The sequence below is a fragment of the Lepeophtheirus salmonis genome, chromosome 9, assembly GCF_016086655.4.
Source record: "Lepeophtheirus salmonis chromosome 9, UVic_Lsal_1.4, whole genome shotgun sequence".
NCBI lineage: Eukaryota > Metazoa > Arthropoda > Copepoda > Siphonostomatoida > Caligidae > Lepeophtheirus > Lepeophtheirus salmonis.
The window spans coordinates 27,803,972-27,876,060 of record NC_052139.2 but is presented as its reverse complement, the minus strand read 5'-3'; the positions used below and the strand labels follow the sequence as shown (position 1 = coordinate 27,876,060).

The following is a 72,089-nucleotide window of genomic DNA, read 5'->3' as shown; positions in this document are numbered from 1 at the left end:
AGAACTGTTGACCCTGAATCGGGCAGAACCTTGGTAACCATGAGTACCTGTGCTCATGGAAGAGGGAGTGCAATAAAGAAGAATTGTTGGGAAATGATAAGTTTAAGTCTTTGATGGACTTGGAGTAGTATTAAGGATTGATCTCGGAGTAATTCTACCTAGTTCTTTGATAGATAAATAGTTGGAAGTGCTTGTGTTTTTTGTCCCTGAAAATCCATACAATTTAAAATTAAAAAAAATGTTCTTATATTTCTGTGTTAGCGAAGGTACGCCGTGGAAAGGATTTAACAATAAAATTATAAGTAAATGAAAGTAAACTGTAAGCTCTACGAGGGGTAGATCGGGCAAGATAAATATGAGGCTTGCTGCTAAGTCGTGCTACGAGGTGTCAGATTTTGGCCAGCTAGCAGGCCCAAAAATATGAGTATCTATACAATAAAAGTATTTCAATATATAATCATGAAAACTCATTTGATGAGGTTAATTATCACAAAATCACATCCTGATCAATTTATATAGGCATTAATTTTGAAGCATTACATATTAATGAACTTATATACGTGTGTTAATGACAAACTTACAAATCTTACAAGGATGCTTATTTTTTCAATGTAAGACATTTTAGGTGTTTTTTTGAATGAATCACTTAGAAAAAATTCGAAACACAGAGCTATTTATAAAGAATTAAATTTTTTGTAGAAAAGTTTCAAAAATCTACAGTTGTTTACAAAAAATATAATTTTTTGGGAAAAAAATTTCAAATATATTCGAAAAATTTTAAAACAATTTAAAAAAAAAATGTTCAATATTTGATTTTTTGGAGAAAAATTTCCAAAATCTACAATTGTTTACAAGAAATATAATTTTTTGGGAAAAAAAATTTCAAATATATTCGAAAAAAATTCAAAACAATTAAAAAAAAAAATATTAAATGTTTAATTTTTTGGAGAAAAATTTCCAAAATCTACAGTTATTTACAAAAAACATAATTTTTTCCGAAACAAATTTCTAATATATTCGAAAAAATTCAAAACAATTTAAAAAAAAATGTTAAATATTTGATTTTTTGGAGAAAAATTTCCAAAATCTATAGTTGTTTACAAAAATATAATTTTTTGGAAAAAAATTTCAAGTATATACGAAAAAAATTCAAAACAGTTTTTAAAAAAAAATATTAAAAATTTAATTTTATGGGGAAAAAATTTCAAAAATACATAGTTTTTCAAAGAAAAATAAATTCATTCGAGAAAAATTTCAAATTTTTTTTTAATATAAATTTTTTTGAAAAAAGAGTCAAATTTTTGAAAAAAAATTACTAAATTTTTACAGAAAATTAAGTTTTTTTTTTAAATTTTATAAAATTTCAAATATTACATGTTTCAAGTAAAAAGCAGAAATTTCTTATTTTGCTATTTTTCACAACTTAGAAAAGTATGAAGTAGTTAAATACCAGTAATAAATATTACAGAATCGCAAATTAAACATTATTTTCGTGATGGGTATCCCAGAAAAAAAAATCCCCAATTCTCCTATTCCGATTAATCGTCCCATCACTACTATGTATAAAATTATGACATCATATCCCTTTCCTATACGTTTCATCTTTGGTCCCTTATACGTGAGTGTTATTTGAAATTAACCTATATTTGTAGAAAGTATTAATTTAAGAATTACATAATGTGTAATTGCTCTAAATACGTACACAACCCATGCCATTGTTCTTTATAGCATGAAGTGATAACTAACTAACTATGGTATATATGTATTGTACCACTACTTAAAAAAAAAGGTTATAATATTTTTTTCTGTTCTTATTGTTTCTCGAGCTATATAAGGGAATAATCTCCTTATTCGAAACCCAGCCCTAGATCTCTACCTACTCCTTTAAACAAACTACACATCATGATCTACATAATACGCCTAAATCAGCGTGTATTTACAATTATTAGAGCCATAGATTGACAGATTTGACCGGAGTTAGAATGTACAGGGCTTGATAGAAGTATCAGGATGTATTTTTAATTGATTTTTTTTAATCAAGTGCATTTTTCTTGCCGAGCTCTTTATTACCTAAAAGTACTATCTATAAACTACAAATTTTGTTGTAGTTTATAGAGATACTTAATCTGTTTAGCTTCACCATGAATCAACAAGAGGACAAACGGCGAGTCATTGCAGAATTGCTTAAGACCCGCAACGATCCAAAGGCAATCATAAAACTCACAAAATATGCAAGCAGTACCGTATACAAAGACTTCAAGCGACTGAATGCGGGTTAGGGGTTTTTCTATTCCTCATATGTCTCATATAATACCGAAAAGCGGACTGGTCACTTCCTGTCTGGGCTCAAGAGGTCCTTCAAAGCAAATCCTGGCATCTTATTGGCGTCTGATACTCGGAGGAGGCCTATCAGTAGGAGGACGGTGGCTGGGGCTATCAAGGACGACCTTAGTTTGAAGTCCTACATCAGGGGAAGGCATCACCTTATTACCACGAAGATGAAGGACATCAGGTAGAAAAGAGGAAAGTGACTCCCCTAATTTGTCAATCAAATCCAGGCATCATGAAACTACTCAGTGATGAGTTAAACTTCACATACGACGCTGCCTACAACCCAAAGAATGATCCCTGACTGGTAAATACCTGAGGATATGTTTTTCCCTTGATGAAGACCAAGTTTCCGTCCAAAATAATGGGGGTTCGCTTGATGAGTAGAGATGGAAATGTCATACTAGCTCACATTTTTGACAAGGGTCTCAAGAACTCCTCCACAGTGTACTTGGACCTTCTTAAGAATGTTGTGATGCCATTGCTGGAAGTTACATACCCCCAGATACAATCTTCATGAGGATTCAAAACTCAACGCCTTGTCATGTTGCCAGAACTGTCATGCATTATCTCGACAGCCAGTTCCACATCTTTATCAAAGCTGATGAGTGGCCTTTCAAAAGCCCAGACCTTAGACCGGGGGATTTCTAGTTGTGGTCAGAGCTGAGAAAGAAGGTAAACGGAGTTCCCTGAAGCTCTCTGTGAAGAGAAACATGTCCAGCTTCAACAAGAAAGATGTAATAAAAGCCTTCTCAGTCTTTATGTACCGTTTACAGTTGGAGCAACAGCTAATAGTTCATCTTAAATTTCATATGTTATAAATTTTGTGTTAAAATAACATCTGCTATTATTTAAGCTCAATTGAAAATATTTGCCTATTGAAGGGAGTATCAATTCGACAAATACAATTTGTACATAATAAACGTAGAACATGTGATCAATATTTGTACAAATATAGTGTGCTATGCTACAACTATAGGCCGTGCCGTATAAAAAATATACTGTTTGAATGAAAAAATAAAAGAATTCGAATATAAATGGTGTAAATTTGACAATTTGAAGAATTTATGGGACGAGAGGAGCTTAGCTTTGTTCATATTTTATTAAATTAGGGGCGAGGAGTTGGTATATAAATGAAATGACAACACTTTTTAGCAAGAAGATATGGGCTGGAATGATTCTGATGTCGATCCTCAATTCTATTCCGTGGTCAAGGAAGAATTAGACTTATAACTGCTGACTATATCCAAATTGTTGCTCTCTTTTCTAGCTCTAGGTATTCGAAAAAAAAGAAAGATTGTCTCATTATCAATCTAGTGGTTCCAGCGGTTCCAGTTTTTGAACTGCTAGAACTGAAAGGCAAACGGAGACCGTTATATATTGCTTATCAGTCTCAGATCTTGTCTTTATTTTCATTTGTTTATTCTTTGGTACATTTATATCCTTTTAATATTCACTTTGCATAACTTTACGTAAAGGAAACACTTCGTTACTTTGATTGTATCACACAACCTTTGATCCACAAAGAAACCGAAAAATACAGGTCCGCTATTAAGCTTGTCTAGGCCTTGTAGTATGATAATAAATATAATATTTCTTCAGCCAGGGTTTCCCAAAACCCCATCACTTATACATTTTTAGCACAGACCCCCTTTATACCAAACATTTGTTCTATGTATGTGCATACTGAAAGCAATCCTCAATTCTCCAATATCACCCTCCTCCTTATTCTCTCCTCGCGGTCCCCACTTTGAAAAACATTGTCTTATGCTGCCTTTATTTATTTCGCCCTGTTGGAATTTGGGGCACTATGCACTCTGTGTATAAGGTAGCTCTGTTTGTATCTATTATAATTTCCCGGTCCTGAATTTTCTAGCCACATCCCTTGTTCTAAGTCTCTGGTACCAGACTGAGCCTGTGTAAAAAAGAACTGTGCCCGAAGACTGGAACCGAGACCGATACCAAAACCGAGGAGATGAAAGAACCGGGACCGATGCAACCGCTAAACCTGAGTCAAACACACAACTTTAGGCATGATGTTTCATTAGATCAGCCATCGGGCTGTCCATTGAAATCTGAACAACCACAAATTTAATAAGTAATGAAGGTTGAGTGATTAAAATTAATTCATATTTCGATATATTAAAAATTGAGCTTTTAACTTACGTAATAGTTGTGAAAATGACACTTGAACGTGATTGACAAATTTCCATTGGCGCACTCCAAGCAATTGGGCGTATCTCGGTTACAACTACAGAAAGTTTTTCCACCTTCTATATCATATTTGATTCAACAGAATTAATACCAGTCATTTTATGGGGCTAAACAACCTAGTTTTATATTAATATTAACCCATCTTTCTATTAATATTAATTTTTACTTAGTTCCCCCTCCCCCCTCCCAAAATGGCCGATATAAACAATGCTGACGTCACATCAAAACCAATACCTATTATTCAAATTATGGGATCATACAATTAACTGTCTTTGGGGGTCAATGATTATTACATACAACCTATTCTTCTCCTCTTGACCTTCTTTCCCTTTAAAAAAAAATAAAATTAAAGATTCTACTTTTAAAAGTAGATAGGTAAATGCATTAACTTTAAAGCCATTAAAAATTTTCATGGAATTTATTATATTTTACGTTTATGCAGTACCTATAATATTCAATTCGTTTTTTTGCATCAAAGCTATAATTTTTCGTAATACTAATTGGATGAAAAGTTTAATAAAGTTTTGTAAATATAGTAAAGAATCTTATCTTCAACTACAATCTATGTAAATATCCTTAAATAGTTATTATCCTGGATAATTTATATATATATATATTAGTATCACGTCGTAGGCTTTATTGCATCACGGAACCTTTTATCCAAAAAGAAATAGGGAAAAAGGGTACGAAATCAGTGAGGAGTTAGTCAAAGTATTCAATCACACCAATTGCACTTTATATCTTAAATACACTTAGGCCATCATTCTCATATTACTTCCCAATGATTTTAAAATGAATTACACGTAAACTGTGGTTCATTTTTTCAAATTTAATCAACAAAACAACATACATTGGTCAATCAATGACCCTTCTCTAGTACCACACACTCATAATGTCCCTGAAAATGTCCCACTACCTTACTGAACGTCCCGTTGGTTAAAGTCCAGCATGTTCTCCTTATCAAAGCTCTCAGGGATTTTGTGGATCGTTATAATCCTGTTCATCATTTCCCCACCAAAATAGTCTAAAGCAAGGATATCCAACCTTTAAATATATTGGCTATAATGCCACTTGAAATATTTTAATGAGCCACGGAACCTATTCAATTTATATTACATCAAAAATGGCATTACAAGACTTAACTATCAAATACACATACATTTCAAATTCAGAGAAATCTGATTTTTCAAATCCAAACTGCTTACAAAAAGAGCAATGTGGCAACCCTGTTTTAAAAAAATTTTAATAAAATTCCTCCGCTGTTCAAATGACCTTATTTTTACAAAATTAATCCTAAATTTTTTTTTTTTTTTTTTTTTTCACACAGCAATAACTTTTCTAAGAAATACTACTTGAAGTGAATATGAGTAGTTGCCCGCACTTAAATATTGAGCGGGACGTAATGTGGCACGTATTGGACATTCTTGGTCTAAAGGGTTCCATTTTGGAGAGTTCGGATGTAAGAGTTCTTGGAACGGTCATCACATTTACATAATAAAGAAAAGTGAGTTTATTAAGAATCAAAAAAAGTTATGGGCAAAAAAATAAATAAATTTTTTCAATGCACAAAAATGGATTGGCAATGGAATATTGGATTCATAGATAAAATAAAGTTTGTATAAATTAGTCTTGAGATTTGTTAATATATAAATCTGATATATCAAGACTATATGTTTAACTGAAATATCTGGCCATTTCAGAATAAATTTTCATTTTGTGTCTTTTATTTTTATTCTTAATCAAGCGTCAATTTTCAAATTTTAAGAAGAAATGCCACAAAACGATACATTTTGGATATAAAATTCACATTAATTGAACAACAAAGTATTTTAAGCTTCAGGAAAATTTTATTTCTTCTTTTTTTTTATAGCATATTTGCGAAAATGAAGCAGTTTTCGAGGATTATATTTCGAGAACATTATTCTTCATAACTTTTTTGTTTTTCAACGTTAATTGTCGGCTTATTTTATTTTTACATAATGGTATGTCAAATTTTATGAATCTCTGGACATAAACCTGCTGACGTTACATGAAAGGACTCCATGTATCACTAACAGGAAAATATATATTGTATTCGTTGTCTACTGTCGATGTTTCTACATCTTTTCCCTTTATCAGAGATCGAAACGTGGATTGGAAGAATTAGAATGAGCTCTTTTTAAGCCTTGAATAATTACCAGCAATTATTGAATAATAATTAATAGTTTGGGAAATGAATTGCCTAACTATTATCAACTGATTTTGTGCCTTTTTCTACTTCTTTTTAGTGGAAAGGTTGCGTAGCACAATATAAATAACAATGTGATGATAAAGGAGAAAAACAGTCCAATGATTGAGACCTACAAAATTGATCCACAATTTGAAAATTTAAAGTCAGGACCAAGATATTGGCTCAAATTTTTAGAGCGAACCGAAAAAAATATATATTGGAAGATAAAATATAAAGTCACAAAAGGGCCCCCCAACTCAAGATTAATAGAAATACAATATTATACCATAACGCTTTTTCCAACTGATGTTTGACTTCCATCACGCTTTTTAATAGTAGCATCAAAGAGTAGAACGGTTACCAAGAGAAGCTATATTTCGCCTTCCTTGAGTATTACTATTAGAGTACCGCTATTATACTCTATAACGTCAAAATCTGTCTGTCTTGCCGCAGTCGGTAGTGTACATCAAATTAAAAATTCCAGCAAGCCCGATTGCATTATGGTCTAACTTTGTATTTCTATTAACTTTGCCAGCAGGTTATATGATATACAATCCTGGACATCAACAAGAATGACGCCAAATGAGCCAGCTATCGATTTATCTCCTTCTTTTTCCTATCTGAGTTGTCTGAACGCTGTTTGGTTGATTTTGAATTAACTCCAGGAATTGTACTATGAACAATATTTAACAATTATTGAATAATAATTTCATAGCTAAGAAGAATTGCCTAACTACTAACTGATTTGAATCTTTTGTCTCTCTTATTTTGGAGGGAAAGGCTGTGTGATGCAATATATGTAACGACGTCTTGAGGAATGCAATTTCATATTAAGTTATATATTATGCAAAATCAAATTATATGCTCTAAGGTAGTTATTGGGGGAAAAAAAGGAAAATGATGTGTTAAATAGAAAAATGATTCAAGCACGTCACGGCTATAAAAAGCTATGTTTTATAGCTGTGATAATAGATAATTATGACATGGGAAAATATTTGTCTGAACCTTCCCTTAGAGGGGCTATACTAAGTCAAGGACAAAGGGCCTTCTCATTGAAAGGTTTATTAAAGTAGGATATTTATGAACATATGTTACTACCGTATCAATATCATGCCTTGGTTTGCTTCCATCTCAAGAAGAAGGAGGAAAAACACAAAGAATATACAGAGATACACATCTTGTAACTTCACTTTTAAGGAAGTTATCATTGTTTGACTCTCAAATACTTAGTACTGGCAACAGATCAATACTTTTTGTTAGAAATGAATACAAGTAATGTGGCGTACTAGTAACCACAAGTAATCTAGGACAGTAGTTTTTTAATGGGATCGGGACACCAATGCTGAGGTTTTGTTAACTTATTTTGAACCGAATCTATATATTATATAAAAATGGTCGCTATAATATAAGGCCCACTTCTAGGATGATGTTTCATCGAATAATTATCTGTATACTCATGTTTGATCTCCAAGTATATTCCTACATATATACTGTGTTTTCATGTGACGTCAGCATTGATAATATCAGCCATTTTGACAGACTAAATAGCACAGCTTTATAACAATTTTAACCCTTTGCTTAAAATCAAATCTTTAAGAGAATAGCAAACTATTGGATGTCTAAATAAGACCAACAATTTAAAGGACTTAAACCTTATTCTCTATCACAAATATAAACTTTTATTACATAGTTTTATCATATATCTGTCCGTAAAATGTATTAAAATATGCTATTACATATTACTCTGTAAAGAGTTTGAGAACCACTGATATATAGCAATGACTTTATTAACGAATACCTGACGTGTTCTACATACTTCTTATTGGCCATTTATATATATATATTTTTCCAATAAATGATTTCAAGGTTTTTCAGGCTTGATTAATATTAATTGTAATCTTGTTATCATGATTCTTCCTCATCATCAATAGTAATTTTGCAGTCATCTAAAAGAGGCAATAACTATACATGAATTTTTTAAGTAGGTAAGATTTCATGAGGAATTTAATAATCGAATCAGATGATAAGGAGTAGGTAGATCCTATATATGTACAATAAGTATTTGATCCAATGCAGATTTGGAAAGTTTTGCCACTCACAACGAAAAGAACGGACTATTATTTCAGTGGTGGTTTTATTTTAATAGGAAGATACATGATATGATCAAACAAAAAAGGGGTTGGAGTAAGAAAAAATACATTAAGGACATCTAATAAAAATCTTTATCCGTGGGCAAATCTACAAAATCAACAGCGGATCAAAAACTTATTTTCATACATATATGAAATAAAGAAATTAATATGGATTTTCTCTCTGTCAGTAATTGGACTATGAGGATGTATGTGAAGGATTTGGGGAAGGCCTCTTATGTACAACGACATCAGCAACAGAAACAAAGTTTGCCCGGTCAAGAGAAGCCTGGAAAATAGAAAGATATTTTAATAAGTCGTTGATAAAGCCTCAATGTTCTACTCTTTTCATTCATGCAAAAGTTTAGCCTATTTATGCTTTATCAAAAACTCGACAATGTTACCTTGCACATTGCGACGGATAAGACGATAAATCGAGAAAAACAAGATTCACAACTCTATGGTACTCTTAGTCTCCAAGAGTCTCTGGAAGCTGAGGTGGTCTAACTCAGAAATGGAGTAATCGGGATGGAAATCAATCTTGAAAATCTTGTTCCCTAACTCCAGGGAGAAATGGATGAGCTATCGTCTTACAACCTCTCTAACCTTTTCACAAACAAATTTAGAGAAAATGAGGCTGATAAATCGTGTTTGTTCAGTATGGACCACATGTGTAGAATATGTTGAATGCTACAGAAACGAACCTGTACAGAATATTTTAGGGAAAGTAAAAGAAGTACACGGTATAGTAATTCAGGAAGAAGCTTGCCTTGTGGTTGGTCAGGCTCCCTGCAACTCTGGTCCACTAAAATGGCAGACTCTGTCATAATAAAAAAATTATGTAAAATATATCTCAAAAGAACAATAGGCTCAGTCATAGAACGTATGTCTTCGATAACTTTATAAATAGAGAATGTAAAATTTGCAGTCGGTTTGAAAAAAAGAAAAAAGAACTAGACCAATCTGTAGAGCGCAAAACTTCCCCCTAAAATCAAATAGAGATATTTGTTTGTGTGATTTTACTTTCTTTTGTTAGAATGACCTTGATCTTGAACTCTCAAAAGTTGTAGCCTCTTACTGTGATTATATATAATCCTCGTACTAAGTTTGATCAAAATCGATTATTAACTTTTGCCCTAATCCTGGAGACCAACAAACACAGACCCAAACATGACCTCCATTCAACTTTATTGTGGCAGTAGTTACCCGGGGGATTCAATAATCATATGGATGTTCTTTTTCGAATATTGGGAAGATTTTAAGAAGACTCTCAATGTCTTTCCAAAGATGACACACGACCAAAGGCACTGACTATTTGGTGAGAAAAAAAAGGTAAAATAAAAGATTGTCATTACGTTGGATATGGATGACATAATTATGACGAGTCTTTGCATAATATTATATGTATTTATTGAAAGAACTTTCCCTCTTATGCATGTTATATTAATATCTTATCCTTGGGCACTTTGGATAGATTGAGCATTTTTTGTCCGTAAGAAAATTCCCAATAAATTCCATGGATAACCTATTATTGTACGATATACATATTCCTATTTGGACAAACATGTCTATCATACTTATATTATGCCTGAGTCGCAATGATCTATTTCATTTACTTGTTAGCAAATTTATGAAGGAATATTCCTAGATAAGATTTAGCATTACAAAAGAGAAGCTATGAAATGTTGGTGGGTATAATAAATGTAACGACGTGGTGTAGTCAAAGAGTACTTAAGAAGAAGTTAACACAGTCAAAGTTGACCCAAACATTCTAATTTTAGTTGTAATAAATAGGCAACTGTTAATTAATTCAAATATTTTCATGTCCGGCCCTCAGTCCTCACTGTACTTTTATATTTGAGTATATTTTTATTTATTGACCTTTTTAGTTTTTATAGAAGTGAAGGATAATGTCAAACAAAATTCAGAGTGAAGGATGTAAAAATAACTATATTTTTCCATGTTTTGGTCAACTAATTGTCGGCTTCAAAAAAAAAAAAAATCCCTTGCATTTGCTCAATATATTAAAAGTCTATATGTAAAACACACGACAGTACAATAATAGTGTTATAATTCGTGCATTAATAAATATCAAATGTAAAAAGGACAAGTTATGAGAAATTCGTGAATCACTCAACCTTGACCACCCAAAAAAATTACAATAAAATAATACAAAAGAAAATATTAAAAGACATGATCCGCAAAGCACCTCCATAATTTTTTTTTTTTTATATTTTCGCCCCTATTAACAACGCCCAATTACATACCACGTTGACATGACTTTATTTAAGAGGTTTTAACGTGTGACCCACTTAAAGAATTAGGTATTTCGTTATAAAAATAGAAAAATAAAGGGCCGCAGAAGGGTAATGTGACTGCAAAGGATATTCTTCATAGATAAAGAAACACGAGGGTCCTTTGAAATGTCCAAGAGGTGAGGCGTTACTAGCGTGTATCGAGGCTGTGCTTCGTTAGTAGCATCTCTTGGAAGAATACACACAAACTTTCAGCTAAATCAGTCTATTTCTTTTGATTTTGGCATTCGTTTGAATCGTGCTAGTGGATTGATTTTCAAAAATTGGACGAAACATAATTTCCTAAGTTGATTAAACATTACTTTGTGAAAGGAAAAACTCTCAGGAGACTAAAAATAAGCTTGCTTAACATTATAGGGTTCCTCTTTCGCAAAAAAAAAAAGAATAAAATTTGACATTTTGAATGATTTTAATTCAAATAAAAAACAAAGTCATTCACGGTCATGTTTCTTGAGACCTATTCGTTATAATTGCCCTCAGTCTCAATACGGCATCTGGAGTGGGCCTTGATGAGATGGGGCATGGATGCAAAGTGCTCCTTGATGGTGGCCACCAGACTTTCCTAAGTTGTGTGGGGGACCTATTTTTGTGTGTTTCAAGTTAGTCCTAGACAAAATATACGATTAAGATTGAGGTTGATCAGGAGCCACTGGTCCTTGGTCATAATGTCGTAGCAGTTCTTCTCAAGCCAGAAAAGATACAAAAGGTCATATGGCAGGGTGCAGAGCCTTGCTGCATCACCCTTTGTCATTGAGACGAAGGTTTCCGTCGGAAACTGGTGAATGATGGTGCTCACATTCTCAATGACCTCCGGGTACCTGACCTTTCTGAAGTCCTATTTTAATCTCTAAGACCTCATTCTCCCAGGGGATCTTCAAATCTTCCAGTTTCTTCCTGGTTTCATGGATGTAACGCATTGTGAGCCCAATGGTGTTACAGATGTCGAAGTTTATCATTTGCCCTTGACTATTAATCAGACACATTGATGTCCGGGGTGTTGGCCGGTTAATAGGATGGGGGTCATAAATCCAACACATTTTGCTCCAAGATGACCTTTCTGGAGTCCTATTTTAACCTCTACGACGTCAAAATAGTCCTCCAGGGGATCTTCGAATCTTCCAGTTTCTTCTTGGTTTCATGGATGTAACGCATTGTGAGCCCAATGGTGTTACAGATGTCGAAGTTTCTGATTTGTTTGTGGAGTGTAGGCTGGTTAATAGGATGGGGCTCATAAATCCAACACATTTTGTCCAACAACTCTTGAACAATCTTGGCCCTATGAGCAGTTAGTAAGTCTTGCTGGGATATGTATGGCTTCCCATTAGTGACTTCATTCATCCATGGGATGATAATATGGTTGTAGACTTCCTTGATCTCTGTCCGTCCCTTTTATGCCCCTCCGTCCTGATGACCACCAGGACCATAACCCGAGCCGTATACTTGGTTTTCATGACTGGTTGAACCTCATCAGGGTACAAAAAGATACATCAATCATTTGTACGGTTATGCTTGGCGTCACAGGGGATGATTTTCTCGTCCGAGCAAAGCTCATGTGACTAACTTTACACTATATTTAATGATTTTTTAGAATTTTATTTTTACTGATTCTATTTGCCTTAAACTGCTCTGTTACGTTATGATTTGAGGCTTTGATCCTTTATAAGTAACCCAAGTGAGTCCTGGTGAAATTCTTTATTGTCCTCTGTTCACGGTGCGGTCATTGGCCAGTTTGGCGATGGGTGTTTCCAGATGAGTGTTAACCGATCTTTTCAACCCTATTATGAATCGTTTAGTCCGGATTTTAACAGATCTTGTTTAATGAGCTGTGTTCCTAGTCTTTTCCTCTTCATCAGAGGCCTTAATCACATGTTAAACTGTGAATTTTGGATATTTGAATAAGGAAGTTATCTCCTGAGTGGAGTATAAAGTACGGCGAGCTTCGATAATGAAAATTGAGCTGCTATAAAAAGTTTAGATTGAGTCAGGGCATCCTTGGTTTTTGGTATTGCTAGGATGACCTGTTTTACATACTGGAGCAATATAACGATCTGGCATTCTCATAAAAATTAAATTCTAATGTAAAATGAATGTTAAGATTGTAATAGTTATTAAAAATTAAATTTGACGACTAATGTATAGCTCGTAGATAAATATTTTCATGGATTTATTCATGCATATTTAAAAAGATTGTCTATAGAAACTTAACGATAATCAAATTTATAAATCTTTATTTGAAGCTATTTGTTAGGCCAAAAATAATTACTTTTTGGGCAACATAGCCCCGGACTACGACCTCTCAATTTAAAAATCTTGCAGTCATAACTATAATTAATACTCTATTATTCTACTCTTTTTTATTGACAATACCTGGAAAGAAGACCTATAATTTCCAAAGCTGACAAAGCAGTTTCTTATAGGGCGCTCAAGGATCCATTGTGAAAATGAATTTAATTTTCATTTTCTTGGCACTCTATGTATAGTACTTACCTACTAGTGTTGAGCCTCCGTCCAAGATCGATCTTTTATCGGTCCGATCTTACGTTATTTTTTTCTAAAGCCGATTTGGAACGAACTTTAGTCGGTTTTCAAACCCTGGACCAATATTAATAGTACCAAATTAGTTCAGCCCACTAAAAATCATAAAGATCTCAGACTAATGTAATATTTTCAGACCGATATTCTACATTCATTAGTATATTTTGTCATTAAAAAGGCCTTCCACAGGATGAGGGCAGGAGAACTGTAGCCCCTCCAACCCAAAATTCTAAAAAAAAATATTCTTCCTCTAAACTACGATCTAAGACTGTGGAACTAAATTTAATCGTTTTCAAATCTTAGACCGATGTTCAAATGTAACAAATTAGTTCATTCACTAAAAATCATATAGGGGGGTAACACCAATTCGTATTATTTGTCATTAAATATTAAGATCTTTAATTTAGAGTTGAGAATCGGTCCAAGACCGATCTGAAGTAATTTTTTTTCTAGATTCGAACTAATTATGTGTTGTAGAAAATTGATATATCAACACATTTAACTTCATATGACGTAACTGTAGATAGAGATTCACAATTTTGAAACACAGTAGGGCAGGAGTCCAAAATTTTGACAAAGTTGATTTTTATAGAATCAAACAAAAGACAACTCCAAACCAACTTGTGATATATTTAAAAATTATATTCAGCTTGTTTTTGTATTCAATACGTACTCCCTCACAAGCAGTAACTGGCTGTAAAAGCTGGAAACAGATTGACAGCTCTATACAATGAAGACCCTGGCGTACCACACTTTCATAACGCCAGATCGGGCATAATAAAAGGTGCGAGAGACATACTCTTTTTCTCCATACATCTAAAACTGCTAAGTCCAAGGTCAGGGGTGAAAGAGGGTCACATAGAGGCAGGCCAGAAGTGGGCCATATTAGTTCTGCAAAAGTATTGGTTCTCCTCTAAGACTAGGGAAGTCAAAATTTCTACCAATGGAATGAAGCCAAAAATATATATTTAAACTGATCTCAGCCTTTATCGAGGTCGTTCGTTTTAAGTCATTCTGGACTTGCATCGTTCAGAGTCATTTTTGATCATTAAGACAATCCCCCAATTGAAGTATGATGAATAAAACGGATTTTTTATGAATATACAAATGCTTTTATTGATTCTGGGTCTAGTTCTAGACGACTCGACATATTTCCATTTTTAGGCTGAAAAAGGATGAAAAACGACACTTTTTATTCAGACCTTTATGACTTATTGATCATTCATAGTGATAAGGAATATCAGGACGTATATTATAGAAAAATAGTCCATGTTTTATTTGAAAGAATACCTATTTGAAAATATATATATATCCAAGGATTTTGGTCCGATTTTGTATTTTTTTTTTAGTGATCCTATTTTTTGGGAGGTTGTTTGAGCAAATATGCAACTTTATTTTAATAATATTCTTCATTTCCAACTAACGATAATGACTTCACTCCCCGTAATAAATGATAATTAATTGATATGAAAATGTCAAATAATAATATCGTGCTTCGGTCAACTTCAAATTAAGTCATTACTAATTATATTTGAAATACTGAAATCCCCACCTCATCCTGAAATGATGTCTTCATTGTTGCAATCCTGGAATCTTCTTCACAAGGAAAGAGTCGAGTCTGCTCTCTTACGAAGCTTGGTAGTTTTCCTCGTAGGAATTTGTATTCTGTATTCGTGGAATATGGATATGGGATAAGTGTACAAACATAACTTGTTTATTTTTGATTACAGCTCTCGTTTGATTCCCTAATGAAACCTCATGATTAGAAATAACGTGAATAAAGTCATAACTAAATCCATTTGCAAGTTGTGGGTCTCCACTCTGTACAAAACGAATTTTAAATGAAAGCAATCCAGACCGATTTTGGAACTATGTAGTTCCGTCTACTAAAAATCAAAAAAACTCTCAGATCGAGTTCGGATTGTCAGACCGAAAAAAAACCCAACACTAATCAATATGTACCCAAGTTCAATCACTTTTGTAATATTTATTAGGTGAAAAGGTGTAATTTATTTATTGATTAAATACTTCATTTTTTTACCTTTTGACTACTTATTTCTAGCTTTTGTTTTTTTAACGTTATGCGTGTAATCCTCATAAATGTATTTTTTTTTTAATAATATTATTGAAGAATATTAAAAGAAATTGAATTTTATTATATTGTATTATGTGGTTTTAACGTTAAATAAATAATAAGAACATCATTAAAAAATATTATTAATAATAATAATTTATCAAATTGAGGCATGACTTTCAAATTAAAAATTATATATTACATGCTACAAATTACTGATTGGAAAATCATTCCTGGGTTCTGAGGAGAGAGACGGAATAATTGTAGGGATTCATCTCTTACTGGGATATACGTCTACTCTACGTGGTGTTCAGCACAAATTCAAGCCTGGGCGATCAGGGCCATGAATAAGATTTTTGAGATAATGTCTACTTAAATTTTAAAGTGTCAAATAACTTTAATTTGGAAGAAGACACAACATTTGGGAGAATATTGTTGTTGTTTTTTTATGAAAAAAAGAGTTGAAAATTTTGACAGTTAAAACTTTTTTTACTCATGTCAAACAAGTGAGGGGAATTTTTAAAGAGGCACATAATTTAGAAATGATTCAATTTCAAAATTTTCACAACATCAAAAAGTAGTGTTTTTTTGCTTATCAATTTTTAAAAGAAGGTTTTAGTTAAGGGTGGACATTTTTTCTAACAATCAATCAGTCTACATTTCATGATTTGTAGTGTTCACATTTTTGAGTTCTCTGCATAGAGGTGAAAATATATACGAATGATTGAGCAAAAAGGAATTAGCTCTGGGGTCGACTCTCAATCAAGACCGAAACTCGATAAATATTTTTAATTTGTGACACTCTAATCTGAAGTAGTTTGAGCTCTCTTTGTTTCTATCTTGGCCATAGCTAGCGCTCATTTTTTATGCATAGCCGAGTTCGTATTAGAGCAATTTAACAATTTGGAGTTCTGGTCCACAAGAATTCCCATGTAACTTTCTCTTAACCTCATCAGAAATTGGATAATCATGATTAATTTTATACATCGAGTTTTGATTCATATTCGGGTTAAAGTCAAGTTGAATTTTCCAAAAAAAAAAATGTCCAACTAGTTTTTTGTAATTTTATAGTTTAAATACCCACGAAGAATGTTAACTATAGGTCATAACTTTCATTTGATTTATGTGACTTAATTCAGTCCCTCCAAATAAAACCAATTAATTTTTTTATTGTAGTGATGAACTTTTGATACTCTAAGGGCAATTTGCAGATATCCAAAGGATTTATCGTAATATTTTGACGATGGAAATTGACGATATTTAATTATTCGTCAAAGAATACCAATGTAAGTAATCAAGGCTCCATTTAAAAAAAAATCATTATGGCATGCTTTTGTTAAGATACTCAAGGGTTCTATCTATAGTTTAGAAGCTTTATTTGATTTAAGAGACTAGTATTGACTCCGATCTATAAGAGTTTCTATCAATTATGTTTACTTTAAGTATTGCAATTTGCAGGTTGAATTATTTATTAAAATGAATTAAATATAAATAATAAAAAGGTTATGCAAATCAATCTGATAAAAAACATATGCATATGTGGGGGTATTATCATAAAAACAATCATGAACAAAAATTAAAAAACGGAAAAAATACGAATTTATACTTTTTTACTTCATTTATTCATTGGTATATTTGAGTCAATAATAGGTTTTTTTTCCAAATTTCTGGGATAGTTTAAGACTCTCCAGGATTTGAACTATACGTTAAAATCTTTATTTGAATTAAGAAATTTATATTGGTTCCGATATAGCCCCTTTGAAATAAAATCTTCCAATTTATCATTCTATTAATTAATTTTGGCTAATTTAATTAGTGCAATTTTGTGCCAAATCCCAAGGGCAAGTAAGAATAATTTGCACATATAAATGGGCAATAAATCATTACAGAATACAAATCTAATCTGTTATGTACGCCAATTTAGTAATAAATAGAGACCCGTGAAGGAGTAGAACTTGGGTTTATTCTCGAGATAAAGGCAATTCTGTACTACAAGATAAGATAACGTATCAAAAAGGATAATACTAAGTATATTTATACAAACAAAAAAAAATCTAAAACCGGGATAATCATCATCCCTCCCCAGTGTAACATAAATAAATTACATCACATAATCCACACTCAATTTTGAGAAAAATCATTCTAAAATCTTGTTTTTGTGCTAAAGGTTTGTAGTCCTTTTAATTAAATAAACAAAACCATTCAACTGCGATAAGATATTGCATAAATTCAACCAACAAAATGTATCTTCTTAAAACTATTAAGGTAAAATAGGGAGAAATGTGATACGTCAACATAAAAACAATTTTGTACAAAAATCAAGAAATAGAAAAAATCCCAACTATTTAAGGACATATTTGAGTCAATTATAGGCTTATTTTTTAAAGTTTTGGAATGATACAACCTACTCAAGATTTGTGACTATAGTTTAGGTACTTAATTTGGTTCATGAGACTCAAATAGGGTCTGATATGACCTTTTTATATAAAATATGTTAATTTTTATTCTTTTATTGTGACGATGAATTTTGGCTACTTTAAGTGGCGTGATTTGCGGGCCAGGCAAAGAGGGTTTATTAAGAATAATTTGATGATAGAAATGAACGAATCGAATCCACACTCCATTTTGAGGGGGAAAAAACAAAACTTTTGTGCTTACATTTAATAAATGAGGATGGATACAATGAGTAAACAGGTTGAAGACAATCAATTATAAACGACACGTGAAATAGTAATTATTTATCTCTGAGAGTAAAGCCGTTCGTTCTATTTTAGCAACTTTTTATACACGTTGTATCAGTCTCATCATTATCCATGCTATTGAACCCGGTACTCAAATCCCTTTCCCACTTTACATGAGGCAACATAGATCATATCTCTAGGTATTTGGAATAGGACGGTCTGTTTTTCAACATTTTTCAAATTTCGATTACCGCTACTGTGGAAAAGTTGTAATATGATTTGAAAATGACCTATTCAAAACTGCATGGGGCATACGAGGTCATTTAGTGGTTGCAAATCTTGATAATATTATGAAAAAAGATAAAAACTCTTTACTTTGTAAATATAGATAATAAAAATACATTTTTAGCTATTTCCCATTAAATAACCACGGTAGATATTTATTTGACCTATAAAGAGTGTTTGACAAGTTTTATATGAAATTGTTCCATGGGATAAAAAAGCGAGAAAAGTTGGGAACATTTTATAATTCTTGTATAGCACTAATCATTTTTCCTTTTCGGTATTTTTATTCAGGATTGCTTTATGTTGACACACCACAAGTTTAAATTAGGTAAACACCAATATTGACATACAGACACAACCTCACACCTGAAATATTCCAAGCAAATACGATAGAGTAAAAGCAAATGGCTTCAAGGCTAATGACATCATTACTGAAGACGTCCACCATTTTGTTTCCATGCAAATCAATTCCTTCCTTATTATACGAGTATATACAGTGTAATTGTAGTATATGTTATGACTAGGTGGAGGACTTCATTGAACAAATTAACCTGGAAGTGTAAGATTTGTAACTTACAATTATGATTTTAAAGAATATAGGAATGACGTAATAACTATTTGTAAACACATGTAATGTTTATTTAGCTTTTTAATGAATTACTTCAACAAAACATTTGTCAATAGTGTTATGCAGATTTTGATCAAATAGCTGGTCTATTCTACGGCAAAACGTCCGGGAAAGAAAATATATTTTCACAATGTAGGGTAGACCGGTTTGTTTTTCAACTTTTTTCGAATTACAATTAAGGCTAGTGTCAAAAACTGTCATAGGGTATGAAAATGATGGTTGCAAAATTCGATTGTCCTCCAAGGTCATCTTTAAGGTTGCACAACTCAATCAAATTATTAAAAAAATAAGCTTTTTACTTAGTGACATAAAATTGTTTTGATAAACATATTTCTAACCTATAAAAAGAATGTAAAAGTTTTTTTTTCTAAAAGAGTACTTTTGTGCAAAAAAAAGGGGAAAAGTTAGGCAAAGTTTGGTAATCAGTGTACAGTGTACATCATTTTTTAAATTTTCTCCATCAGGTAGCTTTAGAAAAAAACTTGATTAATATTTTTATTGAGTAGAATAACGTAGATCATAATTTATTTTATGTAAAATAATGATTAATCCTGTGTTTTAATCCTTATTGGCGAAATAATTAAATTTTGTCTCCTTTCAAACTTTGATCAAGATGGGCTACCTAAACATGACATCGTAGAAGAGTAAAATTTTGCATAGGTGAGAATATTCTATCATAGAGGCGTACGCAGGAGAGGGCTGGAGGGGCTGCAGCCCCTAAATTAAGGAATTTTTGGAAAAAAAAATCCAAAATAATTAATATTTGAAATTTCATATTGGAAATTTTATTCTAAAAAATCCTTTTTTATGAACAGCTCTGGATTTTTGAAATTTTTTGGCGCAAAAAAAATATTTTTCTTGTGAAAAAATAGGAATTTTTGATATTTTTCTCTAGAAAATGTAATACTTGATTTTTTTTCTCCAAAAATTTGATATTTGAAATTTAATCTTAGAAATTTTTTCGAAAAAAATTGGTTTTTTGTGGAGAGCTCTGTATCTTGAATTATTTTTCCAAAAACTTTAATTTTTTCAGAATAGCTATAGATTTTTGAAATTTTATTCAAAAATAATTAATTTTTCAAATTTTTCTCCCAAAAATTGTACTCTGGATTTTTTTAAAAAAAATTTTTAAAAACTAGCCTTCCAAAAAAAAAAAAAAAAAAAAAATATATATATATGCAACCCTGCATACCCCACTGTTACCATAGCACAACCTTGTCGATCTATCGGTAATTGGAATTCGAAAAAAATAGAAAAACAAACCGGCCTAATCTACAATTTATTAATATGATTAGATGACTCATTCCCCCACTGAATGATGCCCTAGTTTGAGACAAGGAGAGTCATTATTCAGAGCAATATGTTGTTTATGAATATACATATTGTCTACCTATTATTAACATATAACTCAATGGGAGTGAGGTGAAATATTCATTAACCTACACGCTGGATTGATTTATTATCATTTAACAACATTGGAAGAAGGTTTAGACTGTAGAATATATGTATTTGTAATACATAGTAATCCGTCTCTTCTAATAGACCGTTATATCTACATATGTTGCATGATGAACAGATAAAGTAGTCAGGTCTGAAGGATAGGTTAGAGATGTTGTTATGCTTATTGACCCTTTCATACCTCTCCTTATTAAAAAAGAAACAGAAAAACTGCTTTTAAAAAAACGATTGGAGCACGCTCACGAAATTAGCAACTGAGCGGGAGTGCTCTAAGGATTTTTTGAGCAGACTAATGCTCATCCAAAATATAGTTTCTGCTTCTTTTATTCTATTCATTGTTCTGAACGTGGTTGAATTATCATTCACTATTTTGAAACAAATCGTTGAACAATAGTTGGGAACAATTGGCAATCCGCCAGATGACTTAAGGCCTTTACAGTTTCTTTTCAGAGGAAAGGTTCGTGCTACAATAATGGTAACGAAGTGATGCAGATCGATTTGATTTATTTTTGAGCAAAATTCTTTAAAGGACCGAATTAGTTTGGCCCATAAAAATCATAGCGGTCTCAAACCAGTTATAGAATTTTCAGACCCAACCCCACCAGTAGTAAGTATGACTGTACACTTTTTGTTGAAGAATAGAAGTTATTCATGGGTGGTCAATATTAAAAAGAGGGGATTAAAAGAGACCGCAGACATCAAAGACTCGTATTTCCATTGTTTTTAGCATTGATGCATTTATTTACCTATATTAGTATGGTTACATAGGCAATAGGATTGAGTGCAGCATTACAATCTGAACAATTTGAATATTAAATTTGAACAAGACATAATTTATTAATTAAAAATATAATTTCATCAAACTTAATACTATTAATAGATGTGTGTTTGAGATCTCTTAGTCATTAAAGTACCTGCCCTCAGGAGCAATGATGGCTTCCAGGGGCGCTAGAAGGCGGCGTCACAGTACTGACTGACAGTAGCTTTGAAGGCCTTGGGGTTTGGAAGACAGACACTGCTGGCCTTCCCCTCAACATTCACCCAAAAAGTGGTATCAGGGCTGTAGATGGGTCGAAAGTGTCAAAAAAAAGTTCAAAAGAGTCTTGCAACGGAGGAGATGAGAAGCTTATTTCATGGCTTGTGTCAAAAGTGGCCTTTTCACCCTCACAAGGCTCTTTCCACCCAGTTTTTTAATAGCTCTCTGGACACTCTGGTGTTAAACCCCCCAATATCTTGGAGTGGTCCTCATAGACATAAAAGGTTTGGCCCATTAATTAATGAATTAGTATATTATTCAGATTTCAATGGACCACCCGGTATGAACCAGGTACCTAGAGCAATAATACTTAATTGACCTCTTCTTTGTCATTTCATATATGTTTATCTAAGTTTTTAATCGCCTTATCCATTCTTTGGTTCATTCTATACATTTATAAGTCTTTTTCAAATGTGCATTTTATGTGGAACGCATAAGGAATTCTATATTTTAAAGCAGAACTCCCTGTAGTTGTAAAAACTATGACATGAAACAGAACTTTTTCAAAGTAGTATTCTGAAAATAGTTTTGTATTTGCCAAAAATGATTTTTTTTTTTCCCTTCTTGAGGAAGGAACATCTAAGTATAAGCCTCACTTTTGTGGATTTGTTACTAGTGATGTGCCGGTAGCTGAATTTTGCTGTTCGTGTATTTTCGAGTTTATAAAAAAGCAAGCGAGGAATTACAAGCTATACTCGCTTACTCACTGCAATACTCGCAAATCCCTTGAATACTCATTAATCGTTTCGATATTCATTGCTAGTGATGTAAATCCTGTGAATTTTTTAGCTGGCCCGTTAATTTGTAATTGGTATTATAATTAATGAATTTTATTTTCCTTAGCAGTTGTCATTATTATTATTTAATATTCAAACCTGAGTGAACAGCCGTGTGACCTCATAAAAGACGTAGTGTAACCCTCAGGATTTGTTGCAGAGTTCTAATTGTAAGTCCTTGTTGGACTTAGAGTAGAATTTAGGATTGATATTCGAGTAATTTTACCAAGTCCTGTATAGACATAAACTATCACAATGGTGGATTTTTTTAGAAGCAGGATGGGACCAATCCCATACTTGTCGTCAAACTCAACAATAGTGCTTTAAGAATTTCCAAAAATTATAGGACAAATCGAAATGGGAGACATCCTCTACTGATTAAAATTGAATTCGAAAGGAGGCTTGGGAAATCCTGACGTCCAAGTATCAATTGCCTCAAGGCCGCTATGTTGGGAAAATGTGACGAAATCCACCAATATCTAATTGCTAGAGCATGTTAATGCTTCCAACTCCTTCTAAAAAATGCAATTTTGCCAAGGGCGGATATATTGAATGATTAATGTTTAATGAATTATTCAATATATTATACTTATAAATACGTTCAATTTCTGAATAACTTAAGTAATTATCGCCCTCATAAAATAAAATAGATAAAGTAAGGAGAATCAAGTTTCACCCTGTAACTAAACAAGTTTCATGTTCTATTGTACTATAAATTTTGAGGCCAATGGATTTTTTAAATTAGAGGGCATATACGACTTTTACCCCATATACACCCATTATAAAGAAAAACAACCGGACAATTCATTAGTCATCAACATAACATTCACAAACGTTCCATCTTCATTTAAATGTCCCAAAGACAGAAAGGAGAAGCTCGCAATATAATTGTCCGTCTACGATGAGCATAAATCAATTCATTTAATTATCATCGTCATCATGTGACTCTTTTTTGAATGTGTACATTTTACATAGAGGAGGGAATCATTCGTAGTGTCAAATTTAAAGAGTCTTACAGCTCAGCTATAAGAAATGAACCATCAGAGAGGGTTAATATTCCAAAGAAACGATGAGAAAAGAATACTCGGCATGGCGTTACCTTACTAACACAAAAATACCCTATGTAGAGGGTGCATGGACAAAAGACGACGTTACTCCATCAGCTGATGTCTGATCCGTCTGTTTTTGGTGTTAAAATTTTTCCCGGGTCATAGGCTTCAGTTACTGTTTACCATTTGTAGGGATAGCATCATTTTAAGTGCCAAGAAAAGTCATTATGTTCAATGAGAGAGATCGTAGGGTCGCTGCTATTCAGATTATGCTTAGTGATCACATGAAATTAAGCAATGCTGACATTTCTGGCCTTCTGTCAATGCCAGTTAGAACGGTCAGAAGTCTCAAGAATCAGCTGGAGGAGTCATCGGATCCGATGGACGTGCTTGACAGGAAGAAGAAAGAGAGAAGAGCACCAGGATTGTCCGGGACGTCACCTTGATCAACAAGGACCACCAGCGTTCCATGAGAGCCATGGCAAGTCTGTTGTCAGAGACAGGCCGTGGATATGGCACCAAGACTCGGCTCCGGCCCACAAAGCTAAGCGGACGCAAGAATAGATGAAAAGTAATGCTTTTGCGTTCGTACCCTTCTCCTCTTAGCCTCCCTCATCACCGGATTTGAACCCGTTGGACTACTTTGTCTGGTCCTACGTGGAGAACATGCCCAACCGCTCCTCCCATAACGCCAAGCAGTCTCTCATCTCCTCCATCAAGGAGAAATTCAGTGAAATAGAAGCAGCGCAGATCCCAAATCCCTGTTCTCGGTTTCGTAGCCACATTGAGCGGGTTTTGGCCGCAGACGGTGGCTACATTGAATAGATAGCTGCTTTATATCCTAATAAAGATATTCCGTTTTTATTTTATCAATAAATATTATAAAATAAGCTTCTAATTATTGTTTTTGAAGCGTCAGGTCCACGCATCCTGTACTATGTTATCAGCTGTAGATTCACTCATCTTACTTGATATATCATGTCATATTTCCATTTTTTATTATGCTCCGTTTCCAAAAGGACAGAGGATAGTTGAAATTCAATTATCGCAACCTTTCAATAATAAGGAAATAACTTCGGTACCTCAAGCCTTGGGACGCGAAGTGAAGGGGAAGGATCTCGACTTTTCCAAGTTGTTCGGTTAATTAGTACTTCAAAGGGTCACGCTTACAGATGGAAGGTGTCATTGTATGGACGGGCATACTTAAATAAAGACGATAATTTTTACTATAATAAATTAAAACATTGAGTATATTAATCAATTAAAAAAACTTATAATATATTAATAAATTATAACTGAGTATATTAATAAATATATAAACATTTAATAACTAACAAATTTAACAGTTCAGACTCTATCGTCTGAGTATGAACTCCAGTTTATAGATCCACAAAGTTATACTTATGCACATAAATAAAGTGTGTCATATCTAATTCATTCCCAAGGTTGCGATAGGTTACCCAATCGTCAGAAATGACAATTGTTCCTTGTAGAACATGCTCAGATATGAGTGGTAACAATGTTACCGCTGAAGAATCTTCCACTTCAATTAGGAAGCATTCCCCACTGTCCCTATTGACACCTCAAAAGACACAATGACCTTCCTGGTACCTCCTTCTATGATATTTAGTGTTCCTAAATTTAGATTAATCTATTTCTACAATCCTACTGGGCCCCCAATTTTAACAGGATTACTGAGAAAATATTGTGAACAATTGTCGCTATGAAAATATTACCAGTCGATAACTGTTTTAACAGAAGTTCCAGTTTGTCTCGTTGTTTCGGAGACAAGAGTTTTGGAAACTAATTTGCAGAGGCTTAAATAGCTCTTGTCAAAGAAACTACCCTTCCGAATCGAAAAACCCACTTCCTGTACAACGGAAAATTTGATTGCCGTTTTGGGATTCTTTCCTAAATGACCTCTGGAATTCCAAGCAATCCATATTTCTTCTCAACAATCCACAATTCCGGAGCCATTCGAAAACGGTGTCTTCTTCGTAAACAATTTTCATTACCAAACCCGTGACCTTCATCCTTTGAATTCCAAATGACCAAGTGAATGGGAAATTTCTCATACAAAATGTACCCGTCAAATATTATTTTACATAATGTTTTAACTGGATCAGCACATTCGATTTATGATAAAAGATCTAAAAACTTCTACTTCTACGTATATAGATCCAAATATACAATACGAATTCCAAAAATGGTCTAATCCCACGTACAAACTTACTTGAACAATTGTGTAAAAATTATAACCCAATGCAGTGATACTTAATTATATAATTACTTCATATAGGTAACAAACAAATAATTAAGTTGAAACATGGGGCATAATTATAGGCTATAAACTAAGATTATAAAATTTGATTTGTTCAAATTCCTATGATTGTATGCTCCTACCTGTAAACTTATTCCAACAATTATGATCGATAAAATCATAACAAAATCAATTGATAATTAGTGTAACATAATATCAAAACTTATTATTCGGTAAAAAATAATTAGTTTTTATTCAGGACCATGATTATAGACTGTAAACTATGTGTAAAAATAATTCAACTAGGCATTGAATTCACTCTTATCCGCGTTCATCGATTTGCAATAGCAAAAAACGACCATACGAATTTGAACACTACGACTCCTGTACAAAGTATTCCTGATAGTAATTCTACTATCATGATTCATGGTAGATATAACAAAAAGTCCTTACATAATTAGATATGATCTCCTCTGGCCTCATCCCTTAGTCAACCACAACGGACGGTCCCCTCCCCTCCTCCGAATACTCTAAAAGAGTCAAATTCACAACGTCTTCCACACAATGAGACATTTCATCTGTTTCCGTGACCCTTGGAATTGCTAATTAACTTGGAAAAGTCAAGATCCTTCCGCTTCGCTTCGCGTCTTCTCTTCCTCAGCCAATAAAATTCTTCTCTTCACTTCGCGTTCCTTCGCGTAACGTACCAAAGTGATTTCCTTATTATTGAAAGGTTACGATAATTGAATTTCAACCATTCTCAGTTGCTGTTTCCAATTTCGAGATGGAAAGATAAAGTACGACGTGGTGGCAAACTTATACAGTGTACCCCAAATTACTAAAATATTAGTATTATAATGCACATTTTAAAGTTCAAATGCCCACAGTTATATTATTAAACAAAAATAGATAATAACCATGTAATTTTAATCAATCAAAATGATAGGATGGTATCAATGTACAGTTGGTAATTAGAGTGCTACATGTTAAAATTAAGTAAGGCATTTTAAGACAAAGAAATTCCAAGTTGTACAGACAACGCAACTTGTAAACTACATATATATATATATATATATTGGCTATTTTATTATTTTTATGAAGATTTTTTTGGCTATCATATACAAACACAAATCAATATCGAATGAAATGTATATATGTAATTCATTTAAGGGGACATAGTAGGGCAATGGTAGTCTAGCAGTTGGTATGATTGACATATTTGGCTAACTACCAGATGATTTCGGGGCTTTTTTCTGGTTTTTTTTCGAAGAAAAGATTGAGTGATACAACAAAGGTAACGAATTGGCAGACCATGAACATTCTAGTATCGACTTAAATTTGTTTCATAATTCCTAAAACCTCACAAAATGATATTTCAAGTTTCATGGTGCTGTCTCCAATAACTGTCTAATCAATAATCCTACCTAATGAGGAGCTTCTAATTAACTCTGAGGAGATAGATTATGTAGACATCAGTCAGGATTTTCGATCTGCAAGTTCTATTTTCGTGAACCGAAATCATTCAATATTTTAAAGATGTTCGATCAGGACGGGTCCCAAATTAAAAATCGGTTTATAAATGTCAAGAAGAAGGGCTACAGCGTTACTCATCCAAACACCGAGGCCCTCCAAGCCACTGTCAGCCAGCACTGGGACACAAAGATAGAGGACTACATCCACAGAGGGTGCCGGCCCTTCCTCCCCTGCCTGAAAGCCATCATTGCCTCTATGGGTGACTACAATAATGATTAAGAGAACGAGAGCTCAGACACACATCGGTAAATAGTATAATTTTCTTGAAATTCTATTGTTAATTAATAAATTAATATGTCTTGTTGAAGTTTAAAATTCAAAGTGTTTAGATCACTTTAATGGATCACTCGGTATATATGAATTATTAATGACGTCGGATGTGTTTCAAAAACGTCATATGAAGTTAATTCTCTTGCTGATCATGAATGTAAAATTCACAAATCTAAATCAGATAATCCTGACAATATTATTTATTGTCAAAATAAAGCGAAAAAAACCTCAAAACTTTTTTCTTCGCCTATTATTTCCTTTTAATAATTTATGGACTGTAATGTATTCTTAACAATTCAACTCAAATCGATTATAACGTATAATATACAGCTTAAATGAGGATATTAACATTATTTATAACATGGATGATTTGTAATTGTAACGTAGACTCCCTCGGGTGTCTTTACAGATAGAGTCAATGTACATACAAATTATCTTGTGGCAAGTAAAGTCATCTTGAGTTTAATGAGAGACATTACATAATCCAAGGTTAGGTTTATCGCATCAAATTATGAGTATGGAAGACGTCATTGACTCTCCCCTCCTAAAAAGATTATTCCCTCACGACATAAATTGCCAGAGATAATATGAAACGCTGAACGTGGTCAGCCTCACAATTTGAAGAATATTTCGGAAGAAAGCAGTATAGCTGTCATGACACTTTATTAGATCAGCTGCAAGCAGCCATGAGAGAAAGGGAATCCCACAAATTCCACTCTGTATTTAGCAGCATATAGACAACAATTACTTCCATGTCCATCTTTAATTCTACTCCGTGATCCCTACTCTATGTGACATTGATAATTGTCATTAAGGGAGTAGTATAATTTTTCCCCACAAGACGGCACCACTATCTGTCGCCTTATTTACAAACTAATATAAGTGCACACCCCTCATTCCCTAAACAAAGGCAGTATAACCCGTTTTGAGCAATGTTAACTTGTACAATCTCCTTAAAGAACTTACAAATTGTACATAAATATACCGAGTGGTCCTTAAAAATCTGAACACTTTGAATTATGTTTGGATGACGGACGAAATAGAGTTCAAAAGACCTCATAAGCCTAACTCTAAAGAGTTTTCTAAAAGAATTTTCTTTTATTGCTGGTGTCAAAAGTGAGCACTCCACCCTCACAATTCTCTCTCCAACAACTTTTTTATATCTTCTCGACACCCTATGACTTTTCTTTAACAGTTCAGTTTGGCCTTTTTGACAGGGCCTTCTTCCTCTTCAACGTTTCAGACTTGCTGACGACGTAGACAATGGTCCTGGATACGACTAACTGCTGTGAGTACACGAATAGAAATTCTACAATCACTTTCAAATGTAATTTTCTCAACTTGTACGTTAGCAAGAGATATCATGTTTGTTTTGTTCTGTACCTAATTGTTTATGCTTTAGTATATCGAAATATGAATTAATTTCAATCACTCAACCGTAAGTAATAAGTCTTTAGATTTCAATGGACCACCCGGTATATGCCGAGTTGTAAATCTTAATATTTTCAAAATCCTACAAAATGCAGTGGCCCCGAAAATTTAAAGTATTTCAGAGGGGAGAACGGCTTAGCTAACATGTATTTTCACTAAATAATCTACGAGCAACTGTGTCATGCAGGAAATAAACACAAATCCCACTCCGTGTCGAACAAGGACATACTGTTATGATACCACAACAAATCCTGAGACTTGTTCTTCGTCTTTTATGCTTATTGTTTCCTCTTTAAGAATAATAGAATAAGGATGACAGTTTTGGTAAATATTAAAATTACTTTCAGGTAGCAATTACAGAAAGAACGCAATATTCAAATTTCCTATTTTTTAATCTGAGTACATTGCATCATAATTGAAGGAGGATCCATCTTGGGGGTTCAAGGTTGATATATATACTTTATAAAATGGACGAAATTCCATTAAACCTCGACTTAACTCCATCAAAATGGCTTTAAAAGCTAAGAAATACTTTACACTTGCTTTAATACTGCTTGATGCTAATGTTAACAGGTTTTCTATAAGTAAATCCGATTAATATATACTGAAATCCCCTTAATACTTTTATTTATTTATTTGATCGATTAGGTCAAGAAAATCTGATAGGGGTAGAGTGTATTTAATTCTTTTTTTCTTTTCATTTCATCGATTCTAGGCCTAAAGTACGTTATTGTTAGTGTTCAGACTCGGTCAAGCACCATATTTTTTTTCCGGTTCGGTCTTCAGTGTATTTTTGTAGACAGATTCTCCGGTACAGACTGTGGTCTAAGAACTTGTACCGATTTATCCCCGTCTCAATTTATGGGCCGTTTTTTTGTAGGTCTTAACCAATGGACCGATATTTTTTCCTTGAACGGCCGTCATTGATCTTTTAAAAAAATCTCAAAGGTACAGGATAACTTCTAAAAAAAAAAATGATGTATACAAAAAGAGAGGATGGGATCAAAAATTAATGAGAACTATCTTTGTTTAAACTTCATATGACGTCATTGTACTTGAAACTACATTTGATGTCATGTTATGAAAAATTTATCTGTAAAATCCGTCTAGACAGATTTTTGGTACAAAATTAGACCAAATTTTTCTATGAGAGAGGTCCAGACGAAGCTTTTTTTATATCGGTCTCTGACCGATATAGGATTTCCAGACCAAACCCCAACACTTGTAATTTTCTACAGCTTCATTTTTTATTATAATGTTTGATTTAGTGAGTTGTTGATGTGTGCGTGGTTATCATTATTAATTATTACGTTTGACAAAATTCGGAGATCAAACCAATATGGAAGGTCGAGGAAGAATTTGAGTCCATTATATTTCACGAATTTCTAACAATCGACATCGGGATTGCACGTAAGAAGATCAGGAAGTTCAGGAGTCAACCTATTTAATTCTTCCATCAAGTATTCTATGGGAGATCATGTACTTCAGAGTCCTCACTCAAAAAAAAGATTGTTACATTTTCCTCCTTGCATTAAAATCCCAATTATAATACATCTAAAAGTTATATTTAATTATGCCCAAATTATGCAAATAACATTTATTTGCTGTTTTTCCACCATCCATAGGTTCAAAAAGTTCAAAAATAACCCCAAACATAATGAAAAAAAGTTTCAAAAATTAAATTTAAAATTTCAAAAAGATTTAAATATTATATATTTCAATAATACATTTGTATTCAAAGAAAGTTTATTTTTGAAAAAAAATTGAAAAATTTCATATATTAAATTTTCTAATAAAAAGCAAAAATTCCTTAATTTTGGATGGGCCTATTTTTTTTTTTTCATAACCTACAAAAGGAATAAATTTTTAAAAACTAGTAATAAATAAAAATTGAAATTGCAAATTAAATATATTTTCCGGATTCACATTCCAGAAATAACACCCAATTCTCCGATTAAAATGAATAACCTCATTACTATTATTTTTCTTATAAATCTTATAACCATACGTGCACAGTAGTGATGAGACAATTCGAAAAACAAAAATTCTGATGCCAATTCGGATGCAATTCTAATAAAAACTATTTTAGCCGATTTGGATTAGTTTAATATTTTAAATAATTGCTAAAGTATACAATTTCGCTATCATGGGCGTCCATAGGATTATATTTTAGGGGGCTTAGTTATAGGATTTTTTGTGAAAATAAATTATAAATTTTTGGGAAAAATTAAAATTTCAAATTTTTTGAACACAAATTTCAAATATACAATTTGATATTTAAATTTTTTCAAAAATCTGATACTTTTTCCCTAAAAATTATTATTTTCGGAAAATATACAGCTACTTGTAAAAAATTTAAATTTTTTGATATAAATTTAAAGCCGCTCACAAAAAATAATTTTTTTTTGGAAGAAATTTACAAAAATACATAATTATTAAATTAATTTTTTTAAATAAAAAATTGTAAAATTAGATTAAATTTTATAACTTAGAACAGTAATAGATAAGAATAGAAATTGCAAATTAAACATTATTTCCACGATTCCGATTAATCGTTCCATTACAAGAGCAGAGTCCAATATTGCATATAGACATATTTCGGTTAACTGTTAGTTTTGTATTCAATCTTCTTGAGATTTATATCTATATATACCTAAAAATAATGTTAACTATGGCGCAATGTACTCTTTCCTTTGTCTATTTTGCTTTAAACCATTTCATTTTAAAAACATTTGATATTTATACGTCGTTTATTTTTTTTCTTTCGTCAAAACGGATGTTTCATTTGATTTTTTTAATGATTTTTTTTTATGTTTATTACTATGAAATGCAGTAATGCTTATTTTCTGTTAAAAAAGGATGTAAGGATGCTTCAATATTTCAATGCACACACCAAAAAATCTGACAATGTAATGAATTTGAACCAGAGACAAAATATCTAATAAAATAAGACTAAAAAACACAACAACGATTAGAGTAGAAGGTGTGCCAATCACTTCTCCGTTAATTATTATCATTAGATATGATGGATTATTCATATTAATAGAAAATACTCACGGATTGAGAAACTAACAAAATATGAGGTAAATTCCTAATTACATCAATATACCAACGGGAAAAAAACACAACATTTAATGCATTCTATACTAAATAAACATTACATTTTTTAATTAAAAAATTCAAAATTAATATCAATTTTGAAGAAAAATAAACAATATCGACGAATAAAGTTTCATTTGTATTTTAAGACTAGTTTTGAGACTCGGTCTAGCATCGAATTTTTTTCCCCCGTTTGGTCTTAAGTGATATTTTCTAGACGGATTTGGACCAATTTTTCGGTCCAGACTACAGTCTCGGACCATGGAACGATTTTTTCGGTCTAACTTTGTATACCTATTTCGATTCAGTCTTATATATTATAAAATACCAATAGTTTTTTTCTAGATCACAATTGTTATTTTTTTGTTAAACCTCTCAAGTACACGATGAGTTCTAAAACAAATACTGTACACATACATATAAGAGACGGCGGAATTAAGATTAACCCGAGCTATATCCGTTTAAACTTCTTAAATCGCCATTGTACTTGAAAAAGCATATGATGTCATGTTATAGACAATTTATCTGTAAATTCGGTTTAACCCAATTTTTAGGACCGAGCTTGTTGTTGGACCAAATTAGTTCGGTCCAACAAAAAATATAAAGGTCTCAGACCGGCTTAGGATTTCCGGACCGAAACTTTACACTAATTAAGACCTTTGCAAAATCGACAACAACTACTCATACACAATTATGAAATATATATGTTTCCAATTCATTTTTGCATATTGGTGTATAATATAACGATCTGTCAAGAACCTCTCAATGAAAATTTATTAAAAGAGAAAAGCAATGCAAAATAAAACTTTTTTGACTCATAAAACTTGTTTTTTTGACTTAGGAAAAGAAAAAGTTTTGTTGCGGAACCCCGTATATCTGAGCCGACCCTAAAATGTATTAAAAATAGATTATTACATTGTTATGAAATCTTATTTTTATAGCGTAGACTATTGGTCCCCTAAGGGGGGGTCGAAGGACACAATAGAAGGATCACTAGATGATTTCCAAAAAAGAAGAAAATAATTTTAGTCTTTGCATCCAAACTTAAACTTCGGTTATGGTCCGGAATAACAAGTTATGCCCCCCTCCCACTTCTTCCGAAAGGGTTACAAGATGACCAAGGAGGTTTACAAGGATATTCTGAAGAACGTCGTTGTGCATGGAAGATTGTCCAAAAGTTATTAAGACAAAATATGCTGGATTTTTGCCCTCTATTCTATTGGCCAGCCAACAGCTAGGACCTCAATCCATGTGATTATACTTGTGGTGGGGCAGGGTGGAAAGGATCGCCTTGAAGCCCTCCATGGTGGATACAATGAAGGACTGCACGAGGTATCAAGGGTATGTAGGCCCCTTGTATAGATCGTAATAATGAAGGCTTGCATTATGAATAATCATTTACATTGAATGTGGCTTTAAAATGAATAAAAAATAATCTTTCTTTCCCTTATACAAGTTTATAATTAGCCGTTAAAGTTTTTCCGGATTTACCTAATTTCCCTCAACTTACTTATTCCTGTGAGAAGACCTTTGCCGTATGAACTTAAATACAAGTATATATAATTCGTGGTATAAGATAGAGGAAGATCTTTGAGTGGCATTGTCCAAAATTAACAGGAGAATAGGCCTGCTTAGCTCAATGCACACCCGTCACTTATAGAATTAACATTCGTTTATAAACCTATTTAGACATCCACAGCGGGTAATGCTAATTGTCTGTGAGTCTCAATTTTGATTTCATTTACCACATAAAGTAAATGGATAGTATAAAAATGATTTAAAGTAGTACATATTTGGCTAATTATATTTTTACAATGTATTCGCGTATTTCTTATTTTTATAAGGCATTTTTCAATATATGTAAATAGAATTAAATATTTAACTTATATTATTTCCCTCTGGGTTGAACTTTATAGGGTTGATATGACCTTTAAGTTATCTATTTGCTTAAAATGCACTCCAAGTTATATATTCATCTCTCAAAGGGCCGTGTAGGGGCTCCACATTGTCTAGCCATATATTTTAAGCTACAAATTTAAAGAAGCTTTGAACCCACTGGGCTTGACAACAAATTAAATATGACAATGGAAAGAATAATTATCTTACATCTCCCATACGTAATCGATTAAACAAACAAAATTGAACTATTCTATAAGGATTTTCAATAGATAATACTTCGATTATTCTGAGTGATATTACCACATCTATCGAGATTTTGTAACTATACGTGTATAAGTTTGGAACAAACCAATAGACTATATAATTTTAAGGACTTTATATATTATAGTCTTCAAAACTCTATAATTCTTCATATCAAAATAAAGATGTTCTCGGATTTAAAATGAACCCTGTTTGGAAGAGAGAAAATGCATTTAAAAAATAAATTTTGGAAGCACTTTACTTATTCATATGCTTCCAAAATTCATTTTCTATTTATATATTTGCTTCAAAGGGTTATTGAGCGAATTCTGCAGCTAGTCGTTTGATCGGCCGCTTTAAGGTTAGTCTTCCAATACAATCTTTTGCTTCAAGTCGTTTTCTGACTTCCAGCACATGCGGTTATTCACTGAGGGCTTCATGTTCATGGTGTTGGTGTGACCGTCACGGTCACACCAAATGAACCTTGTAAAAAATCGCAACTTCTACACCACATATATATTTTAATATTAGGAAAAATAGCAAACTATTGGGTGTCAAAATTGAATCAGAAAATAAAATAAATTAAAACTTATTGTATAAGAAATATATATATCTTTATTGCAGTGATTCCCAACCTTTCAAATATAGTGACACATTTTAAAACAGAGAAATCAAGAAGCGCCTTCAATTCTTAAAATCTTTTATATATACAGGTGTGCGCGTCTAAAACTGATCACTCCTTTAAATTTTACGCCATGCACATATTCGTGATTTTATTGAGTTGAAACCGATTTGTACTTCGAGGGTAGGGTCTTGATTAGTTATAAACAAAACTCCAGCAAATCTAAATAGCAATAGGTAAACAACAGCCGATAATATGGAGAGACGTCGAGTCGCAATTTTGGAACTTTCCGTCTGGGGAAAAACTCCGTCTGAAATTACCAAGGTTCTGAACTGCAGCCGCACCAACATTTACAGCCTGGTAGCCAAAGGGACTCCTGAGGCGACCACAAGATCTAAGTCAAGCCCTCGAAGGTCGGACAAAATGGTTGCTGCTGTGAAAAAGTCTGTCGAGGACATGAGAGGCAAGGTCACCGTCAGCGGCCTCTCCAGGGAGTTCAACGTCAGCAGAAGGACCATGGACGGGATAGTTAAGAAAGATCTTGGCCTTAAGGTCTACAAGAGAATTTCCTCGTCAAGCCCTCAAGCCTGTAGACAAGAAAAAACGCCTAAAATTTAAATGAGTGTTCAGTTTTAGACATAAACATTTCTAAATTCATTTATTTTTGAAAGAATGTACCTTTATTTGGTTAGATGGACTTGCACTGATTAAGTTTAAGTAAAGATTATAGTATTACAATTACTCCATCTTACATAGAAATCCTTTTGTGAAATCTATATCCATAACGTTTATTTCTTTCTCAAGGAATCACCTGGGCAGGAACGTTTCAAGAGTTGAATTTAAGGGAATAACTTCTCCCGAGCCCCTTTTCCAACTATATTCAATTATTTTCCAAGCCTTGAGGATTTCTTGTGGAGTAATAATTATAAGTCCTTGTTAAAGAATGAGTAGAATTGTGGATCGACATCGGATCAATTCTTGCCAATGTACGTGTACCAAACGATTCCGATATCGATTACTTATCAATATTATGTATAAATGAATCACATAAACAAATAACTAAAAAAATTACTTCTTTTAATGTGTAATTTTTTATTAATTAGGGCAGAATTACATAAATATATCAATCATAATTATGATTATACTTACTTCTAAATAATTTGAAATTAAAATTACTTCATTTTTCAATTGATAAGACATGAATTGTACTATATTTTAGGTTAAATTTTACGATGAGTCACCGTATATAGTGTTCAACACTGATTGATTATTGAATTAATAAGTGTTCAGATTTCAAGGGACCACCTGGTAATCCATATGATATGTTTATAATTTGTAGAATCATCAGTTGATTGATTGGGAACGATAAAAGTGGGATAATGAGAGAGAAATATCATATTCTTTCCATTGTCATAGTTAATTGATTTGTCTACAATATGGATATAAGATTGTATAACGATATAATAACATATTTTTAATGGGTTTTAGGATCAGATACATAATAAAACTAGGCTTTAGAGAGATACATTTTTGATAGAGAGTAAAGTTGAACTACTTCTAACTTGTTAGTCCCATTTTGACATAGATTAGTTGACTATTTTTCTTAATATTAATGATAAAAGAGTTTTCATTAGAGATGTACCCATATCAAAATTTAGATGATTCAGATTCCCAAACCATCTTTATGAGCAATGCTAATATCAATCCTGATTCCTTATTAATATTATGTATGTACAAAGGAACTTCATAAAGAGATTAAGAAAAGATTAACTTTTGATTCACACGATTGAAAAGAAATCCAATAAGTTTGTCAATCATAATTAGTTGTAGATAAATAAAAATTATTTTCTCTCCTTCATTTGGAGTCAATTTATTCCTGGTTGGCACATACATATTACTCACACTACTGACTGTCATATTTAATGCATATATCTGAATTTTGTTAAGCAGGTCTTTTATTATTGGACTTCTTATATGTTAAAATTAATGAAAACCTAATATTATTCGGGGCCCGTATCCCTCCTCCCTTGTAACAGCTGATTGTAACTCATCTCATATAAAAACATTCTTCAAATTGTTAGGATGACCATGTTGATTTTCGGTTTCTTTTCTAACATAGCCATTACACCAGCTTCTTTTGCTATGACAAAGTGTTAATAATAGTGATTATTTAAGGATAATTAGGGGGCGATAACCAGGCACTTACATATATTTATTAAAGAAGGAGAGGGGATAATTAAGACCTGATCCATTCACTACTACTTTTACTGAGAGGTCCAAAACGTATCCCCCCTCCTCCCTCATTCAGTCATATTTACGAAAAAAAGATATATTATTATTAGTTATAAATATAATTTATAACACCAACTTCCGGCAGATTAATACCTTCCAAAAAGTACATCTGACACATTTATGGAATACAAAAGATTCAACCAACCATGAACACAAAAAGAGAGAGAAATAAAGAAAAATATTATACAATCTCTTTATAAGTACAAGCATGAATCCAATTACTCACAATCATATTCTTAAATAATGAGCTGTAAAGTGGGAAGGAAAGGAATTAATTATCCTTTTCTTTATTAAAAAATTGAAGGTCCCACCGAGATTTGAACTCGGATCGCTGGATTCAAAGTCCAAAGTGCTAACCATTACACCATGGGGCCACTGATAATTACTGCATGAATAATACTAAAAATATACTAACTTTGTTTGGGGAACGCACGCCCACACACTATAGTGGCGTACTTCTAATAAATATGTCACTATTTGTAATTTAATAATTTATTAATAATAAAATAATATGGCGTTATAAAATAAATAATCGCACTCGAAAATATTCTTTCATGTCCTGAAGTAGATGTCTAAAAAATAAAATGAGTGTAATTTTTTTTAAAGATTTATTTTCTTTTAAAAAAGGAAATATAGGGATATTAAGCAGCTGAGTAAAAAATTTATGTATTTGTAAATGGATTTTTTTAGATGATTTTTGAAATTTTTTTCCAAAAAGTTGACAATTTGAAATTTTGTTTCGAAAAATGTTTTTATTTGAAATTTCATTTACGAAATTATTTTCTTAAAAATAAAATTGACTATGAATAGTTTTTTTTTTTTTTAAAGTCAATTTTTTGTGAACAGCTGTAGATTTCTGAAATTTTTTTCCAAAAAATTTAATAGTTGAAATTTCATATTGATTTGTTTTTCAAAAAAAAAAAAAAAGAAAGAGGATTTTCTGTGAATAACTGGATTTTGAAATTTCTTTCGAAAAAATTTAATATTTTTTCACCAGAAGTAGGTTTTTCCAATTTTTTTCAACAAATTTAATATATTCATTATTTTTAATAGCTATGGATTTTTGATATTTTTTGAAAAAAAATTCTCAAAAACCATTCTCTCTTCCAAAAGAAAAAAGATACATACGTACAATCTTGCAGGCGCACCTGTCAACAGTCCTATAGCGAGGAAAAAATGACGTTAGAACCAAAACCTTCAACAAATATTTATCACGTGATCTTTGTTTTATTAGTTTTTTAAAAAGCCTTTTACAAGTTACCTCACTAACTAGGATACTGTGTTATTCCTTATTTAGGACTGAAGACTAGTCTCATTCAGTTCAGTCAAAGTCCAATCCAGCTTACTTTCCTTCAAGAACAGTTTAATCCTAAAACTGATTAAGTTCGACCCTTGATAACGTCACATAACTTTTAATTTATTTTTATTAATCAGTTTTAGGACTGACATCCATTTTTTGACAATAATATGAAAGATGAGTGAACTATAGTTGAGCTTGAATATCTTTTCTTCTCCGTTAAACATGGATCGAGAATAATGTTTAAAGTCTTATTGTCCGGGCAACACCTGGAATAGTTAATATTGACTCTCATTATCAATTGTAGATAAATTAAAAAAATTAATTAAATATTCAAAGACCTGTTTTTAACGCTTAAATGATTTAATTATTTTCTGGCCTGACAATAATTTTATCAGATGAAAAACGTTTCTTATATGTTACATAACCAAAAAAGAGTGTTTTTTTAATTTATTAATTGGCTACTTAGCGTATCATTATATTTTTTTTTACTATCACTAATATTTACTCACACTAACTAAAAGACCTGCTTTATAATTGGTAATTTGAAGCATTTTTAGTTCAATAAATACGTATTTTTTTATGTAGTACAATGTGATATAAAAACAACGATTAATGGTAAATTCAACATGTGAGCAACAAGGATCGCCTAAGGCAGTGTGGTTGGCGTTAGCTGACTCAGCTGACGTCACTGTTGCGGCAGTTCAGATAACTTAATTGAAGTGAACTAATATGGATTTATGAAGCAGAAATTGCATCATCACGAAGTTCAAATCGTGTTTGTGCCAGGCTCTGCTTCTTGACTTAAAGGTCAGGAAGAAATTAAAAAAGTGATACCCCCCCCAACTCCATATTCCCTTTGCTTCTCCTAGTTCAGTTGACCCACAATCCTCCAGAGATATTCGTAAGGAAACTCGCGAAAGGAAAGAGCTTGTAAAACAACTATTACAAACCAGTATGGACTCTGAAACAGAGGCTGATAATGAAGGGCTCATGTAAATTTGTAGCGGGATCACTAAAGCTCAACAATAGTCTTTAACCAAGACGCAAGGCCCTCAGATTCACGTTTATAAATTCTAAAAAGGAGTCCATTGTAAGGAAGTAAATAGGCCGTACAAAACCAAGTGCAAGTCACGAAACTCAAAGAAGTTTAAACAAAATTTAATAAGGACCACCCTAGAAAAGAGCCACTCCAAAATCCGAGTAAACAGAATTATAGATCCCTTAAAGATTTTCAATTGAGGATACTCAAAAGGGGATGTAACTACCACTGCCCTCATCTTATGAAGCATTAGGTCTCGAGTCTTTGAATATTTACGTTCCAGGAAACTTCTTCCATTGCCCAGTCGCAAGACTCAAGAAATCTTTTTACAAGTTTTTAAAAGCATCAAAATTATCTCTGAAAAAAAAAAATTATTAGAAGGAAATCGAGAGCGTATGGCGGTTCTTTGTTTCGATGAGATGGAAGTTAGAAGGGCCTTTGAAATTTCCTCTAAACTTAAGTAAATATTTGGACCGTGGAAAAAATGCAGGTTGCAATGGCGAGAGAACTTTTCCATGCGTGGAAGCAACCAATATATGTGAAATTCAACACACAAATGAAAAATAAATTGTGGTTCTTCATCATTGAAAGGCTTGAACAAGCTGGAATTTTAATCAAAGACATTACTTTAGATTTAAAGTAACAAATCATCAATCTCCCAGTTACAGCTCCCTGTAGACAACTTTTCATTTGAGAATTATGTGGATAAAAGTCGCCAAATGTATGCCTTTCCCGACTTTCTTCACTTGCTCAAATTATTTCGAAATCATTTATTAGATCATGGATACATTTTCAGTTATTTGGATGGTAATTCTACATCCTTCTTGAACAAGATTGTGGTGAGTTGAAGATAACCTTCAAAGTGACTCAAGAATCTCATCTTGAATGTAATGGAAATGCAAGACAACGAGTTAGAACTACAGCGCAGCTTTTATCCAACACACTATCCAAAGCATTTTTATTCATCTATGGGCACAAGAAAGAATTTCAGTCTAGAATCATTCAAATTAGTTTGACTGTATGAATGCTAATAGATCCTACAGTAAAAATAACTTTATTTTGGGTTTGTTGTACATTTTGAAGAACAAATGCATGCTTTGGACAAAATGAAGCGGTTAGTTTTGTCCATGAAAGTGATGGGGGAAAATTTTCATTTCAAAAGGGAATTTTAATCTCCATTCGTTCAACAAAATCATTATTATAAAGTATCAAGGATAATGGAATGAAATTCATTTGAACCACTTATCAAGATTATCTGGAGAGTGTATCCTCACGGATTCTGTCATCATAGAATTAATCACTCATCCATCCCCAGTGTGGACGTCCTCGGAAGAATAAAAGTAATTTTAATTGGAAAAAATCATGAACTTGTCTGAAGAAAGCCAGCTGTTGAAGATGAGTTAAATGATGAGGATTATGGCGAAATAGTTACACAATCAATAAGGAGTCACTTCTTTTCTTCAAATATACAAGAAAATGAGCATCATGGAGATGCAATTGAATCATAGTAAACTTTAGAAGATTTTGGACTTCTTGAAGCTGTTGAAGCCGAAACAGTAACAACAGCAGATACAGAAGAATTATCTCAAGTTTCCAATGATTGTTCAGATCAGGGCCTAGTTTATAGAAAAGGATTTTTGGCAAAAAAAAACTAAAGAACTTTATCCAAATCTAGGGAAAAAGTCATTTGACTTTGGATTTTATGAAGAAACGTCTAGCCCTTGAATTGAATTGGTCCCTAAGGGAGGCCTTACAATCCCTCCGTGTGATTTTTATAAAATTTTGTCATTGTCTGGAAAAAAATTCAATGATTTCCATTGTAACCATGAAGACACAAATGATAAAAACCAAAATGTATTTGAAAGGCTGCATTATCATCTAATTGAATTATATCCTTACCGGCCGAAAGAATCAAGATTGACAGATTCGTCAATTTACTAATTAATATTTATTATTCATGTATGTATGTAAAAGAAATATGTATGTTCTAATTGCTATTCTTGTGTTAACCACTCTCATATTATGTAATAAAATGGAAAATAAGATAATATACATAAAGAATATTAATATAAGCTTACATAATTAGTTATCAAATAGTAAGGATATCGTCAATTTTCATAACAATCGAAATAAGTATTGGAAAGGATTTACTTTTATAGATATTATTATCCATATAAGTTAAATATTTTTTGCTGTAAATACTTTTTGGCATTTTCTTAAGTTAACCATTCTGTACTATAAAAGAATTTTAAATAGTCACCTGGGTTAAAATATTAATTTGAAAACAACGATAATTACCAACTAAATAACGATTAAACAATCTTTATAAAAACAGAATATTGAAAAAATTGCGTCGGCCGGGAATCGAACCCGGATCAACTGCTTGGAAGGCAGCTATGCTGACCATTATACCACCGACGCTTCACATAAACTTTAATGAAAATAAAGAACTATAAAAAACTTTCAAATTCCTTCAATTTCGTACTTGGTTCGACAGAAAAGAAATATCAATTATATATATTTACGTCAATGAATAAAATAATCAATAATTAATTACTATTTTACATAAAAATGTAATTTAACAAAGGCATGAACCAAATAATAAATTACTCATTCAACGATTAATTAGTCCCCATTTGTAATCAAAACTAGTGGTTCTACCATTCCAAATAAACACCGATTCCGATGTGATTTTAGTAAAAAAATACTAGTCCGGCACCAGAGGCGTCCACAATAATTTTGATTTTGGAATTTTATTAGAAAAAACTTTGAAAAATTAAATTTTTTGGAAATATACAAATCGATAAATTTCCCCCCCCCCCGAAAACCACAACTCTTCCCAAAAAATTTCCAAAATTCACAGCCACTCACAAAAAAATTGGAGTTTTTTTGGAGAACAATTTCTAAATTTCAATCTGTTCTCAAAAAAATAATTTTTTTGTAAACAAATTCAAAAATTTAATTTATATTAAAAAAATTTAAATATTACATTTTTTGGGAAAAATTTCACTATTGAATATTTATTCAGAGAAATTTAAATTTTTTGAAGGAAAAGAGAAAAAATATCCAAAATCAATAGATGTTCACAAAAATCTAACTTTTTGGAAAATAATTTGAAATATTAAATTTTTAATTATAAAAATCGAAAGAAAAAAAACACATCTGAAATATTGAAGTTTTTAGTAAAAAGAAAAAAATCCTCTATTTAAAAAAATAAGAATAGCGAAATAAATATTATTTTCCAAATGTCAATTCTGGAAAAAATACCCAATTCTCCCATTCTGACTAATCGTCCCATCACTAATCAAAAGAAACACACTCAATAATGAAATTAATGACAGTTTTTCCTGATTAGTAAAATATTAATCAATAAATAATTTATTAATTTTATGTCACTATTATCAGCAACAACTGCCAAAATTAAGTATTAGAAACTTCACATAAATGAAATACTTAGCGACTATTCTTATCCTTTGGGATTTTACAAATTTTACTAATAAATGATTCATCAATTTCAGTTTTTTATAAAATAAAAAATTGAACAGTTGGAATTTAGAGTCTGAATGGATTTTGAATTTCAATAATTGGTCAACAATTAAAAAAAATATGAGCGAATACATTTGCATTTACCTCGTAGCAACCCTAATAATTAGTGTGGTATCGGTCTAAAAAACTTATGTCCCATCATTCCAGTCCTAAACAAATTGTCAATCCTAGGACTCGTCTTTATCTGTCGATCATGGGAGCTACAACATCTGAAATTACGTTTTTCCATACTAACTATGTCATTTGAGTGGCTGAATTTTCATTTTAGTTCATAAACTATTTCAAAGAGACAAAATATGTAAAGTTAAAAGTAGGAAGTGTGCGGCTAAAACGTATTATTATACGTTTTAGCTATCATTTCTTATTTTCTTCGTTTTTAAATCATGCAATCTGAGCTATGAGTGCAAAATAGCTAGGGTCAAAGTATCGGTCTTTAGGACCGTTGAATATTAAAAAAGATTGGACCTATTAAACAAAATTACTGAAAGGATACATGACGGATGGGGTAATCAGTCCTGGGAACGATCCAACACTACTCGTAAGCCCAAAACATATTCAACCCCGTTATATAATATCTTACAAAAATAGACATATTTTATATATATACTAGGATAAGTAGCCCGCTCTGCCGGGCTGAATGTAGGGGAGTAGAAACAAAGAATGAAGGTGGAAGAAAAGAGAGAGAGGGATGTAGAAAGGTAGTGAGGGAGAAGAGAAATAGATAATGTTTTATCTCGGTCAAAAACAGCCTCTTAATGACCTCGGAGGCACAAAAAAGATAACATAGGAACCTGCTTTGTCATTTTAAATGACTACTTGCAAAATTTCAGACTGATTTGTTCAATCATTTTGGATTCCATATGTTATAACAACAAAAATAGACCTATAAATATATATATAAGATACTAACGAAGGGTTAGACAGTGTTGTTAGGGCCAAGGAGGAGCGGGAAAATACACTGACAATGGTCAATATTCTTCTTCTTAATGTTAATACCCTCACTATCGTTAGGAGTGAGAATTATATGTATTACATCGTTTAACAAGTCCCAAGGCTTTCCTGCAGATGGCACCACTGTTGCTAGATGTATATACTTTTTAGGTAGTACCAGCCTTCAAACGATGCATAATCAGACTATTTATTTACAAGTTATGGTGCTTGAAGTGACGTTACTTCTGGTGGTTAAAAAAAAAAAAAAGGATTCAAACAAATTTTGTGTGTTGATATATAACTGCTTCTTAAAAAAATATCGTTGAGACAAAAATATGGCTTGAAAAATGTTATACGAACCCTGTTCCATGGCAAACGACTGTGGCTGTACAATGTGAATGATGCTGAACAATCTGGTCTCTTAAAATCTGTGGTTGTTCCCGAATACATACAAGAAAGTCCACAAAATGGTTTTGTCCGTGAAGTTGTACGAGATAGCTGACATCCTAAAGATATCAAATGACAGTGTGTTTACTATTTTGCATGATAAATTGTGTATGAAAAAGGTACTCGAAAATGGTTGCCGCGTTTGCTCACAGTCAAACAAAAACTGTAGCGTGTTTAGTACTTGGAGTGTTGTTTCGAACTCTTTCGACGCAATGAATCGAAGTTCTTGCGTCGGTATATCACAAAGGACAAAACATTTTACTAAATAAAAAAATTTAAAAAAATATATCATGCTTATAGGAGACTATGTTGAGGAATAAAGTTGAATTTTGGTAAAATATTGGGTTCTACCTAGTTTGGATCTGGTCTTTTCAACAATGCGTTATAATTATTATTATGAATTTATTAAAAAAATGTCTTAGCAACGTAAATGCATGAAAAAATTTGTCTAGACGAGAAGTCCATTTTTTTTATTTTTCCCAAAAAATTGTCATAATTCAAATTTGAGAAGACAATTGCACAAAACTGTTTTTTAAAAAAACAAATTAATAAAAATCATTTATTGGCATTGTAAAAAGAAACACAAGCATGCCAATATTTTTTTTGTACTTGCAAAAACAAAAAGTTATGGGGAATAACGTCTTCAAAAAAATAACAACATATACTTCATCTGACCTACACAAAAATCTTCTTTGAAGTCCGTATACATAGAGGATATTTTCTTCTCTAGGAACAACCGGGACGGTAACCTACGCACATTGAGTTCCAGAGCGCGTTATCCATTAAGCGACGTCATTCAATTCCTAATAATACATTTTATATAATATACAGACCCTACATTATAAATTGTATCATAGAATACCCAAACACTTGCCCGCAGCGAAGGTTTCTAAACATTAAGAAAATTGCATTGACTATTAACATTGTAATTTCTCGCATACGTCATTGCCCGAGAAAGGCCGGGCAAACCTTTGCTAATTATTAATATATTTCGCTTGATTTGTTATACAAATCAAGATTTTAGAAGGATGTTTAACTTAAATTTTTGCCTTGGAACATACTCAAAGACGTTCACAATAGCAGTTGGAGCAAATTTGAAGTTGACTAGAGCTTCAGGAGCTTGGAGACATCTCATCGTCACTACAAATAAAATAACTATTATCCAATTTGAGTTTACTAAATATCATTACATTTTAAAACGACAAATAAAAGAGCTATGAATAATTCAAGAAGACTAAAATATTCAACCTAATATGCACCTCAGTCAATATCAACATGTCATTAATATTAATTACCACTTGGCTTGAATTGACCTAAATAATGGACACATAAATAGTTTTCGTTCTAATAAAGAGTATATTTTTTAATCAACGGGAAGGGGAAACATTTTTTAAAAACTTGCTTAAATGCAAATCATTTAGTTTCACATAAACATTCCTCGATTGCCAAAGATTTAATATTTATTAACATTTATACCTATATATATACATATATAAATCACTAATGCTGATACGGTTCTTTTTCATTCGGTACTGTCTAGTCTTATGACCGGTTCTGATCAGTAAATCCAATTAATTTTACAGAAATATTTCGATGGTTTATTAAGTCCAATAAGATATATTGGCAGTGAAAATATTTTGCAAGACGATATCTGAGTTTTCATTATATTGCAATATAATACGGACATATTTTTTTATATATCTACAATTAATAAATCAAATAGAGGAATAATTAAAAAAAGGAAAATAACCCTCAATGACGTCACCTAGAGCTTTACATGACGGCTTGTCCAACCATCCGGGACAAGCAAATTAATCCATTGGATATGTTCATACATGTTAGTGATGTTCCACGAGCAGAGCTCGTAAATTGGTATTCGAGTTTTATGAAGTAAATAAAAAAAGGCATACAAAACAGAGTATATTGCGGAAATTGTCAAACCTTGAGATTTTTTTTCTTTATCGAGCCCATTATAACATGTAAAACTTCTTAGACATATTTCTTTTATTTGCAAAATTAAAAAAAAAAATGTTTTCTTACAGGTAAAATGTGTTGACTTTTCTGCAATGTTTATTCATTATCTCCTAGTCTGTTTTAAAAATAAACTTTGTTTGATTTTTTATGACAAGAAGGAGTACTCGACATTGCATGGAATTACTTGGCCGTCTATTTTTTATATATATTATTATTAATATGCATTCGTATTAATAAACATTAAAAAAACTAAAAACATATTTCTTACAAGTTATAACCAGACTATAATAATATATTGGAATTACGCTTATGATACCTATTCAAAGTTTCAATAATTCATTAAAAAATATGAGGTTTTTGATTGATGAGTTTTTTAACGAGCAAAAAGTGTTGGGGGTGAGTATCGAGTATTCAAGCTTGTAAAGAGTAAAGCACGTAATTCCTCAAGTATTTTTTTCTTTAGAAACTCGAAAATACTCATGTAGTAAAGTCCAACTCGTATCACATCACTAATACAGGTCGGTTTGATATATGAAAAAAGATGAATTATCATATAATCGTTTTTTTTTTCAATATAGTCACAAATTTACAAATTTACATTGACATCCGGTATTTCTTGCTTATAACTCTCGCGCATCCGTAAGGTATAACTTACTCATGCGTAGAGCGCAACAGTAATAGCGCATCCTTACCGGTTCTTTTGCTTGCCACGAGACCTACGCTTTTCAAACTGTAGATAAGATATATATTTTTTTAAATTTTTGTATTAACAATTAATGTAAAGCCCTGATTACAGGGTTTCAATTTTACCTTACTTAAGGACTGACAAGTGGAACTGATCTAGACTAGATGGGACCGGACTGAACAAGCCCGAAATAGTACTAGTCATCACCTTATTATACTTAGATTCATCCTTTGAAAATAAATTTATTTAAAAAGTGTCATTGTAAAAATTAAACAAGGGCGTCCCTAGGAGCATATTATGAATTATTTTTTAGGGGTGGGGGGTTGCCTTGTTTTTGGAATTAAATTTCATAGTCGTCCTTACAAGCAATCGATTTTCTAATTCTTTCAAAAATCGATTTATACTACGTAGGTTAGCAGTGAGTATAGAAGTTAAGTTGATAAGTATTTTATGTGTTTTAGATCAGTAACCTGTAATCTCAATATATATAGTGAGGTTTTATGTAAATCTTTTAGATTGAGTTGGACAGTACATAATATGAAATTTTATTACAAAATTGTATTATTTATTTACAAAAAATTTAAGAAATTAAATTATATGAGAAAAAACATAAAAATTATTTTTTTTTGAAAGAAACTTTCATAAGTCCACTCTTATTCACAAGAAATTCAACTTTTGGCAAAAAAATTTAAAAAATCCACAGCTGTTTACAAAAATTTCAAGAAATTAAATTTCAAATATTAAATCAATTGGAAACTTTTTTTAAAAATCCACAGCTACTCGGAAAAATTAAATTTTTTGGGGAAAAAATTGCATTTTTGAAAAGAAATATTTCAAATACTAAACTTTTTAGAAATTTTTTAAAAATCCATGGTTATTCACAAAAAATCAAGTCTGCTGCATAATTTGCTGAATGAAGAAATTAAAACCCCTATTTTTGCATAAATTTTTTGCATCCTAACCCAAAAAAATTATAGAAAAAACCCAAATTCCTTAATACGGGGTGGGGGGATGGCTAGGGCCCTCCAGCCCCCCCCCAGTTAAACTCCACATTTTGATTTTAGTAGGATATAGGAACGGATGATAATAGATCATAATAGTTTTTTTTGCAAAATAACTTACATTACGCAATCATCACTTGAATATCAAATCCCTAAAAAATACATTAATTAAAAATGAATATTTTGCCCCTTGAGCACTATAAAACTTTGTAATGAAATATTTTGTTATGCTATGCAATAACCTTATTATGTAAATTATCCATTTCAAGAACAAACATACTTGAGGAGCAAGCTGTAAATAAATATAGAAAGTTAAACTTTTTTTATTATAAAATACTTAGTGATGCGTCACGAGTAAAACTCGTCAATGAGAACACTAGTTTTATGTAGTAATAAATTAAAGTCCTCGAATAACTGGAAGCTCTTTGATTATTCAGAACTTGCCAAATAATGGAGACTCGATCTTTTCTGCACGTTTGCATTTTTATTGTACAGGCCAAAAATTCCTTGAGGGGGAGGGGTATTAAAGCTGAGTCCTCCAAAGAAACTTTCAATAAATTAAATTTTTTCTTTCATAAACTTATAAATGCTCGACCAGCAAAATTTAGCTCGCGACACATCACTAAAAACAACTTATAAAATAATAAGTCGAAAGTTAATAAAAAAAACTGCGTCGGCCGGGAATCGAACCCGGATCAACTGCTTGGAAGGCAGCTATGCTGACCATTATACCACCGACGCCTACATAAATTTCATATTTAAAAATAACAAAGGGTTTTTTAATAAACATATTTTAGTAAATTCTATTTAAGTAAAGTTTTTTATCTTTTTTGCTCCAGTTGTGTTGTCGCTTTGATTATTTTAATCCTAATCAGTGTCCCTCAACCAACCTTTTTGGTTGCAGGGAGTCCTCAGTGGCCACAGAGACCCTCAAGTCACTGACAGGGCGCTATGGCAAATGACTACATCCACAACCAGCTGCCGACGCCTCATAGCCTCCAAGGACGGCTACGTTAATCATTAAGAGAGCTTAAACGCTCAAACATTTATTATTATTATCGATTTCGTTGAACTTCTATGGTTAATTAATAAATAATATCTTGTTGAAGTTTAAAATTCAAAATGTTGGGATTTCATTGGACCACTTGCAAAATTATTTAAGTTGTTAATATAATGTGATTTAAAAAATATTATATTTTGACTTAGTTATATAATTTACAATTAAAGAAATAATCGTGAAAGGAAAAATCATCCTTAATGACGTCGGTAGACGTCAATTATACCTTCATTATTAAGGACTAACACATAGGACTGGACAGGGTCGCGGTCCTAGGTATAGCACCAACACAATACTATATACATAACCAAAAAAGCATCTCTTTAATTTTTTTACTCCACTAAGAAATAATCCTGGGGGCACTCCTGAGCTACAGACTGTCACACTCCATTTAGGATAAAATATTATTTCTAGCATGCCCTACTGAATATAGAATTCATAAGATGCTTTAAAATGTATAATTTTTTCGAACTTGGCTAATTTTCTTAAAAGTATGCATATCTAAGAAGAAAAAAAATTATGCGTCGGCCGGGAATCGAACCCGGATCAACTGCTTGGAAGGCAGCTATGCTGACCATTATACCACCGACGCCTGTATAACTTACAGTAAATAGTAAACTATTGAATAAACATCTCAAATCATTACTCTAGTATTTATCAAAAGCTGTTTTTTATTCTCTAACGGACCATATTGAGATAAAAAAATAATTATGACAGCTCACATTCATTGATAAATCTACATAAATATTGTATCTCGGTATTTCAGTGAATAAATAAGTCTAAGATGCTCTTTCTATGACGTATTTTCTACACAAACAATCAGTAATTATTCTATGTAAATTAAACCGATCGCTCTTAATGCAACATACCCTACCAAGGAAAAATATAATTGATAAGATAAATATTAGTAGAAGTATATATTCGTATAAATGAATTAGAGAAAGTGTTCTTCCTTGGAATGGGGTCCGAATGTACCACAAATAAGTTTATCTATCATATAATTGGTGAGAAATGCACACCGTATCGTTTGAAGTCCCTTATAGTTTAGTGGACAATAGATTTGGATCGCTCTATAAAAAAATATAGTCTTATCATTTCAATCCTAATACAATTTGTCAGTCGTAAGAACCGGTCCTTGTCGGTCTTTTATCAAAACTGCAACACCAAAATTACTTAGTAACTATTCAAGTTGCTGAAGTTTCGTTATAATTCATGCCTTTGCTCAATGAGACAAGATATCTTAAGTGAAAGCAGGATGTGTGTGACTTGAACGTATTATTATATGTATTAAATGATAGGTGCGTCCGCTTGGGGTTGGCTGAAGGGACGGTAGCCCCCTCAAATTAAGGAATTTTTCCCATTTACAAAAACCTTTTTTGATGAAGATGAAAAAATGTTAATTCAATATAGGGGAAAAGTTTATTTTGTAAGATTTCTTTGCGTACCAAAAAGTTTATTCGGGCAAATAATTCTATATTAATTTTTTTTTTTTGAAAAAATGTATAAATACCAATTTTTTTTTTTTTTTTTTACAAAAAGCCCTCCCCCCCATATAATCCAATGGACGCTCCTGAATATAAGTACCATGTCGTTACAGTTATTGTATCACGCAACCTTTCCTCTCAAAAAAGAAGAAAAAAGGACCGGCATCATCTGGTTATTAGCCATATAAGTCATTCACACCAAGGTAATAGAAATACAAGGTTAGACCATCCTGTAATCGGGCCTGCTATAATTTTCAATTTGATGTATCGTACCGACTGCTGCACAAGACAGATAGATTTTGACAAAGCAGGCAACCGCTCATAGGTTATGACGTCACTATTGCTATAATTTTCAATTTGAAATAAAGTACCGCTTACTAGGGAAGAAAAACAGATTTTGACCCCAAAAAAAACACGCAACCACTCATCGACTATGACGTCAATAGTAGAAGCGTGTTGGGAATCAAACATCAGTCGCACAAGCGCTGTGGTATAACTTTGTATTTCTATTAAACCTTGATTCACAACGACTGTTGTTTATCTCTGAAGTACTCCCAGAATATCATTAGTCCTATTAATATTAAGATCCTACATTGTATTTTATTGAATACTGTATCTAATATTGCTTCGTAGTATTTATTAAAAGCATAGTTAAATAGACGAAGCAATTGTATTTCTATATGAAAGGCAAAATTAATTCATAAAAATAATCAAATGGCTAATATATATATATATGTCTGTACAGGTTGCAATTTCTTCGTCTTAAAAAACAATATTTCATTGTAATATTGAGCAGTCTAATTATCAACTGTAGATTGATACTATCACTTAATTTTGATCAATTAAAATTACATGGTTATGTTGCATTTATGAATTATAATATAACTGTGGGCATTTGAACTTTATTATGTGCCTTTTAATACTTATATTTTAATAATTTGTTATGATAATGTCAAAAACGTAGATCCTTCATCTCATTTCTTGTAACTTTTACTCAACATATATAACTGAACAAAGGCTACAAGGGGTCAACATGAAATGGTGTTCCGGTCCCTTTGGAATCCGAGCGTAAGTATTGCATAATTTATTATTTCCGTTATTTAATTTAAGAAATAAATTATGAAATAGACATGACGTAAAGGGTGATGAGTGAATCTACAGTTGACAACATAATACATAGGGTATTTTTGTGTTAGCGAGATAAGGCCGTGATATATATTGTGTGGGGATAACATAAAAACAAGGTGGGATTTTTTTTCATACAACAGAGGAAAACGAATTTAAGTTTTTTACTTTAATGAAAAACCGAAGAAGATTTTTTAACGAGTCAAATGCAATATTAAACCACTGAAAAACTGTAAGAAAGCAAGTAATTAATTTGATTGATATTTGTTTAAATTTTTACATTAACATATTATGTACAAGTTCAGTCAATTTGATCCTAGGGTATTTGAACTTTAAATCAAATTTTGATATCGTCAATACAATTCATTTCAGTTGGCAAGGCATGCTCTGGAAAGACTAATTATTTTCTTGTTCATGTTAGTTTCACTTAAAAACTCTTATTTAAAATAATTTTCACGCCATGACGTCTCAGTATCTTTTATAATCAATGTTACAAAATATCTGATTTTTATCACGCTCAGTTAACATTACAAACTGCGGCTCCTTAGGACTTTTATCACTTTCTTGATAAAAGGTAACTTCGTATAAAACATATTCGTATAAACTATTTTCGTATTAGGACATTTCGTATAAATTTATGAGAAAACGGGGCATATACTCTATGAATTGTCATTTTAAACACCCCGAACGTTGAGGGTATTTTTGAGTGTCAGCAATACATAAGTAACTACTAAGAGCCCCTTATAAGCCCCAATGGTACTCCTAATGTTGCCGGGTACCACAAAGTACCAAAACGGGATGCAACCCCTGCCAATACTTGAAGAAACTACTAAAATATCCCTTACAACCCCCCAATTGTACCCCTATGTCGGGGGTGTTTTCGTGTAACGCAGGGTTCCAAAACGGGATGCAACCACAACGATACTAGAAGAAACTACTATTCCCCAATGGTACCCCAAATGTTGGGGGGGATAGGGTTTCGCCAGGTCCCGAAACGGGATGCGACATGCTATGATACTTAAAGAAAGTACTCAAGAGTCCCTTATAACCTTCCAATCGTACCCCTAATGTTGGGAGTATTTTTGGGTACCGCCCGGTCCCAAAAAGGGATGCAATCCACCCTGATACTTGAAGCCCCTCACTGCCTCTAATTGTATCCCGAAAATATATCAGATTATAATTTGAAGTCAATATGAGCAAAAAATCCAGAACCATACATTCGGGATACAAATTTTTTAGAAAAAAAATCCAAAAATCTATTGCTTTTCACAAAAATTTCTAATATTCAATTTCTTGGAAAAAAAATTCAAAAATCTATAGATATTCAAGTATAAGTAAATTTTTAGAAAAAAAGAGGCAAAATCTATAGTTATTTTCCTTGTTAAAAAATTTCGAATATGAAATTTTTTAGAAGAAAAATTGAAAATTCCACAACTTTTAAAAAAAATTACAAATATTTAAACAATTTGTAAAACTTTGCCGCTCTTCACAACTAATTAAATTTTTAGAGAAAAAATTCAAAAATTCATAGCAATTCCGAAAAAATAAACTTTTTTGGAAAAATATTCCTAATAGCAAATTTTTGTAGAAAAATAAATGAATAACAAAAAATTTCCTTTGTTGCTTAATTTGACCGAATGACGAAAAAATACTGCCCTTCAGTCACCCCCTGCGGGCGCCCGTAATGTAGATAACCTCATATCATCATTGAAAGAACTGAATCTGACTGCGTAATGGCCCAGATGCTAATTATTTCATTCGAGGAATCATAATAAATTGAGACATAGTTTCAAATCTTTAAAATTGTAAGATCTTGTCTCCCATCATCATTTTGTCGGTTAGTTGTATCCCGTTTTGGTATCAGGCAGAACCCGAAAACACCCCCAACATTCGGGGTCAATTATAAGGGGGGGGGGTGAGGGGCTCTTAGTAGTTACTTAAGTATTGCCGGTACCTGGAAACACACCAACATTCGGGTATAAAGTAACAATTCATCAAGTCTATGCCCCGTTTCCTCATAAATTTATACAAAATGGTTATATACGAGATTTCCTTATGGAAATATATGGAAATGTTTATACGAATTGTCCTTATACCAAGATGTTTTATACAAAGTTAGAGTACACCCACTTTTTTGAATTAATATTAATTATAGTACTCATATCAACGGATACCTTTATCAAACTGTCGGAATATTGAGACAATTATCCCACCTTGCTTGTATGTTATCGCCACACAATTATATTCCAAGGTCTTTACTTAGAGTGCCATATTATTATAAATTATTTTGAATCTCACTGTTGCCATATCCCGCCCCATTACTAAAGATAGGATGGATCTACATTTTCTCATCTCCGGCTAGGTTCGAACCTTTAACGTAAATATTTTGTAACACAAACTTCCGTATCTGGAACCAAAATCAAACGACTACTTATTTCCAATTTTATGAACAATTTACCAAAGTTCGGACCTTAATAAAATAGGATCCAAATCAGGGCTGCGGAGTCTGAAAATAAAATGCCCGACTCCAACTCCAACAAACTATTATGTAATAATATATTTTATAGCTTATATAAGTATTATTGAGTCATTGGTGCCTAAAGATTGTGATTGTAGAGACTTTGGAGTACGTTTGAAGTTTGTAGAACAAGTTGTTACTTTTATTCCATCTCGCAACCTATCATAACAAAAGAAACAGAGAAAGGCCCAAAATCAACGAAACAATTCTTTTATCAAATTATCATAGTTGTAATTCTTGATAGCTTAATAAGAATACATTCGAATCCAACCAGCCAATATTAAGAACAATGAATAGAGGAAAATAAAAAGAAAGATCCACAGGTGACAACCAAATACGCCGTAAATTTGTGTCAGTGAGATACCGACGTTTGGAATAAGGACAGACATTGTGTTAAATCGCTAATATAAAAATATGTACAGTGCATTTGATTGTCCACTGTTGATTTTTCTACTTCTTTTCTTCAAATTAATATTCTAAACTTTGATTGGTTGAATTAGAATTAGCTCATTTAAAACTGTCAACTATTTTCAACAACTATATAATAATAATAGATTAGTTGCTATAAATAATACAAACTAATTAAGGGGGATTTTCCTCTTTATTTGTGGACGAAAGGTTGCGTTATGTAATAAAAGTAACGACGTATATTATGAAACTGTTTTTAGTAGAAAAATAGAGATGCTGCGTACATTAAAAACAATATTTACATTTTAGGAAAAATAATTTCAAAATCCACAAAAAGTTAATTTTTTTAAATATTAAAACATTTTCTAGTAAAAAGTTTAATTGGGGGGGGGGATACAGCCCCTCAGCTCACCACCTGTGGACGCATGGGATACAGTTTTGAAAAAAAAGCTCGGTTCAAGTTCTTCAAGTACTTAAAGCCGATTCGGGTATCAAATCTTTTCGAATAATAAAAGTTTACTAATACGGTACCCGGGTACTTCGGATACAGATCCACGGACCCTCCTATCTCTACAACCATTGCTCCAAAAATGTCATAACTCAATCCTTTTCTATTTTTGACGAGGTCCAATAGTAATATATATTCTTTTGGACACGGACCTACGAGTATAATTCAATTAGTAAGAATATGATTACTTATTAATTAGTAGTTACAAACTTTCTTCAATATCAAGGAGAACAAATCCATAGATAGTGGAACCTTTTCTTATCGGTTGTTTTTACCAAATGCAATCTGAAGACAGGCCATGAATATAAAATCCACATCGATAACACAGAAACAACGATATACCTCGATCTTTAAGATATATTAACCACACAAAAAGTCCATTCATTCCAGTTATTGCTATTCAAACAACGTAACTGAAGTGAGCTCTTTCTTTAGATTCATGAGCCTCATCAACGTGCACAAAAACTACTTCTTTAACTTGATAATAAACCCTAGTAATTAAAACGCACTCCCTCAGAAAGATTTAAAACCTGAAAGTACGTTAGTTATTAACCATAATTATGGATTGCAGATTGACTAGTAAAAACCAAAACGAATACCAACATGAGACTCATACAAGTGATTGAAATGATGATATTTGAATCCGGATTCTTAGATATTAGGCACATAACTAATTAACATATATATACCGTATATATTATTATGACTCGTATAATGAATCATTCAGTGCGATCTTATTATTAGATTAATTATATATATATATCTAATGATAAGTTTAATGTATTTGATTAAAATTTCACGAGATACATATTAATAAATATAAGATCTTGGACCTTGGAACAAGTTTCTTCTCAAGTAACCGCTAAATCTGGTGTTGTAGGGAATATGACCTTAGGATTTGAAAATCAACATGGTAATCTTGACAATGACGATTAGGGTTTTTATGGGGGGGAGACAGGAATCAGGGTGCGTCCACAGGATTATATTTGGTTGGGAGCATAGTTTTGGATTTTATTTTTCTAAAAATATTTGGAAAAAAAACCTAAAAATTAAATTTCGAAATTAAATGAATGGAAAAAGATTTAAAAACTTAAATTTTTTCGAAAAACAATTCTAAAATGTACTAAATGTCTATTGACAAAAATTAAATTTTTTATAAAAAAAATTCTAAAATGTACTAAATGTCTATTAACAAAAAATTAATTTTTTTATAAAAAAAATAAATTTCAAATATTAGATTTCTTCGAAATGAGTATTGTGAATTTAAAACTATTCACAAATAATAAATTTTTTGAAAAAAAATCCAAAAATCAACTTTAAAATATAAAATTTTTTGAAAAAAGTTTCAAAAATCTAAAAATATTTACTAATAACTAAATGTTTTGAAAAAAGAAATCCAAAAATCAACTTTAAAATATAAAATTTTTTGGAAAAAGTTTCAAAAATCTAAAAATATTCACAAATATTTAAATTTTTTGAAAAAAAAATCCTAAAATCAAATTGATTGGGAAAAAATTTCAATAATCCACTTATTTACCAAAAATTTCAAATATGAAATTTTCTAGTAAAAAAAAAATCTCTAATTTGGGGAGGGCTTCTGTCCTTCCAGCCCACCCCTTGCCCTAGGAATTACTTTGAGTTCAACAAGGACTTTACACTTATAACTTCCCAACAAATCCTCAGAGTTACTCTCTGTTTTTCACTTATTAGTGATGAGAGATATCATTTGTCTAGATGAGGAGTCCATATTTTATTCCTGTCAAAAAAATTGCCAAATCGATAATCGCTAAGAAAATTTCCAAAAGCCTGTTTTACTAATCATGCAAAAAAGGAAGAAAAGTAGTTAATAAAATTTATTGGCATTGTAAAGAGGAACAGAAGCCGACCAAGATTTTTTTCGTACTTGCAAAACCCAAAAAGTTATAGATTTATCAGTTAATTTAATCAAATGTCTTGACAGCTAAGCTGTTGTCTTCCCAAATGCTTTTCAAATTGTCAAAAGGCGCTGTTAAGACCCAAGCCTTCCTGAGACGCAACTTTTCATACTTTTAGGACCTTAATATGTATCTGCCCTCTAGACGCGAATCTCTTGTACTACTCTATCTAGGGGCGTCTGTATGAGAGGGTGTGCATTACTCCTCACAGGATAGTCCAGTTTCTATAGGCTTCCATGTAGAAGGAGTGGACCAAACTCAAGTAAGACTACATAGTCAATGTCCACAAGGGATTTAGACCTCGTATTGGGGCAATTATTAGGGCTGATGGATCCACATACTGAATAAAAGTTGTGGCAAGCACTATTTTCAGATGATTTCATTAAATGAATGATGCAATCAACCCTGTAATTGACATAGAAGAAGAAAGAGGGAACGCATTAATCGTGTATCCTCTAATTGCTCTACTAAGTTTTTTTCTTTACACTCATCCCCTCCTTATCAATAATGCGCATTAGGCCTGAGTTCTTAGAAATGAATAGAAAAAAGGAAGAAATTCACCTTCCTCCAAGTAGATGTTCTATCCTAAATTCACTCAATCTCGAAAAGGGTTTCATTTTTTAAGACGGGATTGATAACTTTTTCAAGGTTAGAATGTTGCAGGACATCATAGCTTTACACATATATACTCATCGTCATAAAGAAAAGATAAAAAGACTCAATTTGCATGACTTTGAATAATTTGAAAGGAACGAGGAAAAACTATGAATATTTAGGTATATAAAGTATTTTTGCGTAACATTTTTGGAAACTTTTATTATCTTTATATCTATTATTAATACATTTAATGATACCATTCATATTCAATTATTGTCTTTTTGGGATATTGTACCCTTAGTTTGTTTGGGGGATAGGAGAGAGTACTGAAAAATCCTTGATGGTCGTCTTTCTATACAGCTTTATACATTTAATAAAAATATATCAATTTATTTTACGTATAGAAGGTAAATGTGAACCATCAACACAAAAGGAAGCTAGAAGGATATTTCACGTTTGCTTTACAGAACCATCAACATATCGTAATCGAATTTTCCCAAACTTAATTTTATCAAGATTCTCAATCTATTGTAATCAGAACAATCAATACTTTTAACTTTAATGATACCTATTTATGTAGCCACTCAACATGCACAAACATAATAGGAGACCATTTGTGATACTAAATATATATTATCTCTGCTAATCTTCGATTTAGCCTCCTTTGCCGTCCAGGATTGCTTTAAGACGTCTCCTGAAGGCATGTCACGTCTTTTTTATGTATTATTTGGACATATTGGGGCATTGTTCATTTAGAGTGGTCTTCATGGAAATGATGTTTTTATTCCTTAGGGTAAATGCCCTAAACTAGGGGGCATCAGACCCTACCCCCTCCAAGTAAAAAATATTGCCTTGATTTTATGATAAAAATATTTACTTATTATAAAAACACACCGTATGAAATATTTTTAAATTCGAATAAATTATACCGGGCCCACTTTATACATTTTGAAATGAGAATATTATAGTATATGGTTATATTAGTAAGTGCGGCAAAAAATCTTTGCAATTGTTTTTTGTAGAATAAATCTAGGTTTTTGTGAAAGGGGTAAAATTGTTCCGGCCAACACGAGAAAAAACCAAAAAATGAAAAAAAAAACAGATCAAAACTTCCAAAGTGTCTTGTTAGCCGAGAAAATGCCATCCCAACGTAACTAACGAATTTCGGTACGTACACTTTTGGGCACTGGCAAGAAACACACGGAGGATAAGTTTTTATCAGGGGGTGCAGACCAACTAACCGGACATGAAATTTGTGTTCCAGAAGACAGTGTGCCTGCACACACCTCCACAAAGGGTCAGAAGTGGTTGCTGGACAGCTTACATTTCTGGTCAAAGAAAATGTGGCCCCCTTACCCACTGGATGCCAACCCATTGGACTTCACTTTTTGGGTGAGTCCAAGGTATACACCACCGATCCCCAAAAGATGTACAACCTCAAGGACACGGTCAACCAGCTCTGGGATGCCATGTCTAAGGACTACAATGGGTGCAAGGCCTTCCAACCGTCTGGAAGCCATAATTGCTGCCAAGAGGGGCTACATCGATGTTTAGAGTTGCCCAGACATCATATGAGTTATTTTTATTTTATTGAGTATGTCTTATAATACGTTGTTGAAGAAATGTATCTTGATAAAGTCCTAGATCGAAAGTGTAAAGATTTGTTCACCACATGTAAGCAACGCTAAACATTCATTATTTTTTTTTTTTTTCAAGAATTATGTGTTTAATATTATTATTGTTAACTTGAATTTCCTCGAAAATATCTTGTTTTAATTTGGTTTAGTTAGAAATGCATGTTTAATAACAAAAGAAATATTGTTTTAATTGCTTTAGAGAGCCAAGTGTAAGAAATTGCATCACTTTAGTGGGATTCCAAGTCTTTAGATACATGGGTGCATCAAACCCCAAATGATTTAAAAAAAAATGTTTTTATTTCGTAATGGCAATAAGTGTTTTACCTCATAACAAATAACTTTGTAGAAGTTTCATAAATTTTGGTAAACATTTTCCGGGCACACATGAATGGTAAAAAAAAAAATAGGAATACTACAAGCTTTATGTCTATAAACTAAATAAATGAGACAAATGTAATTTAAGTAATAAGAAATATATAACCCGTTTATACTTTCTTGCACAATATATAAGACATCAAATACCATCAAATTAGTCAAAGTTGAGCATACTAATATTGAAACCCTAATGCTTGAAAAACCAAAAATAAATGTTTGGCCTTTGTTGTCATTTTAATATGATTATATACTATAATATTCTCATTTCAAAATGCTTAATGTGGGCCCGGTAGTTATTCCAATTTAAAAATGTTTCATACGGTTTGTTTTTATCATAGGTAAAACATTTTTATCATACCGCAAAGGCAATAATTTTTACTTTGGGGGGAGGGGGTCTGTTGCACCTTACACTAGACTCGACCAGAAGGAGTAAGTATCTTGTTAAAGTTTAAAATTCAAAGTGTGCAGATTTTAATGAACCTATCGGTCAATCCTTCATATAAAACTATTCATCTCATATTTTGGTAACAACATTTAGAGGGGCATTGATACCAAAAATATCGGTCCACGATTTGAAAATGATTGGTAAGTCGATATAAAAAATAAATAAATCGGTCTTGGATCAAATCTAAGCACTAAATTAAACAACTATGTATTTAATGACGAATAACAAATGCAAGATAATTATGCGACGCTCGATAAATTATGTATAATAATGTATCTTCCGTAGAGATAAATCATTTTTTCCCCCAGCAGTAAACCAGTTCGAACTTCCTAAAATGAATAATAGATTATGGGAATGCATTTTTATATTTCAAGTTTGTTTGTTTTTGTTTAAGATTTTTTTACAAAAAATCTTTAACATAAATAATTACGGATTTATGTTTATTTTTTACCTTTTACTCAATAGTGATGCGGCACAAGAGGGATTTGAATCAAGTTTTGCCATATCCAAAAACTCCAGAGCATGTCATGACGTTTTATTAGATCAGCTGTAAGTAACCGTCAGAGGAAGGAAATACACACTCATCCCACTCCTTATATCCCGGGTTGATCTACTCTAGAGGCACACATTAATTATTTTTTTGATTTTTTTCAGGAGTAAAATTTAAAAGAGAGGCCCTCCCTGTGAGGACATTTGTTACAAAATCATATAAAAATAGTGATTGGCACAACTTTTATTCAATATGTGAGCCCTCAGCTCTAATAATTGCTTCAATACGAGGCCTAAATCCCTTGCAGTCCTTGACTATTTAGTTAAACTCGAGCTTGGTCCACTTCTTCTTGATGGAAGCCTCTATAGACGGACACTCCTTTGATGAGTAGCACACGCCCTCTTCTCCAGAGACACCTGGATAGAATTGCGCAAGGGGTTCGTATCTGGAGAGGGTAGCCGCATGTGGAGGTCCCCTAACTTTTCTACGGAAGTAGAAAATCCAAAAGTTCGATGTAAGCATCTGCATTGAGTTGCTTTTTATTCTCCGCAGACTTTGCCTGTCCAATCTTCATTGTTACTCTCCGTGGGCCATGTATACACACACTCATATGCCCCCTTGATACTTAGATGTTCGCTCCTCTAGAAATACAAAATAACGTTAAGAATGTAAAAAAATAAAAAACCCTCTTCAAATTGCAATTACAAATGAGAGGGAATAACGGTGATGAGCAATTAGTGTAAGTCATTTTTGGAGTAGAATTGAGGATCGACATTGGTGTAATTTTATGGGCTATCATGTTTATATTCGTTTTCTTGACCATGACAATCCTTAGAATTCACAAAGATAGTTATAAGTGTAAGCCTTGTTCGAATCGGAGTAAAATTAAGGATCTACATGGGGCAATTTATTGCTAGTTACGGAATGGGATTTTTGTTTATTTCCTTCCTATCACGGCTGCTTACAGCTGATCAAATATAACGTCATAGCAGCTAATCTGCTTTCATCCAAGATATAAAATCAAATCAAATTGTATGAGCTAGAATATTAGCATTCGTTTATTAGACCCTGACAATACTTAGGATTTGCAAAATTATTTAAAATGTAGGTCCTTGTATAACTCAAAGTAGAATGGAAGATCGACAACGGAGTTGTTTCTGCTTATATCCTTGCTTGACACGGAGTGAGACTTATGTTTAGTTCCTTCATCTCAAGGCTTTTCGCAGCTAATGTCATGAAACATCGTGATAGCAAAGATGTTTTCTTTTTCAAATTGTATGGGTGGCCATGTTGATTTTTGGTTTCTTCACTTTAGGAGTTAAAAAACTAAGAGTATAATTGAGGGTCGAGATCGAAGTAGTCCCTGCATATTATTTTGCTTGACACGGAGAGGAACTTGCGTACATTTTCTTCCTCTAAAAACTGCTCTAAACACAAAATTAACAATATGTTCTGAGAGCTAATTTGTACTTTGATCAAACTTTTTTTTTACTGTCAGGGGTACCATATAAATTCTATTATTTTTATTTTATGCATACTGATTTGATTTACGGCCTTAATTATAAGTTTAAGTCCTTGTTGGACTCGGACTATACTTGAGGATCAACATCAATGTAATTCCTACAACATTTCCTTGATATATAAGGAGTGGAATTTATGTATCTTTATTTCCATCCTATGACAGCTGATTACTCATATTTTATTATAATATCAAGTCAGCTAAGCTAAGATGTTCTCATCTCAACTATTCTTCATTAACAAGTCAGGGTTAACATGTTAATGTTGGACTTATTTTGTATGCATACAACAAAGCAAACGATTTATAACCTTAATTATAAGTGTAAATCTAAACCAGTTATAGGCCTCCAAGACCACCGTCTACGCCGTCAGCAAGTCCTAAATGTTGGAAAGGAAGAAGTGTTCTTTCAAAAAGAGTTAAATGAAAAAAGCCCAAAACGATCCCCTGAAGTCTATTAGGGCCCATGGAAGAGATCGTGGGGTTTCACACCAGACTGTCAAAAGAACTATAAAAAAAGTAGACGGAAAGAGCCTTGTGGAGAGTGGAGAGGCCATTTAGAACACCAAAAATGAAAGAAACCCATATCCTCCATTGCAAAAACCCTCGACTACACATTTTGTGTTCATGTCGAGGGGAAGACTTACAGTGCCCGTCATCCAAACACTGATCCCCTAAAAACCAACATCTTCCATCCCAAGTACGCCATGACAGATGACTACATCTGCAGCGGGTACCAGGCCTTCCATCGCCCCCTGGAAGCCATAATCACCGCGCAAAGGGTAATGATTAAGAGAGCTCAGACACACATTTATTTATAGCATTCATTTTTTTGACATTCTATTCTTAATTAATATCTTTTTAAAGTTTGAAATTCAAAGTGATCAAGATTTTCGTGGACCACCAAGAGTTTAAAAAATAAATTAATCCACCAAGGGATTAAAGCAAAGTTTGTCTTTTATCGGACACTTAATTACTCCGGATAATGCTAGGTATGACCACAGGTTATCAAATATATTTATTTCTTTTTTTCGGTAGTGTGGTAATTTCTCAAAATGTCCGTTCGGCAATTAGGCCAAGGACAAAGAGCTGCCAAGCATATTTGACATCTAATAAATGATGGAAATCCACGATTAATGAGCTGGATCCGAGTTTTTCCTGCCAATTTTTTATTACTTTAAACCTTGAGCTCTTACTGGTGAGTTCTTATTCGTGACACATCACTATTATGTACAAAAATGCAGATATTTTATCCAAAGAAGAAAAAAGAAAAAAATAATTGAGCATTAAAATATTGACCTCATGAGAAATGATAAAAATTAAATTGAAAAACCAGTAGATGGCTTAAAGGGGGGATATTGTTACCTGCAGTGTCTAAAGAAGTTAAAACTATAAAAATCATTAATGCAAAAGTGTCTCAAAACAAGGTTATTTTTGCAATTCTATTTAGATACTTATGTGGTATGTCAAGACAAAATAAAGGTAGAGTGAATTTACTCAAAATTGATTACATTTATAATCTTGAATGAATCCTTTCTTTTTGACGCAGCATCAGTATAAAAACAATCTTAAACAAAAATCAAGAAAGGAGACAATCCCAATGTATTTATAAGCTTTACATCGGGCGGAAACTTGAAACTTATACGCTTGTACTATACTGATTTGAGAGTTTCTGAATGAAAGGAAATTAGGTCTTTATAGATTTGTATTGGTAGACATGTCGGTTTTTTTTTTTTTTTTTAAATTGGACGAGAAATGTAATCGCTTAGGGTATCAACTCTTCTTCATCAGGAACAAACTCGAACAGAGGTTATCTCACTGATGGAAATGACTCTTGAGACCTTCTACAATGTTAAAAAGAGGCTAGACCTCAACAAGACAATAAAGAGGAAAGAGGGCAATAAAAATGCCTCCAACGGCATTTTTTGCTCCCTCATCTAGTTCTTAGGAGGGTTACAGGCTCATGTGAGCCATGTACATCGACGTTTTCAAGGACAAATTACTCTCCTGGCTCCAAGCGAATTTCCCCGATAACAACGTTGTCTTTCAGCAAGATAGGACCCACTCACACTCCGAAAATTACTCATAACTCTTCAGCTAACAGCATTGTTTTCTGTGATGCGAGAGTATAGGCCACCATACAGTCCAGATGCCAATTCCTTCTACTTCTGAAAATCGAAAAGAGGCCCTGTAGCATCCGTCACCCAAACGTTGAAGCCATAAAGGCCTCCGTTGACAAGGAGTGGATTGCCATGGATCCGAATATTATTCGTTATACTTGCAAACCTTTTTTCAAAAGGCGTGTGTGTAACCATCTGTGAGTCCAATGGCGACCGAATAGAATAAATCAATTTTACATTGGCTATGTAAAAGATTTATAAAGATTTTTCTTAAATATATAATTAAAGAATGTCAGGGGCTATTTTGTTTTGTATTTCCAAATGTGTGTAAGTTTCAATCATGTATGCTGGTATATACAGCATACATGACAATATTTCATAGACATATTTGAGTCAAGGAGAGTCTATTTATTCAATTTACGGGGTTAAGTGTGGATACACAAGAACTTTGCTATAGTTTAGAACCTTTATTTGACTTAACAGACTTAATGTTAAGAAAATATTAAGAGTAAAACCTGTCAACTTCTTTATAAAACAACTTCATAAATTTGACACACACACCAAAAGGTTAGCAAGAATAACTTCTTGGTATAAATTGACGATATTCCCCGAAAAATATAAATCTGGGGCGTCAAGATAAAAAACAGAAGATCAAGGCAAAGGATACTATTTAAAGCCAAATATTTCATAGACACATTTTTGACAGTTATAAATTATCATTTAAACTACTGGGATAAAAACAGAAATAATCTTTGGGAAAATATGGTTTTTATTTTTCTAGCTATTTTTACTTCGTAAAAAAGGAGCTTGATTTTTAAGTGTCCAGTATACGCTGGGAAATATTTTTTACCCGTATAAAGGTAAGGCTTTGAGCTGAAACAATTTAAGGCGATATAAGTGAGCGTTAATAAAATTAAACCTATCACTTTCCATGTTTAATATTGTACATATATTGGATTTCTTGTCACACGTGATAAAACTGTTAAAAAACTCGGATTTCATCCAACTAATAAAAAAATAATGTTTATATAATTTAAAGAGCAGAAATTAATTAACTATTTTGATCTTCTTCTTTGTTAACATGTCGTATTTCCCTCTATACCTCACTAGCTATTGCAAGAACCATTCCATGTCAAACCAATACTAATATAATTTATATTTACGCCAAAAGGATTGAACTAGTACTGCGTCAGGCCTTATTTATTTGATCTCTTCCAGTCTTTGAGCCAGACCTATTAGTCCTTGTTACCGGTCCTTATGACTGTCGTCAGACGTGAATTGGTTAAACAGAGAAGAAATAAAGTTTAGTGACGTCATCAAGGAGTAAGCGTTAAATGTTAAAGGACTGTTATAGAGGACATAATTGAGCGGACGGAGTCTCAACTCTACAGAGCTGGACTTATTGTTAGTCTTATTATCGATTCTAGCCTTCAGTTCTCTTTTCAAATTGACTCATGTTAAAGATCAATAAATTGACTTGATGGGGCTTTTGCCATTTTTTGCGTCCAGATCCGAATATATCGAGTATTTCAGGTACAACTGCGGCTTTGGTATTTTTACTGAGTTTTTTTAACCCATTTTGCTCCGCCTTATACTGATCCTCCTCCAGCACTGACCTCAACCTCTGAACTTTGTAGTTTGGCGCGTCATGAAGAACAATGTCTTCGCACCTTGAATCCAAATTTAGATGCACTCCAAGATGCCCTCATGTACACCATGGACAGTCTTTATTTATCAAGAGCTGCCGATCTGATCGCCGGCGTGTGTAGGCTGTTATTGCTTGTAAAGGAGGACATATTGAATCAAAAATATAGCTATTTATAGCATTTAAACATATCACAAATTGGTTTAGGATTGTTTTTTCTGGATTCCATCAAAAATTACTATAATTTTTGTGTTCCCATTCTCTACGGTCATGGTATTAGGCTTGAATAACCACTCTTTGTGGTAATAAAGACGTCATGCATTAAAAAAATTTTTTTTTTTTAATACTATTCATTGATCTTTAATAGTTTCACTTTAAATATCTTGGTTCCGATGGGACCGAAAGGAGGGAAATATCAATAGTACAGAGGTCAAATAAAGAGGTTCTATTATGCAACATAACGACAGCTCAAAACAAAATTCAAAAGTTTTATTTTTATACCATGTCTTTAATTGTAAAAATTGGAGTAACAAAAAAAAAACACCGCGTGTGCAATCTTCTTGGTGCCGATGTCAGTGCCGAGAAACCTACTGAGACAGTTGGCATCTCCATCCCCACTACCTATAACTTTAATAAGTCCATTAAAGCCCCCATACATCCAAGAAGAACAAAAATTATTGAGCAACAGTATGGCTGATTATGGTCTGACTCCATGCGTCCCTTCTCCAGCCCTGAAATCACCCCCCCGTAAATTGCTGTTTAGGCTGTCTTGAAGAAAAAACTGTCTACCACAACTCTCCTTTAAATTTGAAGCTTCCATCATGGCAGTATAGTACGCCATGGACAAGGTATTCGATTCCATGAGCTGCCAATCTATTTGTTGGCGTGTGTAGGCTATTTTTTTGCTTGTAAAGGGTGATATATGGAATACAATACAGTTTTGAAACATATCAACTAATGGTTTAGAGTTCCCTTTTTTTGATTCCATAAAAATCAAGGTTTTTTTGTTTTTTTTTAATTAGTCATGCAAATGGAAAATTTGGGGCCCGTCTCTCTACATAGACACACGAAATCCCTCACTAGAATCAACTGTCAAACTCATATACAACTAACTGTAAAAGAAAGCTGCTTCTGGAAATGAAGAAATATATTTATATACATATACAATATGTACAGTATTTTAATCTTTTCTTTGAAGAAAAGGAAAAAAAATACATGATAAAAAAAAAAGTTAAAGTAAGGACGTGAAGAAAATTTTCAATCATGTCTTTAAAAAAAATGTGGATAAAACTTGTAAAATGACCTACATTTTATAGTCAAAAAAACATATAAAAACTTTTTTTTAAATATTACATGATACGTATCTAAATAATATATAAAATTCACGAAAATCACAAAAAAAAATTGTAAAAACCTATTCATCATTCTTTAATTCTTATTATTCCTCCCCCTCTATCATATGTATATTAGTGTTGAGACTTGGTCCGAAACCGATTTACTTACTCGGTTTGATCTTATGTGATTGTTTTAAACACCGATTTTGAATTAACATAAAAATGTGTCTACCAAAGGCATTTAAAAGAATCCCTTTTGCCAGGGGCGTACACATGGGGTAGGCTGGAGGGGCTGTAGCCCCCCTATATTATGTATTTTTTGCTCTTTAAAAAATTTAATGTTAGAAAAAAAAAATTTCAATAAAATTTATATTTGAAATATGATTTTTTAAATATGTTAACCAAAAATTTCATTTTTTGTGAATAGCTATTTGTTTCCAACCAATTAAATATTTAAAATTTAATTTTTGAAATTTTTATGAACATTTGTGGATTTTTTAAAAGAAATTCCTGAAAATTTCGTGAATAATTGTAAATTTTTGAAAGTTTTTTTTCCAAAAATATAATATTCGAAATTTTTTTGGAAAATTAAATGTGTAAAATTTAACTATTGAAAACTATTTGCAAAAATTTTTTTTATTTAATTTTTGTTAATGGTTTGTTATTTTAGACAGTTTTTTTTGCAAAAAAATTCATTTTTCAAATTTTTTTCGAAAATATTTTAATTTTTGGATTTCTATTTGAAAAAAAATTACAAAAAATCAAGAACCCCCTCCCCCATAAAAAAAAAAAAAATCCTAAGGACGCCCCTGTTTGGTTATATGATCCTGGACTCTGTTGAGCGAAACCACCTATTCATTCTTTAAAAAACTAAGACTGCCTATGTAGATTGATCTAATTTAAAATTCTGTATAAACCAAGTCAAATAATTGCTCTACTTATGCAAGTTAGAACAAAAACAATCAAAAACTGACTGCAAAAATAAATATTCATTCTTCAAAAATTACATTTATCTAACTATGTATACTAGCCTGGTTTTACTATATCAAAGCTTTTTTTTAAGCACGAATAAACCCAAGATTTCACAATTGTAGGATTTTTCACTCCCAAGCCATATTTGTTTCAAACATCGATCTCCAAGGCTAACTGGTTGGGGATGTCATCTTCTTCCTATTAAAACTTCAAAAAAATCGAAATAAACATTTCGCACGGTCAAATCAGAACAGGATTCCTACAAGCCCCGATAAGTTGGTCAGAAATGAACTTTATCTTTTGGAGAATTTTGGGGAAAAGGGGACCCTTTTTTTGTTTACGGATATACTCAATCATCAAGCTAGATTTTATACTTTATCTAATCAACTAATCAAGTTCTCATTAAATAGTAGTGTTTTTTGAAGGAACCGATGTTGAGTCGTTGGCTTTTTTAATCTATTTTTTTTCGTTATGTTTGAGAGTATGCCATTTAATAAGTAACTTTTTCACTCTAAAGATTTATTTTTTGCATGCTTGCTGAACAATATTGTTTATAACAGAACTGAAATGGGAGTCCATATTTTCTGAGTCAAGATCAAGTCACCTGTATTCGTCCCCGGATACATTAAAAAAGAGACGAGTCCGGACTTGAGCACTGGTTTATACATATTTCAATTCAGTTAGGAACTGGAGACAATATAAGAAAATTTGATCTCATGTGGGTCTATTTTAGTGTTGCAAGAATTATTTATTTTAAACAGTGAGACAGTTGAAATTAGGCCTTCTGAGGCCGAGAAGTGAGGAGGCTGACTTTAGACATTTATCAAACTCCCAAATATGAGCCTGGCAGAAATTAATTCACTCCTGAGCAAAGAACGTATTTAACTTTTTTAAATTACAATTTAGTATCAACTAATGATGATTACTAAATCTAATCCTGAGCAAAGAACGTATTTAACTTTTTAAAATTACAATTTAGTATCAACTAATGATGATTACTAAATCTAAGTGTTTTTTTTTCCTATCAGTAATTAATAAAAAGTTAAACATTAAGAAAAGTAAACGGTATTTTTTTATCTTATTGTATTTATTATTATTCCGCCTTTGGTATATAAATGCAATCACGAACGTCAGGATAAGAGAAAAAATCGTTCAGTATAATGAGCAAGGTTCTACCAGGTTCAAGTTGAGCTGTTCTATTGGTCCGGCTCACGGTTCTTTCATTTCAACGGTTTTGGCTCATTTTTATAAATACTCATTTTGTTAACAGACATTTAAATCAAGGGGATTTGCTAGAAAATTTGGGCTCAGGAAATTATATCAAATACAAAGAGGGGTTCAACTACATTATACGGATAGTGCCCCAAGTTTCAGCAGACGCGCCAAAGCTAAGTTTGCTTAAACAATGATTTTTAAATGTGGGGATCGTGAGGAGAAGCTAGGGGAGGGGGGGGGGTCAGGAAGATGGAGAATTGCTCTCAGTCTACACATACATGCTATACATTTTTCGAATTAAGGAGGCCTAAGCTAAAAGGTGTTAGGGTAGGGAAGCATCGACAAAGTAAAGTTTGAGACACCATGGCTTAATTAATATTATTGTTATCGTATTATAGGGCTTCGATAATAATTAAATACATGGGGAACCTGGATCCATAATCTACCTCACCCCTTCCCTCTTTTTTTTTTACACCGTCTGGTACGCCTAAAACCACGTTTCATGGTCCATAAGAAGCCCTTAGCTATTTGGAACTCAGATACAACTGTATCAATCCTGGCGACGTAAAAAGAATCATCCGAAAATGCTGCAATAGCACAAAAAAGAAGAAGACAAAAAAGAATCAGAGAATTGACTTATTGATTAAAATTAATTTATTTTTTATAATATATATATATATATAATTTTCTTTATACATTCTATATAGGAACAAAAGCAAAAAACCCAGACCGATAAACAATATATTGCATTCTCGGTTCGACTTTGTCGCGTCTATTTGTAGCGGTTGAAACGCTGAAACGTCTAGAGCGATAGGAGCACAACCTTGATACTGAGCCTATAAATCTGGGTTTGAAAAGTATTACATTTCGGTTTACGGTCTGAACCAACAAGATATTCGTACACGCCCCACCAGCAAAAAAAAAATCATTTAAGACCGAACCGAAAAAAATTCCGTCATGAACCGAGTCTCACCACCAATCCCTAACTAATAGGCATACAATCAATAATATGTTGTTTTAATACTTGACACCTTTACCCTATTTTTGAATGAAATTAAAATATAATCATATGTTTGTATTCAAACAAGACTTATTATCTAGGGAGAGAGAGAGAGAGAATCTAGGTCATGTGCTTTCTTTTCTTCTCATCTGTCTACCTACAAATATATAAATATATGGAAACAAGATGGGAGTGATAGATTAAAGGTACTGCTCAATTATACAACGTGGATGGTTGTCAATGTTCCTTTGTTTGTTAGTAACTAATTTTTAGTAGGGAGGACAGATACAATTGATTAGACGATGGGAATCATAACTGTACCAACCCAGTCTAGGATAGTCAGTCGAGTGTGTACTGCACTCAATGAACTGAATCCAAATTCGCAGAAAGACGTAAGCAGAAGGTGGGAGTGGGAAATATGGTACTACTACGGGGGCGTCCCCGGGGATTGAGTTGGAGGGGCAGTAACGGTCTCATCGGCCTTCATTTTACGATCGGACAAAACAATTTTATGGACTTTTTGTTGGTTTTCAGGAGGAATTGTAGAGTTTGGGCGCCCAGAGAGATCAGTATCGTCTCTGTCTGATCGGGCACAATAAAAACTCAGCAATCCAACGTTCCAGAGTCGCTTTGAAGGCAGCAGAGTTTGGATAACATTTATCAAGTCAAAAACTTTTGCCTTTAGAGCAGTGATACATTAACACACAAAATTGGGGTTCGAATCCATTGTTTAACAATCCCAGCAATTTAACTTCTAAACATATAGTCTGATTGTCATAATAATTTGATATGTTTCGTTTGAAGGCTGGTACTACGCACAAAATATATGTATAGATTTGACAATAGTGGCGCAATCCGTACTTATTTAACGATGTAATAGATATATATAATTGCCCATTTTATTATTTCTATGAATAAGTTACATTTAAAAATATGGATGCAGGAAAGCTCGTCTCTGAAATATTTACCGTGGGGAAATTTGCATTAGATAAAGCTCGATAATTGATAATGACTAGTGACTTTAAACCAAAAATAAAATAGGTAATATTAAAAATACAAATTATAAGATTAAAGAAAAATAAAAAAAACATGGCAACTGAAGGTAGAATTGATGGATTATCCATTTTGGAAAAGTCTCATAGATAAGAAAAACAGGCATTACATCAGATTAGGTACTTTGTTATGAGTCAGGATGTGTCAAAGGAAAAGGAGGTTGGACATGGTGAGTCAAATCACTGATAATATTGGGGGAAGCATTAAAAGTTCGGGTCGTTGGGAGCAAGATGATGTCGGCAAACATAGGGGAGAAAAACTGTACAGCTCGACGGGGCATCTGTTGAAGATATAGGGAGTAGTGAATCCGGCTGCGTTCGAGATGAGAAACGGTTTTAATATTAACTATCCCACTAATACAAAATCTTAAT

General features: G+C 32.4%; 4 non-coding genes across 4 annotated transcripts; all 4 read right to left on the bottom strand.

Moving 5' to 3' along the window:
* Positions 1-37,665: 37,665 nt before the first annotated feature.
* On the bottom strand, positions 37,666-37,737 carry TRNAQ-UUG (transfer RNA glutamine (anticodon UUG)). The gene has a single exon. It is a non-coding gene; the product is annotated as a tRNA-Gln (tRNA).
* A 4,314-nt stretch (positions 37,738-42,051) lies between these two features.
* Positions 42,052-42,123, bottom strand: TRNAG-UCC (transfer RNA glycine (anticodon UCC)). Its single transcript has one exon. It is a non-coding gene; the product is annotated as a tRNA-Gly (tRNA).
* Positions 42,124-48,954: 6,831 nt separating this feature from the next.
* On the bottom strand, positions 48,955-49,026 carry TRNAG-UCC (transfer RNA glycine (anticodon UCC)). Its single transcript has one exon. It is a non-coding gene; the product is annotated as a tRNA-Gly (tRNA).
* Positions 49,027-49,862: 836 nt separating this feature from the next.
* TRNAG-UCC (transfer RNA glycine (anticodon UCC)) lies at positions 49,863-49,934 on the bottom strand. Its single transcript has one exon. It is a non-coding gene; the product is annotated as a tRNA-Gly (tRNA).
* Positions 49,935-72,089: the final 22,155 nt, after the last annotated feature.